Here is a 71,186-nt window from a genome sequence, read left to right on the forward strand (position 1 = left end):
GCATGCCCGAGGCCGCCTGGTGCTCTACGACCGGCCTCTGAAGATAGAGGCCGTGTACGTGAGCCGGCGTCGCAGCCGCTCCCCGTTAGACAAAGATTCGTACCCTCCGTCGGCCAGCGTGGTCGGGGCCTCCGTAGGGGGTCATCGGCACCCCCCCGGGGGTGGAGGCCAGCGATCGCTCTCCCCCGGTGGCGCCGCTTTGGGATACAGAGACTACCGGTTGCAGCAGTTGGCTCTGGGCCGCCTACCTCCTCCACCTCCGCCACCCCTGCCCCGGGAACTGGAGAGAGAACGAGACTATGCGTTCTACGAGAGAGTGCGCCCCACATACAGCCTGGAGCCCCGGGTGGGAGCTGGAGCAGGTGCTGCTCCTTTCCGAGAAGTGGATGAGATTTCCCCCGAGGACGATCAGCGAGCTAACCGGACGCTTTTCTTGGGCAATTTGGACATCACTGTGACAGAGAGTGATCTTAGGAGGGCTTTTGATCGCTTTGGGGTCATCACAGAAGTAGACATCAAGAGGCCTTCTCGAGGCCAGACCAGTACCTATGGCTTTCTCAAATTTGAGAACCTAGACATGTCTCACCGAGCCAAACTAGCAATGTCTGGCAAAATTATAATTCGGAATCCTATCAAAATTGGTTATGGGAAAGCTACACCCACTACCCGCCTCTGGGTCGGTGGCCTGGGACCTTGGGTTCCTGTTGCTGCGTTGGCACGAGAATTTGACCGATTTGGCACCATACGCACCATAGATTACCGAAAAGGTGATAGTTGGGCGTATATCCAGTATGAAAGCCTGGATGCAGCTCATGCTGCCTGGACCCATATGCGAGGATTCCCACTTGGTGGCCCAGATCGTCGCCTTAGAGTAGACTTTGCAGACACCGAACATCGTTACCAGCAGCAATATCTGCAGCCTTTGCCCTTAACTCATTATGAACTGGTGACAGATGCTTTTGGGCATCGGGCTCCTGATCCTTTGAGGGGTGCACGGGATAGGACACCGCCCTTACTCTACAGAGATCGTGATAGAGACCTTTATTCTGATTCTGATTGGGTGCCACCTCTACCACCAGTCCGAGAACGCAGTACTCGGACTGCAGCTGCTGCTGTTACTGCTTATGAACCACTGGATAGCTTGGATCGAAGGCGGGATGGCTGGTCCTTGGACCGGGACAGAGGTGATCGAGATCTGCCCAGCAGCCGAGACCAGCCTAGGAAGCGACGGCTACCCGAGGAGAGTGGGGGACGACATCTGGATAGGTCCCCTGAGAGTGACCGGCCACGGAAACGTCACTGTGCTCCTTCTCCTGACCGCAGTCCAGAACTGAGCAGTAGCCGGGACCGTTACAACAGCGACAATGATAGATCCTCCCGTCTTCTTCTCTTGGAAAGACCCTCTCCAATCAGAGACAGACGAGGTAGTTTGGAGAAGGGCCAAGGTGACAAGCGAGACCGTAAAAACTCTGCATCAGCTGAACGGGATAGGAAGCACCGGACAGCTGCTCCCACTGAGGGGAAAAGCCCTCTGAAAAAAGAAGATCGGTCTGAAGGGAATGCACCCAGCGCCAGCAGTGCTTCATCAAAGCTGAAGTCCCCATCCCAGAAACAGGATGGAGGAACAGCTCCTGTGGCAGCAGCTTCTCCCAAACTCTGTTTAGCCTGGCAGGGCATGCTTCTACTGAAGAACAGCAACTTTCCTTCAAATATGCATCTGTTGCAGGGTGACCTCCAAGTGGCTAGCAGTCTTCTTGTGGAGGGTTCAACTGGAGGCAAAGTGGCCCAACTCAAGATCACTCAACGTCTCCGTTTGGACCAGCCAAAGTTGGATGAAGTAAGTCGTCGCATCAAAGTGGCAGGGCCCAATGGTTATGCCATTCTTCTGGCCGTACCTGGAAGTTCTGACAACCGATCTTCCTCTTCCTCAGCCACATCAGACACTGCCACCTCTACTCAGAGGCCACTTAGGAACCTTGTGTCCTATTTAAAGCAAAAGCAAGCAGCTGGGGTGATCAGCCTTCCTGTGGGAGGCAACAAAGACAAGGAAAACACCGGGGTCCTTCATGCCTTCCCTCCTTGTGAGTTCTCCCAGCAGTTCCTGGATTCCCCTGCCAAGGCACTGGCCAAATCTGAAGAAGATTACCTGGTCATGATCATTGTCCGTGGTGCGTCCTAAAGTCCATGTGTAACTTGTATTTACTACTTTGACATGGTTTCTGTTTTGTGATGTGTAATGGGATACAGCATCAGATGAAAAATTTTTAAAAATTAGTTGTTTAGCTGTAGCCTTTTTTTTTTCTTTCCCCCCTCTTTTTTTATATATATTTTTACATGCCTCTTTTAAAGTAGAAGTCAGGACAGTTTATGAAAGGGATGCCTTGAAGGTGTAATAGGGAGATGGATTTGCTTTCATTAGGAGCTTCTATCCTTGTAGTTTTTTTTTTTTTCCTTTCCTTTTTTAATCTTGAGCTTTAAAAAAATTCCTCAAAGTTACAAATCCAAAATTTTGAAAAATCAGAGTTTGGAGAAAAAAGTCCACTGATTGTAAATAGTAAATGGTAATATACACCAAAAAAATGGCTTGAATGGTGTGTAGCTGAATAATTCCTGTACCAGAAATGTTACTTGTGTGACTTAAGTTTGATCAGGGATCACAAAAGTGTACACTGTCAAATTGTTTCCCAGTGTAATTATTTTAATCAGGTCTTTTGAGTATTTCTCTTAAAATGCACAGTTTGTTCCCAGAAAGTTTGCTTTAATATGCATTTTGATCATTTAGTTCCTGAGTTTTGTATTCCTTATATGCACTTTGGTTTGTAGCTATAATTGGTAAAAATTGAGGACTGTGTTACAAACCATTTAATTAGTATGCAAGGAGTGAGTAGGTGCTTTTGAAATCAGAATTCTCTGGTCAGTTATAGGTGTGAGAGGTGGTGTTTTTACTGACTTTGAGAGGTGTATCAGGAACAGTTCTAATTTAATTGTGCATATTTCAAAACAATGTTCTTTGTTAAAGATTAGTTTTTGTTTTTGTATCCATTCAAATTTCTGGTTTCAATAATAGAAAGAGGACTTGTCTGCAGGCTCATAAGTTATCTTTCATTTTGGTGGGCATTAATCAGCCATATCTAGATTGCAGAATTTTTAAAAAAGTAATCCTAAAATGCCTTGATATGTTTTACATTTTTTTTTTGCTGCTTGTATTTTTATTTTCATATTCAGACAGTAGTGGAGACATTACATTATTTGAATGTCTTTGAAATTTCATATTTAATATTTGTACTGCTGTCCAGCAACAGAAATTTGAAATGTCAGTGTAGGAAAACCCTTATTATTTGTTGGGGCTTGTATAATTAATATAATTTAAATCATCACACTTTTTTGTCCTTTTGTTTTTCCCAAAGTTGAGAATGATGTGACTTCTGGTTCTTAACAAGGGCTTGTGCTACTATATAGTATTAGGTGTTTTTTTGGTTTGTTTTTGTTTTTGTTTTTAATTTTTTTCTTTTTTTACTTAAAACTCTTCCACCACCTTCAGTTTCTCAGGTTATTACTAGGAATATTTTTCTCCGTTGACTTTTAAGTGCTGAGTATTCAGCTAAGGCCCTTAATAATTTAATTATGATTTGGAACTTTAGGATTTTCTGGATCATGATGGTATTTCTATTCTGTGAAAGTGACTTATTCCAAGCCTGGCAGAACCCAACTGTTTTCTTTCTGTTATCAAAGCTGGTAGTTTTGAAATAGCACCAATAATAACCCAGGGAAATGTCATGTAATTCCTATTTTCCATTCTGACAGGTGTCTCAAATGCATGGCAGCATGAAAGCCTCATCATTACTGTCATCTTTTTTTTTTTCATTTTCCTATGCACATTTATAAATTTTTTAAGTTCTGGAAGTTTTTGTGTTGTCTTTTTAAACTGGAAAAACTATCATTCTAGAGAAGTAAAGTATTGTTTATGTCTGTAAGTTTCCTTGGTATGCCTGTAGGGAAAATAACCTGCAATCCTACAATTAAGACTTTGGGTGCCTTATGGTTCCAAAATGCAGTGGCATGTCATCTAGAATAGAAACCTGTTTGAAACTAATGCAAGTATAAAATCTTCATCTATACAGAACAAAGTGTAATTTGTAGTCAGATACATTTTTTCCAGTTTAAATAATTTCACTACCATTAACTTTTGAATATCTTTTGATAAGGTAGTTGGGCAAATAATTTTGTTCTAATTTACTATAGATTGAAATATGTGTGCTCCCCCTCACCTCTTTTTTTTTCTTAACTTACATTGGTGTGACAGCTTGTTCAGTAATACTGTTTGCTCCATGTTTGTTTGAATCTTTACCTGACATTGCTGCTTTCGTTAGATCTGGGCAATTTGTGCTTCAATGTTTTTGAAACAGTTGGCTTGATACCATTTCTAAATGTATGTATTATATAAAAAAAACAAAAACAAAACTAACACTGTTTAGCTTGGTGCTTACATAGAGTGCCATCTCCGGATGAATCTCTTACTTGTGTTGCCCATTCTGTTGTGTAGTTTCATATTTATAGATTATCTACTTACCCTTCAGGATTTGATTGGAAGCTAAGTCTAAAACTGGTTTTCATTTTCATTAGGTAGAATTTCCTGGTCCCAACATTGGATTCTTTACAACAACTAATTTTTTCTACTTTTTTCTTGATTTTTCAGAAACTTAGTTAAAATGAATGGGAAGAAAGTTTCATTTATCAGTTAGTTACTTACTAAGTATTACTGGTAAAAATAAGATATTTAAGACACTAAGATGCAGCATCAAAATCTATGGAAAATTAAGCAATCACTCAGCTCCTAGCAAATAGCTCTACTTAATTTTGGGAAAATACTTTGTTGATTGTAACTGGGATTCCTGTAAAAAATTTTTCACACAAAAACTTAAATTTCTGGTTGAAAAACTATACGTTTATTCTATCATCTGAGAGTAAATAGTTTTGCTTTAAGGATTATATTATACAATGTTCATCTGGCTAGTAAAAGCTTTTGTCATATTTTGAAGATAAACTCCCTTACGTTTATTTCATATTCAGTGTACAACAGTGAAAGTCAGATGTTTTTTCAGAGTTGGACATTTCCAGGCTTATTAAAAAACTTATGAACTGATGTTCACTGATTTTTTTTGAATCACTTTTTTTTTTTTTTGGACAGTGAAATGATCATTTTGTAGGCACAGCTTGAATTGTGGCCTCTGTAGGAACTATTCCCTCAGATCTCTGGTTACAGAACAGGAAATCTTGAGATTAAGACTTAATGACATTTTATGAGAAAAAAAGAATTGAAAGAATTTCTGGGCATTTAAAAAAAAGTCTTATCACAGTGTCTGGTTTTGAGATATAAGAGTTAGATATGCAAAAAAGAAAAGTGGAGCTGACCCTGTTAACATTCTGGTTATAGAGATCTCTCTAAAGACAAAAAATGATTTCAGGAACTAGTGGAATGTTAAAACTTAATGAACGAGTAATTTTGTGTATGATACCAAGAGTTGAAAAGTGAGTCCTAAGTGTTCTTTGGCTGTTCAGCAATTGTAGAGTGTTTTCTCAACTGAAAATAACATCTGTTTCTTTGGTAGCATAGATAAGATGGATTTTTAAATGGCTTTGTATCTTGACCCCTTTCTGCAGTAGTGGAGTAATTCATTACTCCATGTAAATTACAGAATGAAAGTAGAGGGGGTAAAATTATGGCTAAATTCCACCTTTCTAGTTTTACCTTTTATTTATATGTAGGAGATGTTGATTGATGATAAATGCTTTTTTCCTGAAATTTTTTCCTATGTTTTATTCAGTTAAATGAGGATAGCAGGGTAATTTCAGTCCTACAGTCCTCAATTAGTCTTTAAAAAAATTCACCTTGGTCTACTTGTTGTCTGTTCATATAGTAAATTCATTTCAAGGTTTGTGCCAGTGGGTATTATTGGTGCTTTTTGAGGTCGAGGTGGACTATCCAGAAAGGTTTTGTTACTATGTTCATCTATAATGGCGTAGGGGAAATACATATATTTTTAATATTGTAAACGTTTGTACTGAATAACCTTTTTTTCCCCCCTGAAAGCAAAACTGGTGAACATCGGATGAAGATACGGAATTCAAAGCTCTAATGGACCTTTTTGAAGAGAAGTTGTGGCTTATGTGGAGTTTACATGGGCCTCTGATGGAAGAAAGCTAATCTGTTTAGTATTTTGTGCATTTTACTAAAATGGCAGCTTAACGTTGTGTATCTGCTATTTGTGATGCCAATGCCGGTGTTTTAAGTGGAAAAAAATGACCTCTTTGCTTTGTGCTGTGTACACAAGATTTCTGGAAAAGAAAAACCCTTTTTATGGCTCACACAGCTTAAAAGTAGCTGTCACTCAAACATGCGCTCACAGTTGAGCTGCTTTTGTTTTATTCTAAATAAATTGTTTCTTTTGAGGAAAATGTTTTTCTGCCTGGAAGTGAATTGACGGCAAACCTTGACCCCTTTGTTTGCAGCCGAGGGGGTACTTGCTGCTGCTCAGATCTTGTATGTCTTGAGCAAGAAGCAGGGAGACCATCAATTTCATTTTGACTATCACGGTGTGTCAATTCTGAAGGATCGCTAGTGTTACTGTGACCCCCCTTTGTTTGCAGCGAAGGGGATCCTTTGCTTCTCGGTCCTCAACGTGATGAGGGAATGGTGCTGTTTGCTGGCACACAAGAAGCCGGGGCAAGCACCCTAAGCCTCACCACAGTGCACGAGTCGGGGGCTTTGCTGGTTTGAAGAGCTGGAGTTGCTGAAATTTAAGTTTTGATTTATTTTGTTCACTCATCACGTTTGGCTTTAGTTTCATTTTTAATTTGAAGAAAAGTTTGAAATTGCTTTATCTTGCACTTTTAACATTTGCACCAAATTGCCAAAAGAAGGAGAAATGCTCCGTTTGCTTTTTAAATGTTAATGATGATGTTAATAAAACCTTTCCTGACACATTTGAGGAGCTCCTCCATCTCCAGGGGCTTCTTACCAGAGTTATGCAGTGATGGGTTTAGTTCTGAATGGATGAAGAGTTCCTGAGAGCTAGCATTTGTAATTAGAACCATTACTTGGTATCTGTGCCTTATTTGACCTGTGGTTCCACATGCCTTGGATGTGCATGCACCGTGACGGTTTCATAGGTACGAACGCACACTCAGGCCCTTCGGTTGGTAGTACAGATTGTGAGGAAAAAAATGGAGGCATCCTTAAGGAGGAGAAAGTGTTTGCCTTTAGTTCCTGCATTATCCTGTACAGGGGCTCTTGAGCTTTGGAAGCCTGTTCCCAGTACAGGAGAACTACTCCCCTGTTTGCAGCAGGAGACTTCAGTTCACAGTGACAACGCTGGAGTTCAAGAGGAAGCCAGCAATGCTGCACCTTTGGCTTCAGACACCATGGTGGTTATTTGCCAGTTTTAAACTTTAGTTGCAGACGAAGACCATCTTGAAATGCAGGCTTGTTGGGCTTGTTTTGAATTTTAACCTCGGATGGAAGAGCCCTAGTGCTGTCTGTCTCCATGCGGGATGATGATTGCTAGGCAACAGGTGATTATCAACCAAGGATGCCACGGTTATATTCTGCAAGGTGGTGTTCCAGTGGCAATCTGCTGTATAAACTCTTGTAAACAGGTAAGAGGGCTTTTAGAGGTCAAAATGCGTTGTAATTAATAGGGTGAGGGTTTTAATGTTTTGGGTATGTGATTCTACTTGAAAGTCTAGGTACTCTGCTGCCATTACTATCTTCCTTCCTTCTTTGAGGTATATATACAAAATTACAGGCCAGAACTTTTTGTTCTACCTGACTTGAAAAAATTTATCATTTAAAATAATCCTTTTAATAAGGGAGCCGAAGTTAAAACTTTTGGGTATTGATTTAGGGGCTGTGGCCTTGCTGTCCTTTGACATTTCTCATTAACTTTGGCCTATACTTTTGTTGTGATTTAATGGTGCCGGAGAACTTAACTGCTATAAAAACATTGCTCATTTACAAACTGATTTTTAAACTTAGAAGTTAAGGGGAATGTAGTATTTAACAACCGTGAAAGAAAGCATGCCATCTTTTTTCTTCCTGGAAAACGATAGACATTTTTAGCCAAAATGGTTATTTTTCTTTGTCCTCAAAGAGAGTGATTATAAAATTAAGCAACTAAATAGGCAGTGTTGAAAAAGGTCCTAACTTTGCTGTGTTTTAAGCATTTTTGTTGCCTAGTATGTCCTACAAGCCTTCTGATACTCCTACAATAATAAAGGCTTTGGTGTTTTTGTTTTTGTTTTTTTAATTGAGGCTTTGGCAGTTTGTCACAAGCATAACTTGCAAGTTGGATTTTCCTGCTTTGTTTTAAATGGGATCAAACATTTCAAATAGAATTATTTCTCATCCCTTCCAGAAGGCTTACAGAGTAAGATAACTACAGTAGCTATCCTGTACTGGCTACTTTTTTCTTCAGTTTGCTTGAACCCCCTAGGATTGGATGGCTTAAGTATCATACTTTGATATAGTAAACAGGACTGGGCTTTTTCAAGTTGTGTCATTTACAAGTATTTTTAAAAACAAGTCTGCTCATGAGGTGATTGCCATCTAAAGCATTGTTTAAATGATCTATCTTTGATTTTGCTAAATCATTTTATACCTTTTGGAAATGTCAGTGTTCCGTGTGTTTTATTTTTCTTGTTAGCCCACATTGTAAGCTCATTAGTTTTTCAGTTAGCAAATATCTTAAGTCACTGTGGAGACTTAGGAAGATTGTATTATGTTTCTTATGTATTTCTACATGTTTAGTATCTTTGGAGTCTCAGGCTTTTCTCACAAGAATGAGGAAATAGTGTTGCAAACAATATTTTATTTGTACAAAAACCATGTAGAAATGGGAAGGCACACAGTATAAGGTTAGAAAATATTTATTCCTAGATACACAGAAGGATTAAGGTAGGTGTGTGTGTGTGTGTGTCTGTGTGTGTGTGTGTGTGTCTGTGTGTGTGTGTCCTGGGTGTGTGTGTGTGTCCTGGGTGTGTGTGTGTGTGTGTGTGTGTGTGTGTGTGTGTGTGTGTGTGTGTGTGTGTCCTGGGGTTTGAGCTTTTGTGCTCAAGACTAGTGCTCTACCATATGAGCCACAACTCCACTTTCAGCTTTTTTGGTAGTTAATTGGAGATAGGAGTCCTATGGACTTTCTGCCTGGGCTGGCTTTGAACCATGATCCTCAAATCTCAACCTCCTTGAGTAGCCAGGATTACAAGTGTGAGCTACTGGCACCAGCTAGTTTCAGATTCTTGGCAGAAGAATTTATTGAATAATAAATATTCTTCAAAACTTAGATGAGCTTGACCTTAGCCAAGAGAACTCCAGTGTTTCTTCAGCTTCTAGTTAAGGCTTCTCTGCTATCTCTTGAATATTAGCTATATATTAGGAATTAAGGTGCTGGGAATAAGAAATAGGGGAAAATATTTCATAGTCTACTTCTTTAGCATCATAAATCTAATTAAGGAAACTAGATATAAACTGGTAAGTAATTGGAAGTTTTAATGATTTAAGACAGTTATAGGAAGGAGCTCACAGATGGATGAAAAGGATTTTTGAAGGTGATAGGGCTGTATGGATGAACAGGTTGCTTCAATCTTAAGATGGTCAAAAAGGCTTTGCAAGAGTTTGTTAGAGGATATAAAGTGGTGGAGGAAGGTTGGAATAGACAGGTAAGACAGATGAGCATGAATAAGAATATAACAACTTGCTTGTCAATAGAAAAGATACGATGCAGACTGAAGTCTAGAAAACTAAAGTGGTTGGGTCAACAATACAGGGAATCTTGAAGCCAGTTGGAGTATGGTAAGAATAGCAATGAGCAGTTGTGTATTGGTAGCATTCATTTGTTGAATAGCCCCTTCAAGATAAGCATTCTGCAAAGTACTATACATAATTGTCTCATTTAGGTCTCACCAAATACCACAATCTGATAGCTAGTAAATGGTAGAACTGGGGTTCTAACCAGGCTATTGTCTAAGCTAAGATTCTCTTGGTTACTATACTGTTGTGCCTTTTATGGTTGGTTGGCTGTTTTTTGGAAGACTAGGGATAGGGTTATTGCTGCAAACTTGAGAAAATGGGCAGTAGATTTCAAACTATAGTGTATCAAAATTTGCAATACTTGGGAAAACAGGCTCTTTTCTTCATCCCAGACATTGTATTCTGTTGTCAGTAGACCACATTGAATAACACTGGCCTGTAGAAAGTAGAATGCTGAAGTGCAAACATGGAGTTCTGTTATCTTTGCAACTTGTAAGAGGAGACCGTGGTAAAAAAAAAAATTCTAGATAACAGAATAGGAATAGTCTGAGAGAAGGAGCTTAGAAGATGAGCTCAAATCTGTTGAGACAGATAAGAAGAAAACTGCAAATGCCATAGAATTTATCACTTAAAACCATTAAGTAAGCATTTTGTAGTCATGTAATTATTTCTTCAAGGCACTCAGTATTTAGTTGTCTCATAACTTGTAAAAGGGCCATGGCTGAGTTTTTGAAATACTAAAGGAATATCAGAAAAGTTGTTATGGTTTGGCTAAGGCATACATAGCGATAAACTGCTTACAAATGTTAATATTAAAGTAGTGTGACTATAGTTTATCTTCTATTAAAACTGAAAGCAATTGAGGAATTGGGTGTATATGTGTAATATGAAGGTTGTTTCCTAAGCTACAACTTGGTAGCTAATAGGACTGAGACAGAAAGGAATTACAGATTAGCATCTTAATTGGAATTCTAAAATGTTCCAAAATCTAAAACTTCTGGAGCATCAACAAATTTCATATTTTGGAGAATCTTTGGTTTTTCAGATTAGGGATGATCAACTAGAGTAGTCTATGCAAATATTCTAAAGGCCCATAACTAAGATCTGATGGCTTCTGGTCCCATATTTCAGATGAAGTATACTAAACCTGCATAGGTAAATTTGAGTATTTTTTGCACTGTACATGATTTAAAGAGTAATTATTTCTAATTATCTACTTTGTTGTATGTGATAGGTTTAGATAATTCAATTTTTTTCTTTTGTAACTTACATAGTAGGCATTACTATAGATCTTGGGACTATATTGATTTTTTTAATTTTAAAATTTATTTAGTTATTAATTTTTTTTGGGGGGGGTCCAGTTGTGGGGCCTGAACTCTGGGCCTGGGCGCTGTCCATCAGCTCTTCAGCTCAAGGCAAGTGCTCTATCACTTGAGCCACAGCACCACTTCCGGCTTTTTGCTTATGTGGTGCTGAGGGATCGAACCCAGGGCCTCATGCATGCAAGACAAGCACTCTACCACTGAGCCACCTTCCCAGCCCCTGATTTTTTTTTTAAAAGGCAAGTTTTTCTATTTTCATTTTTTTTTTGCTGGTTCTGGGGCTTGAACTCGGCCTAGGCTCTGTCCCTGAGCCTCTTTGTGCTCAAGGCTAGCACTCTACCACTTGAGCCACAGTGCCACTTCTAGCTTTGAGTAGTTTGTTGGAAATGAGTCTCAGACTTTTCTGCCCAGGCTGGTTTCAAACCACAATCCTCAGATCTCAATCTCCTGAGTAGCTAGGATTACAAGCGTGAGCCCCTGGTGCTTAGCTGTTTTTCTATTTTCTCAAGTAGAAAAACAGCTTACATTCTAGTGAAAGAAAGTGGTTAAGGTTTTGTAGCCTCATACAAAAGTTGCATTATATTATAAATGTTGAATGCAGTAGAAGTCATGGGAAGTTTTAAGCAGAGAAAATTAAGGTATGATCAAGATCAAATCCTGGTGCAAAGTGTACAGCACAATAGTGGAACATGAGCTTATAGAATGTAAGAGGTCCTGAATTCAGTCTTTATGACCCCAAACTAGGATTTGTCTCAGGAAAACAACGTAAATTTCCTTAAGCAAAGGGAAAAAAGTTTAGCATTTCATAAATTCATATTAAAAAAGCAATGTTCTTTTTATTTACTTCATTATTTTTATAAAGATGATGTACAGAGAGATTATAATTACAAGTCAGGGAATGATTACATTTCCTTGTTATAGTGTCTTCCCTCATTCTCTCCCAGTCCTGTCGTGTGTGTGTGTGTGTGTGTGTGTGTGTGTGTGTGTGTGTGTGTGTGTGTGTGTGTGTGTGTGTGTGTGTGTGTGTGTGTGTGTGTGTGTGTGTGTGTGTGTGTGTGTGTGTGTGTGTGTGTGTTAGTATTGGGGCTTGAACTAAGGGACTTTGTGCTGTCCCATTGCTTTTTCATTCAAGGCTGGTGCTCTATCACTGGAGCCACAGCTCCACTTGAGCCACAGCTCCACTTCTGGCTTTTTGGTGGTTAATTGGAGATAAAGAGCCTCATGAACTTTGGTGCCTAGTTTGGCTTTGGACCTCAATTCTCAGATCTCAGCTTCCTAGGATTATAGGCATAAGCCACCAGTGCCCAGCTTATATATGTATTTTTTAATTACACTTTTAAGGTATACTGTGAAAATTGATCTGTATTTCCATGTGGAAATATGATCTGTATTTTCCATATGGAAATCCTCCCCCTCAAACCCCTTCCACCAGTACTGGGGTTTGAACTTGGCCTTCTGTGATTTCCTACACAATTGTTCTACCAATTGAGCCACACTTCCAACACTTCCTTTGCTTTTAGATAGGTCTCAGATTCTCACTCAGGGCTGGCCTGAGACTGTAATCCTTTTATCTATGCCTCCTAAGTAGCTGGAAATACAGGCGCCATCACCACAACCAATTTGTGGATGAGATAGAAGTCTCAGAAACTTTTTGCTGGGACTAGCCTCAAACCTCAAGTTTCCTAGTCTGTATCTTCCAAATAACTGGATTATAGACATATCCTGCCTTGTGTATATTCTTCATATACAGAAACACTTCAGTAAATGACCTCCTTAAATGGATTTTTTTTCTACATTATGCAATTGAATTAGAATTACCTGAGGTAATTGGACTGAAAAATGCTAAATTGTAAGTTGTTTGTGTGTGTGTGTGTGTGTGTGTGTGTGTGTGTGTGTGTGTGTGTGTGTGTGTGTGTGTGTGTGTGTGTTATTGAGGTTTTAACTCAGGTCCTTGTGCTTGCTTGGTAGGTGCTCTTACCAGGTGAGTCATGCTCCAAGCCCTGTTTTTCTTTTGTTTTAAGTGCTTTAGGTAGCCAGGTGCAGTGGCTAACATCTGAATTCCTACATACTTGGGAGGCTGCTATCAGGAGGATCATGACTCAAGGCTAGCCTAGGCAGAAAAAAGTATGCATAATGGTAAACACCTGTTATCCTATCTACGATAGGAAGCATAAATAATAGCTAAAAGTTGAGATTGCCCAGGCCGAATATGAGACCTTGTCTCACGCAAAGCAAGATGACAGTGGCTTACACCTGTTAATCCTGCTACTCTCTAGAAGGCTGATAACTGAAAATCATGATTCAAAGTCAGCCTCTGGGTAGGAAATGACAAAAAAGCTGAAAGAGGAGCTATGGCTCAAATGGTAGATTTTTAGCCTTGAGCAAAAATGTTCAGGGACAGTATGTAGTTCTGAGTTCAAATCCAGGACCACACACATATACACATAGATAAATTAAACAAATAACTAAAGCAGCTTGGTACCAGTGGGTCACCCTTGTAATCCTAGATATTCAGGGGGCTGAGATAGGATTGTGGTTCAAAGCCTGATCAGGAAAGTCCATGAGACTCATCTCTGATTCATAGTGAGCCCTCTTTTTTGTGTGTGTGGGGGTCCAGTTGTGGGGCCTGAACTCTGGGCCTGGGTACTGTCCCTTAGCTCTTCACCTCAAGGCTAGCACTCTACCACTTGAGCCACAGCGCCACTTCCGGCTTTTTTCTTTTTGCTTATGTGGTGCTGAGGAATCGAACCCAGGGTCTTATGCATGCAAGACCAACGCTCTACCACTGAGCCACCTTCCCAGCCTCTCATCTCTAGTTCATCACCAAAAAGCTGAAAGTGGAGCTGTGTACTAAGTGGTAGAAAAAGCACAAAAGCTCTGTGGCACCCAGACTAGGACCAAAACACACACACACACGCACACACACGCACACACATGCACGCATAGAGCTCAGACCAGGACTAGGACCAACACACACACACACACACACACACACACACACACACACACACACACACACACACACACACACACACACACACACACACACACACACACACACACACACACACACACACACACACACACACACGCATAGAGCTCAGACCAGGACTAGAACCAAAACACACACACACAGAGCTCAGACCAGGACCAGTATGAGTGTGCATGCTCTGTGGCACCCAGACTAGGACCAAAACACACACACACACGCACACACACGCACGCATAGAGCTTAGACCAGGACTAGGACCAACACACACACACGCATAGAGCTCAGACCAGGACTAGAACCAAAACACACACACACAGAGCTCAGACCAGGACCAGTATGAGTGTGCATGCACACAAACATGCACATACATGCTCACACATAAACACGTATAGAGCCCAGACCACTACACACAGACACACAAACACACTACCCTACATAAGCCAGACTAATGGGTCATGGGTCATGCTTGTCATCCTACCTACTCAGGAGGCTGGCATCTGAGTATCAAGATTTGAAGCCAGCCTAGACAGGAAAGTGTGAAACTCTTCAATTAACCAACAAAAAGCTAGAAGTGGAGGTGTGGCTCAGGTGCTAGAGTACCAGCCTGTAGTAAAAAAGTCAAAGAGCACCCTGAGTTCAAGCCCCAGTACTGGCACACACATACAAAATAACCAAAGCAAAAATTCCTGGAGGTATGGCTTATGTAGTAGAATGAGTACCTGCCTAGTAAACTTGAAGCTGAGTTTGAACCCCAGTTTTTTTTTTTTTTTTTTGGTTGGTCATGGGGCTTGAACTCTGGACTTGGGCACTGTCTCTCAGCTCTTCAGCTCAAGGTGAGTGCTCTACCGCTTGAGCAACAGCGCCACCTTTGGTTTTCGAGTGGTTTATTGGAGATAAGAGAGTCTCATGGACTTTCCTGCCTGGGCTGGCTTTGAACCATGATCCTCAGATCTCAGCCTCCTGAGTAGCTAGGATTACAGGCGTGAGCCACCAGTACCCGGCTCCCAATATATATATATTTTTTTGTAAAAAAAAAAAGTGCCCCAGGTAATTTTACTGTGCAGCCAACGTTGAGACATCCTGCTCTAGAAACAATTCTTTTTGGTTTTGTTTTTGGCAGTTGTGGGGCTTGAACTCAGAGCCGGGGAGCTGTCCCTGAGCTCTTTTGCTCAATGTTAGCACCTTACAACTTTGAACCACAGCACCACTTGTGGTTTTCTAACGGTTAATTGGAGATAAGAGTCTCTTGGACTTTCTTGCCCAGGCTGGCTTTGAACCATGGTCCTCAGATCTCATCCTCCTGAGAAGCTAGGATTACAGGCATGAGCCACCAGCACCTGGGTTAGAAACAAATCTTAAATGTACACATAATCATCTTTTAAAGGAATGATTGAAAATGTAAACTTTGGAGCATATGTAGTTATATGTGTATATATTTCTTCCTCTTCTAGAATTTCTGCTACTCAAAGTAGTTGACAGCCCAGCAGCTATCTCCTGAAACCTTGCTAGAATTGCAATAGGTCTTACTCCAGACCTGTTGATTGGCTCATAGATTTCCAAGTGATTTGTTACATACATTAAAGTGGAGAAATAGGCTGGTAGCATAGCTCAATGATAGTGTGCCTGCCTAGCGTGTGGGAGGCCCTGGCTTTGAACACTACAATGTATGCATACAAGTTTGAGAAACACTGTTTTAGATGTAGATGTTATAAGAACTTCGTATGATAAAAGTTGATAATTAGAGTTGTCTTCAAGTTTGTGTATTAGTGACTAATATACAACACGTATTTTTGTTGGGTCTTGTGGTACTTTTTATGTAATTCTAGCACTTGGAAGGCTAAGGCAGGATCATCATGAGTTTGAAGCCAACCTTGGCTATGTGGCTAGACTCTGTCTGAAAAGAATAAAAACAAAAAAACCTACATATATTCAATAAGAAAACTAAGGACAAAAGTGTTCTGCGGGAGTGAGCCTCAGTAACCAGAGAATAACCGTACTCTGTCATTAAGACAGAAAGATTGCTTTTTTTGCTTGTCCTACTTGTTTAATTCTTGATTGTTTTGTTACGTTTATAATTTATTCCCATGTCTGCTCTGGTCTACATTGTGAGGTAAAATATATTCTTTTTGTTTTTTCTGCAAGTAGAGCTAAGCATATTTGAGATGTTATTTGTTGATAAGTTCCCCCATGATTTAGAATATTTGGTAGAGGTAGGTTTAGAAAATCAACTTACCTATCTTAAAAAAAATTCACTACTGCCAGCCCAGGTGGCTCATGCCTGTAATCCTAGCTACTCAGAAGGCTGAGATCTGAGGATCATGGTTCAAAGCCAACCTGGGCAGGAAAGTGTTTGGGACTCCTTATCTCCAATAAACTACCAGAAAACCAGAAGTGGCGCTGTGGCTCAAGTGGTAGAGTGCTAGCCTTGAGCTGAAGAGCTGAGGGACAGCGCCCAGGCCCAGAGTTCAAGCTCCACGACTGGAAAAAAATAAATAAATAAAATTCACTACTATGGATAGAACCTTGGGTCTCGTGTGTGAGGCAAGTGGATTGCTATGAGTTCTAGGCACCTAGTACTAGAGCATTTGTGGGAGGATGGAAGGACAGGATTAAAGGAGTTATTCATTATTGCCCTTACTTTCTAATTACATCATATTTTATAAATACTTATTTTCCGCTGTGGTAACAAGAATAAAGAATCCAATTCATATTAAAGTACGCAGTAACAAACTAAATATTATGACTCATATATATTAAAGAATATGATCAAGTCTGAAGGTTCAGACAATAAAGTATATTTTATCAATTAGGTACAGGAAGTGTGTGTGTGTGTGTGTGTGTGTGTGTGTGTGTGTGTGTGTGTGTGTCCTTATCAATTAGGTACAGGAAGTGTGTGTGTGTGTGTGTGTCCTGAGGCTTGAACTCAGGGGTCCTGGGTGCTATCCCTGAGCTTTTTTACTCAAGGCTAGCACCTACCACTTGAGCCACAACTCTACTTTCAGCTTTTTGGTAGTTTATTAGTGATGAGAGTCTCAAGGATTTTCCTGCCTGGGCTGGCGTTGAACTGCAATCCTCAGATCTCATCTTTCTGAGTAGCTAGGGTTACAGGCATGAGCCACTGGTGCTTATTTATTATTATTATTTTTTAAATTATTATTATTGAGAGTATAAAAGAGTTAATATTCAACAAATCAATTTATGAATCCAATGCATCTTGATCGATGTCACCTCTTTCATGATTCTCCCCCATCCCTCCCAATTAAATTCCTCCCCTCAACTTTCTTAATTTTGTAGGCTGTACATGGAATATATATATCCATAAATATATATTTATTTATATATGTACCTTTCTTCATCTATTCCCTCCACTTGACTCTCCTACTTTTTTTTTTCTTTTCTGTCATGGGGCTTGAACTCTGGGCCTGAACACTTCTCAGCTCTTCAGCTCAAGGCTAGCGCTCTACCATTTGAGCCACAGCACCACTTCTGTTTTCTGAGTGGTTTATTGGAGATAAGAGTCTCATGGAGGGGGCTGGGAAGGTGGCTCAGTGGTAGAGTGCTTGCCTTGCATGCATGAGGCCCTGGGTTCGATTCCTCAACACCACATAAGCAAAAAGAAAAAAGCCGGAAGTGGTACTGTGGCTCAAGTGGTAGAGTGCTAGCCTTGAGCTAAAGAGCTGAGGGACAGCGCCCTGGCCCAGAGTTCAGGCCTCACGGACCTAACAAAAAGAAGAAAAAGAGTCTCATGGAGGGCTGAGAAGGTGTCTCAGTGGTAGAGTGCTTGTCTCTCATGCATGAGGCCCTGGGTTCGATTCCTCAGAACCACATAAACATAAAAGGCCCCATGACCTGACAAAAAAAAAAAGAGTCTCATGGAATTTCCTGCCCGGGTTGACTTTGAACTGCAATCCTCAGATTTCAGCTTTCTGAATAGCTAGGATTACAGGTGTGAGCTACTGGTGCCTGGCAACTCCTACTTTTTAAGAAAATATTTGTATAAGTTTTTATTTTAAGAGGTTATAAAGTACATATTCCAAGCAGCTACATTGTTATTCAGTGAAAAATTGCAACTAGATTATTCTCACATCCCACAAATTTTACACTGACATGTGATTTTAAGTTTTTATTCAAGCACAACAATGTCAGCATCTCTAGAAAAGTTTTAAGTGTCATTTATATTTATAGTTTTTCAAAAATGAGAGATTGGTTTTTAGTGGAGATTGATTATTTCTTCTGATACATTTCACCTATAAAGTTTACCCTCTGTGATGTAGTTTTACTGAAACAACATCCCACAAAAGGAATAATTTGAACTATAGGATTTGGTGATTGGAACTTCTTTATTTCTATGATGCCTAGTGCTTTTTTTGTTTAATGTTTTTTATTGTATGTTAATCTCCCTTCTCTTATTTCAATAGTCAAGTAGCATTTGTAGCATTTGTAAATACAGTAATTGCTTAAAAATCTTTTTTCCTCCTGGGTTTCTTTTTAGGGACTACTGACAATCAAAAACCTATAGCCAACTTTGGGATCTGGCTTAATTATTCAGCAACTAAAAGATGAGTTCTAGTTGGCAGACTCTTGCACTGGCACTTGTCCTCCTGTTTCTATAGAAACTGGGTTGAAGTCAGAGCTGTACAGAGGGAAAGGGTAAGTTTCTTTTAATTCCATATTTATAAACCCATATCTTATTAACTGTGGCATGGTGTCAGTTTCCACAAAATATACATTTGTGCTAGATCCAATATGAACTATAATTTTCACAAGTGAAAACTGACATCAAGTCATTAAATATAATAGGAGGGTTTAAATATGGATTTTTCTTGTGACTCTGACTTCACATTTCTTAAAAGAACACACTCAATATAATTCTCAGTTATTTTTAATTTAGGGGGTTATAATACTAATTTTTATCCTCTTTAATCTTAATTTTCTTGTACTTTTCTGGTAAGTGAAAACTGGAACATAAAATATGTACCAGAGGACATTTTAAAAGTCTGCATGAATTATAAGCCTCTTTGTGGCAGTCTGACTCTTCTTTCCATTATAATGCAAGAACTGTACTACTGACCAGCTGTTTTTTAGCCTCTCTTCTCTTAGCTAAGCAGGATGATTTGTCTGTTGGGGCACATGCATTTGTTCTTACTTAAGCAGACACTCATTATTAGTAGAACCTAACACCTGCCAGTTGGTGAGTCATCCTATTGCTATGGCTTCAGAGGGTGTGCTGCATGCACAGCTGCAGCTTTCACACTTGAAGTGGTGTGTTATACACAAAGTCCTCTGATTTACAGGTTGGTATATGTAAATAATTTTTATTAACTGACTAGCTTTGAGATACTGGAAAAAAGACACTCTTAGCTCTTGTTCTATATACTTATTTTTATAGTCCTGGGGTTAGTTCTTGCTCTATATAATTATTTTTATAGTCCTGGGGATTGAAATCATGGGTTCCTGCTTGTGAGAAAAGTTTGTTTTTTGTTTTTGTTTTTGTTTTTAACACTTAAGCCATACCTCTAGCTCTAGGTTTGTAAATGTTACCTATTGTATATCCTTGGTCCTGATATTCTACTCTCTATTTTTTGTTGGTTTGGGGGCTTGAACTCAGGGTCTGGACACTATCCGTTAGCTTTTTTGCTGAAAGCTGGCGCTCTACCACTTACGGCTTTTTGTGGTCAATCAAAGGTAAGACTCTCATAGATTTTCCTGCTCAGGCTAGCTTTGAATTGAAATCCTCAGATCTCAGCTTCCTGAGTAGTTAGGGTTACAGGTGTGAGCCACTAGCGTTCCTGATATGCTACTCTTAAAGGAATAGAATTCTCTTTTCCCTCCTACACAAACATTGGTTGACACAAAGAATAGGACACCTTGGCTTTATTTCTGTCTACATTCTCCTTGGGAAAATAGTAAAAGAGGTAAAACAAGTTTGTTAGTGAGAAAAATAAACTTATTTTTAAAGATTCAAAAGTCCTTGCCTGAAAGTGGGTTCCCATTAAAAATTTTGTGAGCTTCCCTTGTTAGGTTTTGTTATACCAGCTGAGACTTGAATGAGGTAGAAACAAATGAATTTGTGGTTTATTTTATTTTGTTTATTTAGAATGTGGATAGGAAAAAAAACTAGTGTTCTGCCTGGCTCTGAAGAACTTTATTTCTAGCCAAACCTAGACGTCATCTTAATCATCTTCATCCCAAGTCCATATGAAGTTGATATTTATAATTTTGGATTGAAGGAGATGTCACAGTAATGCCTGGGCATTGTCCCTGAGCTTCTTTTGCTCAAGGCTAGCATGCTACCACTTGAGCCACAGCACCCCTTCTAGCTTTTTCTGTTTATGAGGTACTGAGGAATTGAACCCAGGGCTTCATGCATGTTAGGCAAGCATTCTACCACTAAGCCACATCCCCAGCCCAAAACTAATGTTTTTATATTGAGATCAAAACATTCTTTAAGTTTAGTGTTGTGTCTTTTGAAAACAAATACTAATATTTGGGGTGTTGGTGGCTCACGCCTGTAATCCTAGCCACTGAGGAGGCTGAGATCTGAGGATCACTGTTCAAAGCCAGCCCAGGCAGAAAAGTCCGTGAGACTCTTATCTCCAATAAACTGCTAGAAACTGGAAATGGTGCTGTGGCTCAAACGGTAGAGCGCTCGCCTTGAGCTGAAGAGTGCAGGGACAGCACCCAAGCCCAGAGTTCAAGCCCCACGACCAACAAAAAAAAAAATTTAAAAAGATCACCCAAGCAGGGAACTGGTGGCTCATGCCTGTAATCCTAGCTACTCAGAAGGCTGAGATCTGAGGATCACAGTTTAAAGCCAGCCTGGCAGGAAAGTCTGTGAAACTCTTATCTCCAATAAACCACCAGAAAACCGAAAGTGGTGCTGTGGCTCAAGTGATAGAGTGCTAGCCTTGAGCTAAAGAGCTGAGGGATGGCACTCAGGCCCAGAGTTCAAGCCCTATGACTGGCCAAAAAAAAAAAAAAAAGAATTACCCAAATATTGAAGAGCTCTGTGCATATCTAAGTACTTAGTCCCAGTGATATTAGTTAACATAGTTCATACATAATAAAAATATTAATTTTTTCATTAAAGTCATCAACCATATGAAATTTATAGTTCTGAAGAGACATCTGAAGAGCTCAAGTGGTAAAACAGCACCTGTGTAGGAAGTGGAAGGCCAGAACTTCAAACCTCTCCTAACCAGAAAAAAAGTTATTTAGGTATATGGTCTGAATATTTTAGATACTATTAGATGTACTGTAGTAAGAAAAGCAACAATGTTTACGTGGCTGGGGGTACCATTCAAATGATCTTAAAGATTTGACTTTTTGGAGCAATTTTCAGTTTTAAAATATTTATATAGCAATGTAAGTTTATCATAGAAATTTAAAAAACAAGGGTGTCTTCTGGTGAATAAAGAAAACTTTTTGGAACAGAATATACTTATAGTCACTAAGTAAGATTTTAATATTCTGATTCCAGAGTTCCAGTTAGCTAATATTTATACTTTTTTAAAGAAAAAAATAGCTTTCCACATTTATATGTTTTAGTGACTAAGTTACCATGGCACAATTGATAGTTTGGATTGGTTTATTATTATGTGCCCTGATTTTCATTTAAGTAGTTGCTTCAACTAATAAAAATTTTAACTTATAATTAAATACAAGCAGCTTAATTTAAATTGCTATTAATCTGTTTTTTTTTAATTACCATATAGATATTTCTCACAATGCTAAGGCATTGAAAGCTGACTGGTTTACCTTTTTACTTTACAAAGAAACTCTTCTTCCAAGCTTTTGTTCCCAATGACTCGTTAAGTTCAGATTTGCTCCTGTTAAACTTTGACTTGATTGTAGTCCTCTTTATGGTCAGACTGTTTGCTTTTCCATCTCTCAGCCAATGGTATGAAGAAAAAGGAAACAGAAGAGAGGAGGTAGCATGTGCCAGAGAAGTAGAAAGAGCCGGTGTATGTCTGTGTATGATCATGTAACCATCCTGGAAGGTAGGAAGGATTTCTATTAGTAAAGCACATCTTTTCATTAGTAATTCTAAGCAGAAACTGCACCTGAAAGGAGGGGCTCATCTGTAGTTATCAGTCTATATTGTGACCCATTAGAAAGTTAGTCAAGCTTCTTAGCTATTTATTTATTTATTTATTTATTTATTTATTTATTTATTTATTTATTTATTTATTTCTGGTCCTGGGGCTTGAACCCTTCCTAATTTTATGATGAATCTTACTAAAATACTATTATAAAGAAAATATGAAGTACTATTTTTAAAATAAAGAAAACAATTGCATTTTTTCTTTACTGTATAAACGTTTGAGTGCTTACTATGTTTCTGGCAATAACTTTGTGCAAAGGATAATACTGAGCCAAAATGGACATTCTCTGTGTATTTAGAGTTTACAGTTTAGTGGGGAGATAGGTATTAGCTGCATAAGTTACATGTGATAAGTGCTAGGATGGGAAGACTCAGTGCCTATGGGAGCCCAGAACAAGGTGGGTTAAATAAGTTTCTATGTATATGTTTAATTCTTCCAAGCGCTTATCATGTTATACTCTAACATTGAACAATACTCTCAGCTCCCTTCATGCTTCCTCTTAATAGAATGAATAAATGAACGTCTTATAGTATTAAGTCCAATGAGCTTTAAGGTTGTTGTTGTTTTTTGATGGTGGTGGGGTAGTGGTACTGAGATTTTTCAGCTCAGCTTTATGCTTGCTAAACTCTATCTCTTAAGCCATATTCTCAGCCCTTTTATGCGTTTAGTTATTTGTTAAATAGGATCTTGTATTTTTTGCCTAGGGCTGGCCTTGGCCCTTCTTCCTGCTTGAAGGCTCCCAAGTTGCTCAGATGATAACTGTGTACCACTCTGCTTGGCTTATTTGTTGAGATCTTGTTTGGGATCTGCTAACTTTTTTCCTGATCTAGTTTTGAATTATTATATTCTCAAACTCTGCTACTCAAGTAGCTGGCATTATGGGACCTAGTTTGCTTTTTTGTTTATTGATTCCTTGTTTAATCAGTAATAACATCGCATGTTTCTTAGAAAGGAGTGAAACCAGCTAAGATTTAAATCCTTGTATTATATTGCAACTTCTGAGAAATATATGAGTTATCTGAACTGTCCTAGAAATTGCTTGAAAAGAAGTATAAAAGGCAACAGCACCCTCTCATCATTTGTTATTCTTGCTTTAGTTTACCAGCACAGTGTATGTACACACACAAAATATATAAATATACATATGTTCATCTATGAATTTTAAGACAGGAGTATCAAAAGTAGCGTTTAGGAAAAGACTAAGCATTTTTGAATAATAAGGTGGATATTAGTACTGAAATGTTAGTAAGGTACAACTGAAAAATGTGAAAATGTAGCCAGGTGCTGGAGGGATAACATCTGTAATCCTAGCTACTCAGGAGGCTAAGATTTGAGGGTGGGGGTTCAAAGCCAGCTGGGGCGGAAAAGTCTATGAGACTCTTATCTCCAAAAATTAACCACCAGAAAACCAGAAGTGGAGCTGTGACTCAAAATGGCAGAGCACTAGCCTTGAGCAAAAAAGCTCAAGGACAATGCCCAGGCCCTGAGTTCAAGCCCTTACAACTGACAAAAAAACAAAAACAAAAACAAAATTCATTGGAAGCTATAAACCTTTGATTTTTACACACACACACACACAAATACAACACAGTGAGGGTTAAAATATATTTAATATATTTTCTTAGGACAAGGAATCATTTAGCATATTTAAGAACTATTTGTATGTGAAATTAGATTAAGTAATTTCTTAAATTTGTTATTTCTATTCATTCTTGATAATGAGGTATTAGTGTTTTTAAAATTCTAATTAAGAGGAGTCCTTAACTCCTGTTTCCTGCTTGGGCAGCAGGAAATGTTTCTGTCTATTTCTCCCTACTTCAGCCCTGTTTTCCTAACATAAATCTTTGCAAAACTTCAAAAGAAAAACAAAATTCTGGGGCTGGGGATGTGACTTAGTGGTAGAATGCTTGCCTAGCATGCATGAAACCCTGGGTTCTATTCCTCAGTACAGAAAAAGCTGGAAGTGGCACTGTGTCTCAAGTGGTAGAATGCTAGCCGTGAGCAAAAGAAGCTCAGGGACAATGCCCCGGCCCTGTCAGGACTGGCAAAAAAAGAAAAGAAAAGAAAATTCTAATTAAGACGCAGTTGTCATTCAGTAGGATAGTAGTATACATTTCAATAGTCTTAGGACGGTGCTTATAGTAGCAAATATAAGGTGAGATCTAGGATATAGCTGATTTCATGTTTTGGATCATGTGATGGAAAGGTAGCTCAGGCATATTTATTCCAGAATCTGAACTTCTCCCAAATTCTGAAGTTTTTTTGAATTGACATGATGCTACCAGTGAAAAATTCCATACTATAACATTTTATTTCTTGTATAAATTATTTAAAATATTGTTTATAATTAACTACTACATATATGAAATATACATGAAACAAATGAATTTTTCATTTAGACTTGGGTCCCATCAAAATATTTTATTATATATACATAAATATTCCTTAATCCAAAATAAGTCAACCCAGAACACTTCTGGTCTCAAGCATTTTGGATAAGCGATAAACAGCCTTGTCTGTACTGGTGGCTAACACCTGACACCCACAGACTCAGGAGATTGAGATTTGAAGAGTAAGGTTTGAAGCCAGCCCAAGCAAAAAAGTCTGTGAGACTCTTATCTTCATTTAACCAGGAAAAAGCTAGAAGTGGAGGTGTGTCTCTAATAGTAGAGCTCCATTTTTGCACAAAAAAGTTAAGCAAGAGTGCAGTACCCTTGAGTTCAAGCCCCAGTACCACCACCACAACAAAAAGAAACAGACTTATGGCTATCATAATAAATTTACATGGCTCTTAGTTAAAATGTGAACTTGATAGGTATTAAAACATCTAGTTTATTGAATTGGAATTACAGTTTTGTCTAATATTGAAAGTGAGAGATTTGTGAATTTGAGTTGATTTCATTAGTATTCTTTGTTTTTGGTACTGAGCCCAAGTTCTTAGTTACATGCTAGGTTAAATATCTATCACTGAGTCACACTACACTGAGCCACAGCTCTGCTTCTGACTTTGGTAGTTTATTGAAATGAGTCTCATTGACTGTTCCTGCCTTTTCCTTCTAATCCTGATCATCAGATCTCAGCTTCCTGAGTAGCTAGGATTACAGAAATTAGTTGCTGGCGTCAGGATGTTGTGCTCTTTTTTTATTTTTGGTGGTGGTGTGGGGAGTTAACAGTCTGAAAAGGCAATATACAGAGGCACTTCTAACTTTGAACAGTCAAATGTTTCTAAGTAAATGTTTTTGGAAGAAATCAGTAGTAGTAGATGCCATTGCATTCTACCTATTTGAAATCAAGCAATACACTGGATACCTTTATGTCATAGCAAAGCATTATAGAAGTCTGAAAATGATGAGAGGTATGAGCTGTAATTGAAAATGGCTTGCATTCATGTGAATGTTCACTCTATACTGATTGTTAGCTGTGGAGTTAGCATTCTCAAGATAAACTGGCAACTACTGAAAATTTACTAGTTCCAAGTCCTTCATATTTCCTACAATATACATCAGATTCACCTGAGATGCATGTTAACGATGCAGACTCTGGCTTCTGTCAAGCCTACTTCAGCCTGGATATAATCAGTAGATCCCTTTGTGTTATGAAAGTATTATTTATTATTTAATAATTATTTCACTTGGAATTATTTCTTCATGTATGAGTTATTTGAATGGGAATATCTAATGATGTTTGTTGTAATAATTTAAAACATTTAAGAAAATTAGACTGAGCATCATTAAACAGTATTACAAAACAGTTTTCTTATGGCAAAGTTATAAGAATAAACTTTCAAGTTTGACATTTTATATGATTCTAAATTCTGCCTGGGGCCAATCATACCTGCAATCCTAGCTAATCAGGAGGCTGAGATCTGGTTTGAAGCCTGCAGGAAAGTCTGTGAGACTTTCATCTTGAGTTTGCCACACACACACACAAAATAGTCAGAAGTAGAGTTATGGCTCAAGCAGTAGAGTGCTAAATGTGAAGCTCATGGACAGCACCCAGTCCTTGAGTTCAAGCCCCAGAACCGATTTATCTCCTGCCCCCTAATGATTCTGAATTCTTTTTTTTTTTTCTTTTATGATAGTACTGAGGTTTGAACTTAGGACCTCTGCCACTTGATCCATACCCCAGTCCTTTCCTTAGCATATTTTTTTAGGTGTTAGGCATTTGTCCAGGCTAGCCTCCAGGTATAGTCCTCCTTTGCCTCTGGGGTAGCTGGGATTATAGGCATGAACCACCATATCTGACTTGTTTTTTTGAAACAGGGTCTTGCTAAGTTTTTTTGCCTCAAACTGTAATCCTCTTATGTTATCTGCCTTCAGATATGGCCACCAAATCTAGCTGTCCAAATTCATTTTTTAAATTACTATTTTTTAACCATTTTACTTACATCATTTATAAATTAAGCCATACATGTATAAAGGTATTTTTAATAGCCTAAGAATTATCATAACATTAGACAACTAGATTGTTGATCTGAATTGTGAATTCTTTTTTTTAGGGTTACTATCTAAATCTACTATTGATCATCTTGTTAAAACTTGAAATAGGCCAGGTATGGTGGCTCACACCTGTAATCCTAGTTACTGAGGGGGCTGAGATCTGAGGATCATGGTTCAAAAGCCAGCCTGGGTAGGAAAGTCCGTGAGACTCTTCACCTCCAATTAACCACCAGAAAACCAGAAATGGCGCTGTGGCGCAAGTGGTAGAGTGCTAGCCTTGAGCTGCAGAGCTCAGGGACAGTGCCCAGGCCTAGAATTCAAGCCCCATGACAGACAATAAAATAAAATAAAAAACAAGAAACAAAACCAAAAAAATCTTGAAATATACCCAAAAGGTCTTAATCCTAAAGTTTCTTGATGCTAGTTCTAATAACTGGTTGAGATTTCTGTAACTGTCCAATTTAAATCAGAACTTCAGCTGTTGACTTCGACTATAGCATAGAGTTCTACTTCCAAAGGTTTTGGCAGCCTTGTCCTTTTGCTTTGGGTGGGTTGTACTTTTTTTTTTCTGAATGTATTGTGATATGCTTGGAAACATAGCTTAACAAATTTAAACTTCAGGGCCTTTTAAGAGTGGAATTCAATAATGGCTCAGGATAGAAATTTGTAGTAAGATTTACTGGGAGTGCTTTCAGCATTGACTGTGTTATAAATTTCATTAAGTGGATTGTGGTCTCTATTAGCATTTGGAAACTCAGTTCCTAGGCCTTGTAAAAGTATGTTGTGATTCCAAGGGAAGGAATACTACTCTCCTTCACCTTTTTAAACCACAATAGAGCTCAGTGCTACTCTGGAGGCTGAGATCTTAGGATTGCAGTTTGAAGCCAGACTGAAGGAGTCTTTCCAGCAAGGGCAGGAAAGTCCATGACCTACCTCCAATTAAGCACCCAAAAAGCTAGATGTGGAACTGTGACTCAAATGGTAGAGTGCTAGTCTTGAGCAAAACAGCCCTCAGCAATAGTACCCGGGCCCTGAGTTCAAGCGCCAGGACCAGCACAAAAAGCAATCCCATAATAGAGAGCTGTTTTGGCTTTTTGTTTTAATGTGTGCAGGTATGCACCAATCTTAGGAATGTTGGGCCAGAGTGAAATTCTCTAGAGGCTTTGTTGTTTGTGGGGAAACCAAATAAATAAACAAATTTTCTCTCAACGCTTCAGGATAATAATGTATTCCTCAGGATTTTAGAGGTCTGAGAATTTTGCTGTGCCTTCTCATTGTCTCCAGTCACCCTGAGTCTCCAAAATGGACTGATTGTAGACCGAAAGGTTCTTAGGACTTTTGTTTTCTTCCAATAAAATTTTAGAAAGAGATTTTCTCAATTTATAGACCAACATGACTAAAAAAACTATAGAGGTTAAGTTTGATAAATGGACCAAATAAGGACTAGGTTGAAGTGGTGTTTAATACTGTATTTGAACCGACGATGGAATAGAGATAAGGAAATGTCCTAGCATTTTATTACATGATAATTTACCCATATTAAAGGGGACACAGAGTACATGTGAATGGCTTAGTTTCCATTTTATTCATTGATTTTTCTAATAAAAGAGTTGCTTAAAATATTGCAAGGCTGGTAAGTAATAGCAAGAGATGGTTATATTTCTTCCTTAGGAATTTTAACCCATTCTGGAGTACAGTGACATTTCTGTTCAGGATTAGAAATGGTTTTCTTAAAGTTTGTTTGAAAGTATCCAATTGAATGAAATGTCAACATATTTTAAGATGATTTGTCTCACAGCGCACAGTATCTTCAGTTACAGGTAAGGAAACAGACAGATTCTGGATACTTAGTCAAATTTTCAATTAATGAAGTAGAATAACATAGATGACAATAATTATTAGTTTTAGACTTGGTTTTCAATATGAAGTCTTGGAAGTACAGTGTAGCATGATAAATTCTGTGCCAATCTGAAGAGCCACAGGAAGAGTTTGAGAGTGTCTCTTTGTCTTTTCTGTGTGCCATGTGGCATCTAGCAGTACATTATGCTAATAAGTTGCTTTTTAATTATTGAATGAATATGATAACATTCAAATTAAAATTTGAAAATTTAAGATTTCAAGATATTTGTGTTTGACTTAAGTTACTCTCTCTCTCTACATCCATCTATCTTTGTCAGTCTCAGTATTTTTAATTTTCCAACAACCTGCCAAAGTTTCAGTTTTGATGCTGTTGTGTAGTCTTAGATGCCATCTATCAACATGAAAAATAGCAGTTACAATTGGATGAGCTATAGCATTTGAGTGCCTACAATTGGATTTGCTGACCATCCTTAACCAAGGAACCCAGAACAACTCATCTGATTTTGACCATTTCATTAAGTAAGATTAGACCTGTTTATTGAATATTGGAAAGAGATAGAGTGACTATAGGTTGGATGGGCCAGCATGGTAACTTTTGGAGAAGTATGTTTAATGTTAGTTTCAGCAATAATATGATAATGAATTTTGTTAATTCCATACTTCTTATTATTTTCTTTTTTTTTTTGTCGACCGTGGGGCTTGAACTCTGGGCCTGGGTGCTGTCCCTCAGCTCTTCAGCTCAAGGTGAGCACTCTACCACTTGAGCTACAGCGCCACTTCCGGTTTTCTGGTGGTTTATTGGAGATAGGAGTCTCACGGTCTCTCCTGCCCGGGCTGGCTTTGAACCACGATCTTCAGATCTTAGCCTCCTGAGTAGCTAGGATTACAGGCATGAGCCACCAGCGCCCAGCACTTCTTATTATTTTCATAATTTAGGAAAGTGTATAATTTTCTTGCCCACATGCAGTATTTACAGTTTTTATTTTTTTGCAATGCTGAGGACCAACCTCAGTGCCTTATACCTGCTAGGCAAGCACTCTTCTATTTAACTAAACCCTCAACCCCTATTTACAGTTTTAAATTTTTAAAAAAAATTTAGGTTAAAAAAACTTGTGATTCGAATGGATTTTCCTATGCTAATTCCTTGAATTATTAAAATATGTTATATAGAGCTAACTTTTTTTCTCTCTTTCATTTCCATACAGGAACAAGAAAAATATTAATCCATGTATTCATTGTTACCATTTTTAACTAGTGTTTTGACTGAGGATTTACTGTTGACCAGATTTCTAATTAAAAATGAGTACAATCTTTTATAGGAATTACAACTCTTGCAGTCTGGTAATAACAGATCTAGGTAAGTAAACAGTGAAAATCTTATATAGCCCTAAAGATCTAAGTTTGGTTGAGAATTCACTATGTTTATCACCAGTATATCTTTAAATTTAAGCAAAGGTAACACAGTGTTATAATTTCTCATACCTCTTGAGAACTCAGTTAACTGTTTTGTTTTTGTGGTATTAAGGACTGAATCCAAGGCCTGGCACATGTTAGGCAAGTGCTTTACCACTGAACTACATTCCCATCCCTCGGAATTGAATTTACCTGTAAGTCAGCATACTGTTCTGTGGTAATTTTGTTGGAATCAGAAGTTAAGAACAAATGGAATAGACTTTGTAAAAACTCTTGTCATTGAGGAATGGCTATTTAAGTAGCAAAGACTTCCCTGAAACTTCTCACTTCAACTAAATGCTTAGCCATGCAACATTGTCAGTAAGAGAAGGATATTTACCTTAATTATTTATTGCCCTCTCTTTTTTTGTTGTTGTTGGTCCTGGGGCTTGAACTTAGGGCCTGGGTGCTGTCGTGGGCTCTTTTGCTTAAAGCAAGTGCTCTACCACTTTGAACCACAGCTCCACTTCGAGTTTTCTGGCAGTTAAATGGAAATAAGAGTCTCATGCGGACTTTTCATCTCCTGCTGGCTTTGAACCATTATCCTCAGATCTCAGCCTCCGGAGTGCTAGGATTATAGGTGTGAGCCACCGGCTCCTGGCTTATTGTCATTTTTTATTTGAGATACCATGAGCAACTCCCAGACTAAAAATCTATACATATAAGCTTTGGGCATACTTCCTTTAAATTTTTAAACAAACTTACTGACTTACATTTACTTTTGGTAGTACTGGGGTTTGAACTCAAGATCTCATGCCTGCTAGGCAGACAGGCGAGGGCTCCCAAAGGCACTGCTCCACCCCCACTGCAGTTATATTTTGAGATAAGAGCTCATGCTTTTTTGTTAAGGGCTGGCTTGGGGCTAGTCCCCCTACCTACACCTCCTGCATAGCCAGGATTATAGGCCAGCACCCCCATGGCTGGCTAAAACTTACTGAATTTACGATGCCTAAGTAAGATTCCTAGAATTAGTGAATACAGATCTTTATCATGAGCTCTGTTTTTATCTTTACATATAATTCTATGTATTCTAGACTTGAGGTAATAATTTAAAAAAGACATAACATTTTTATGTGGTTAACAGAAATATATTTTACAAACTTATGTTACACAGGTTTGTGCATGAAATGTTTCACAATAAAATGATATACTCTAATCTGCTCTGTTGTGGTTTATCCTTTTTATTAAACAAACAAAAAAAGATCATGACCCAGGAAATTGGTTTCAGTTTGCATACCTATAGCCTTTTCTTTTCAGGTAATGTTCCTCACAAAATTCATCTCCTTATATACCGAATGCTTTAAACATTTTAAGTCATATACAAAAGCGTGTAACATCAAACATAATTTTGTTACCTTTATAATAGTATATTCTGTTTATTCAAACATTGTATCTTTTGCTTAGTTGACATTAAAAGTTCCAAGGCTGCAGTTCCAAGGATAGCCAGTAAAGAAAGATTAAAACTTAAAAAAAAAAAAAAAGGTTAAAACTGAAAAAAAATGATTAGAAACTGTATTTGAGCTGATTTGCATTTCATTGACCTGCGTATTAACTATATAGAATAGTTTTTCTGTGCAACTATGGTGTTTGGCTTCTTACTATCAATCTCTATTTAACATTCCTGGGCATGATTTAAAAGCTTTATGTAGTTGATTTACAGGTGTGAAATATAAGTTGAGAGTTAGGCAGTGTGGGGAAGGCTGTGTTCATCAGTACAGGTAAGAGAATTGTTTTTTTTTTTTTGCCAGTCGATCCACAACTCTACTTCTAGCTTTTTGCTGGTTAATTGGAAATAAAAGAGTCTTGGATTTGTCTGCCCTAGCTGGCTTTGAACCTCAATCCTCAGATCTCAGCCTCTTCAGTAACTAGGATTACAGGTTTGAGTGACTGTCACCTGACTTTTTTTATTTAGTTACACTTAAACTGAAGTTCAGTGATGTTTCTGTTTTCTGGTATTGCTATAAGTTGTGTGTGTGTGTGTGTGTGTGTGTGTGTGTGTGAGTGTGCACGTGTGCACATGCACACACGTGCATATGTGCATGCTGGTACTGGGGCTTGAACTCAGGACTGGGTATTGTCCCTTAGCTTTTTTTCTCAGGGCTAGTTCTCTACCACTTGAGCTGTACCTGTACTTCTTGCTTTTTGCTGGTTAATTGGAGATAAGAGTATCAAGGACTTTCTTGCTTGGACTGGCTTTGAACTAATATTTTAAATATCAGTCTATTGAGTAGAATTATGTATGGTATAAGCCATGGGCCCCTGGTTTCATTGCTTCAGGGCCTTGCACTTATGCTTGAACTGGCTGTACCATGATCCTCCTATTCATGTTTCTTTGTTAGGTATGTACCCTCCTACCTACCTTTATATTGGTTGATATGGGGTCTTACCAACTTTTTCCCCCAGCTGCCTTGGAACTGCCATCCTCCTAATCTCCACTCCTCAAGTAGCTAGGATTATAGACATGAGCCACTACCTTGACTTACATCTTTTTTTTTTTTTTAATTTGTCTGAGTCTTAAAAAGTATAAATTTAAATAGCATCATTGTAAAACTTCATTTTTAGAAAATGATAATATGGCAAGATCAAAATCCTTTCTCTGTCTCACTTCAGGTCTGAAAGCAGCAAGTAAGTTACAGACTAAGTTCTGTTTTATGGGTAATTGGAAGTGCTGGGTAGTCATTTGTACATTAAAAATTACCTATTTGGGCTGGGAAGGTGGCTCAGTGGTAGAGTGCTTGCCTCGTATACATGAGGCCCTGGGTTTGATTCCTCAGCACCACATAAGCAGAAAAAGCCAGAAGTGGCACTGTGGCTCAAGTGATAGAGCACTAGCCTTGAGCTGCAGAGCTGAGGGACAGAACCCAGGCCCAGAGTTCAGGCCCCACAATCGACCAAAAAAAAACCCCCAAACAACCTATTTGTTAATTTGAATGTAAAATTAAAATTGGTCATATTCAAATTTTTTGAAAGAAACTGATGTTTGTGCCTGTTCCCTATTTGTATGTGTTTACTCAAGGTTTTGAATAGTCTTGGATTATATGTTCAGCACACACAAAATATCTATTTAGCCGGACGCCGGTGGCTCACACCTGTAATCCTAGCCACTGAGGAGGCTGAGATCTAAGGATCTCGGTTCAAAGCCAGCCCGAGCAGGAAAGACGGTGAGACTCCTATATCCTGTACACCACTAGAAAACCGGAAGTGGCGCTGTAGCTCAAGCGGTAGAGTGCTCGCCTTGAGCTGAAGAGCTGAGGGACAGCACCCAGGCCTAGAATTCAAGCCCCATGACTGACCAAAAAAAAAAAAAAATCTAGCCGGGCGCCGGTGGCTCACGCTTGTAATCCTAGCTACTCAGGAGGCTGAGATCTGAGGATCGTGGTTCAAAGCCAGCCCGGGCAGGAGAGACCGTGAGACTCCTATCTCCAATAAACCACCAGAAAACCGGAAGTGGCGCTGTAGCTCAAGCGGTAGAGCGCTTGCCTTGAGCTGAAGAGCTGAGGGACAAGCGCCCAGGCCCAGAGTTCAAGCCCCACAACCGCCAAAAAAAAAAAAAAAATCTATTTAGGTCAAGCTGATATTTCCAGTAAACAATACTTGATCCTTAAACTGCATTTCAGCCTTGACATTAACTAAAATAATAAGAACTCAAAACTACCCTCCAGATTTAAAAGTAACAGAATTCCTAAATATATAAAGTGTGAACTTGTATATAACACTTACTAGTAAACCCCAAGTAGCATTTCCACAGAAATCCTGCCCTAATTAAGGCCAAATGTTCTCCTACCGTTCCTACAGAGAGAAAAAGGACCACTCTGCTATTAGGTTTGCTATCTTCAGGCTCTGTAAAAGTAACTGTTAGTGAGATCACTTCTCACCTTCTTGGCTAAGGTGAAGGATAATATGCTAGTGTCTTGTCTTCCCCACCCTCTCTTCTTTCATCATTTATTTATGGTAGAATCATCATGGTTGTTTTTTTTTGTTGTTGTTTTCTTTTGTTTTTTGTCAGTCCTTGAACTCTGGGCTCTTCAAGTTGAGTGCTCTACCACTTGAGCCACAGTGCCATTTCTGGTTTTCTGGTGGTTAATTGGAGATAAGAGTCTCACAGACTTTCCTGCCTGGGCTGTCTTTGAACTGTGATCTTCAGATCTCAGCTGTCTGTGAAGCTGGGATTACTGACATGAGCCACTGGTGCCTGGCTCATCATTTTGAGACTGATAAAAATCTGGATTGTTTCCCCAGATATATATTCTCTGCTGTAAGATTCCCAAGAGGATATAAGAATCTTAATAGTACATGTCTATTTAACCTTGGTGATGGAATGGAATGGAAAACGAAATGCCAGCCATAACATTTAATCTGATATTGCCATCCTATACTGCCATTAATCTTGGATCAGCCTATTCTTTTATTGCTTTGGAAATTTGTTCAGAATGTGATTTGGTACCTGCTAGTGGTGGTCCAGAAAGGACAGCCATCCCAGCAAAGAAACTGGCAAGTCCCAAAAACGTGTGCACTCTACAATTCTTAGACAGATCAACCTGTAGTGATTAGAATTCAATGTTAGCCATATTGAGGATGAAATCTGTAGAAGCCTAGGGACAAATATTGTTTATGTCATGTCTGAAAATAATGTGACTTCTGGAGTAATTTAAGTTGCTGTTTACACCTTTGTATTAATATACTAAGGAACGGGGCAAATAGGAAGCAGTAAATTGGCTAGAGAGACAACAGTGTTTTTGTTTTTGTTTTTCTTTTGTGTGTAATTTATTAGTAGAAGAAGGATAGCTTTTGGTTTGGGTTTTTTATTCTTTTATGCGGTTTAGGAGTACTTTTTTGCCTCTGAACCTCATTAGTCTTTTTTCTTCTTAGAAAGTGGTAGGGTTGGGGCTGGGAAGGTAGCTCAGTGGTAGAGTGCTTGCCTTGCATGCATGAGGCCCTGGGTTCGATTCCTCACCACCACATAAGCAAAAAGAAAAAAGCCGGAAGTGGTGCTTTGGCTCAAGTGGTAGAGCGCTAGTCTTGAGCTGAAGAGCTGAGGGACAGTGCCCAGGCCCAGAGTTCAGGCCCCACGACTGGACCCCCCCCCCCAAAAAAAAAAAAAAAAAAAAAAGAAAGTGGTAGGGTTTATTGTTTTTTTTTTTTTTTTTTTTTTTTGACTGGCAGTGGGGCTTAAACTTAGCTTGTTGCTTAGCTTTTTCACTCAGGGCTGGTGCTTTACTTAAAACATTCCTCCAGTTTCACCTCTTTGCTTGTTAGTTGGACTTATCTGCCCACTCTGGCTTTGAACCATGATCCTCAAATTTCAGCCTCTGAAGAGTAGCTAGAATTACAGACATGGGCCATGGTACCTGACTTTTAAAAACTGGTGTTTTATAATCTGAAATGAGAATGATAGTCCTCAGTCCAATTCTGGCTGAGTTAACAACTATGGGTATCACAAAGAATTGATTTCAGTTTTGTAAAGCTAGAATGTTGTTCAGGCCTCATACAATATTCTGGTGTCCTGCCATACTTAAACTGAAAATAGATCGGATATGTTTCAGCATTTTGAAGATCTAATTCTAAGAGAAGTTGTTCCAGGTTTTTCAAGAACACAGAAACATTCAAGAACACAGAAACATTTGTGTAAGTAATTCAGTTCCATTTGATTTCTTGTTATAAAAAGAATAATATAAAGGCCGGGTATCCGTGCCTTATGCCTATAGTCCTAGCTATTCAGAAGGCTGAGATCTGAGAGTCTTGGTTCAAAGCCAGCCCAGGAAGGAAAGTTTATGAAATTCTTTATCTCCAACTAACTACCAGAGAGCTGGAAGTGGAGCTAAGGCTCAAGACACTAGCCTTGAGCAAAAAAGCTTAAACATAGCACCCTCGCCCTGAGTTCAAGCCCCAGGACAAGCACAAGAAACAATGAAGATGTATTCTCTTTGGGGGAGATTATTATTGAAAGTAAAATGTACTAAATAACATAAATGATTGCTTCTACTCACCAGTACAGGAAGTATCAGTGCCAGGTAGCCACCAGTGAAAATTGCGAAGAAGATGGTGTAGGTCATAAGTAGTGAAAATGTGGTGGCTAAAGGAGCAAGCAGGTTAGTGATGCCGCAGAGGATGAGGTAAGACTTGTGGTATTTGTACTTTTTGATCCAGTTTTGATCAGCAACCCATCCAGAAATGAGCTGACTGACTGTCTCAATAATGCCTGGAATAAAAAAAAAAATACTACTACTATAATACCTGGAATAATATAGAAAGGTTTTAGGAAATCCCATTTTCCTAACTCTTTGAAAAGTGTGAATACATAGACAGCTTTTCCTTAGGGTATAGACTGGGACTTCCTGTTAGGATTTTTTGTTCCCGTTGCATAACCTTAATCTGATTTTACCAGATTTTTTTTTTTTTTTTTAATTTTGTTTTTGAGTCCAGTCATGGGGCCTGAACTCTGGGCCTGGGTGCTGTCCCTCAGCTCTTCAGCTCAAGGCTAGCGCTCTACCACTTGAGCCATAGCGCCACTTACGGCTTTTTCTTTTTTGCTTATGTGGTGCTGAGGAATCGAACCCAGGGCCTCATGCATGCAAGGCAAGCACTCTACCACTGAGCCACCTTCCCAGCCCCTGATTTTACCAGATTTTGTAGTTAAAGAAAACATAAGGCTGTGTATCCTGCTTTCTGTTTTTTTTGCCGGTCATGGGGCCTGAACTCTGGGCTTGGGTGCTGTCCCTCAGCTCTTCAGCTCAAGGCTAGCACCCTACCACTTGAGTCACAAACGCCACTTCCGGCTTTTTCTGCTTATGTGGTGCTGAGGAATCGAACCCAGGGCTTCATGCATGCAAGGCAAGCACTCTACCACTGAACCACCTTCCCAGCCCCTATCTTGCTTTCTTATATACACAGTATTATTTGACAGAAGGAGTATCATTTTAGTTGGAATATTTAAAACCAAGTACATTCAGCTTTGTGAAGACTTGGTAAATTCACTTTCCCCAAGAGATAAGTAGGCAAAAAGTTAATGTTGAAGTCTTCGGAATTTCCAGATATGGCATAAACTAGGTTCATCTCATTTTTGTTTTTCATACTTTTCTGTCAGTTGTGATCAAACAACTTGTGGTCAAGTATTCTGTCGCTAGATGTTTTTATGAGTACTCCCAAGAGGTTTTTATTTTTAGCTTATTTGATGTCATCTAGTCCATTCGTGACTATCCTTAAGAGTATTTTCTGTCTTACTATGATTTCAAGAGGAAATACCAATAATACATTATTAAATGCTTACTCTGGGCCAGTCATGTACTACATTCTACATGGGTTACATTTTTAACCCTGAAAACTTTAATGAAGGTAGGTATTGTTCCTGCTACAGATGAAGAAATTATAGCACAAAGAAGACAAGTCAGGGTCCATACAGGCAAGAAATACAAAGCGAGAGCCTGAATCCAGGCAGTCAGTCCTTTCAGTCACTACACTATGCCCTTAATATTTTCTGTTTCTAGGATAGCTTTTGTCACTGAGCCCAGCTTTTTGAAATTCAGTGTTTCTCCAATAATCGATATCTACTGTGTGTTACATATATGAAAATGATCGCGATTAAGATTTGGATTAACAGGAGTATCTGTACAAGGTGAAAGGGAAATGACTAGTGCTGTGCTAGCCTCAAAAAATTTGCTTCTCCTAGTCTTCCCATAACTTCAACAATTTAAGACAATTTAATAAACTGTTATAAAACTAAATTTTTCCTTCTAGGTAGGAAAAAGTGATTAAGTTTTCTTACCAGCTACAGAAATGAGGTAAGAGGCATCCATAACGTCGATGTCCAGTGTTTTGGCTCTGGCTACCAGATGAAAGGTAGGGATGAAATATGCTAACTGACTTAGGAGAAAAGACCAGGTAAATATGTAGAAAAAAGGATTCCTGAAGACAGAAGTGTCAAAGAGTTCTTGTTTGAAGCACCAAGAAATAGACTTTTTCTTATAACCTCCTTCATTACTCAGGGACAGTCTGTTCCTGTTAGGCCCACTGTTGAACTCTTCTTCACTTTGATCTTGTGAGACAATTAAAGTTGTATTGGGTTGTCCGGCTTTCTGCATAGTACTGTCCTTGACAGAAGACTCTTGGGTCTCATTGCAGCATGCTGTTTCTGTCTCGCATGATACCTCTGAACCACTTGCAGACAAATCTTTATCTTTAATATTAGAATTCTCGCATTTGATATGGATAGGTCTTAACAGCATACTAGAAGGCACCAAATTCAATGTGATAGCCCCAAATAACATAAGAGCACCTAAATAAAAGAAATTGAGAAGTTGAAAATAAGCATTCAGTTCACAATAGTTTGTATTCATAAATTCAGAAGAGATCCTACTATATAATCTAGTAACTTTTTTTACCCTCAGTATTGGGGTTTGAACTCTGCCTCCAAGCTTGCGAAGCCGGTACTCTACAGCCAAATCACACCTCTAGCCCTGTAGGCTAAATTCTTGAAAATACTAAGAATTGAAACTGTTAACTTGTTGGCTATATATATTGCTGTGTCCCTGTAAAAATGGGAGTCCTTTAGAGGTAGACAATGAGAAAACTACACCATTAGGTGTACGGTCGAAGGAGTTCATTTTTGCTCAAGAGGAAAAAAGAACAAAATGTGCTTTCGAGGGGTAAGGGTTGTATTTCAAATGTTAGAAAATTATATATTCTAGGTTGGGTATTGGTGGCTCATGCCTATAATCCTAGCTACTCAGGAGGCTATGATCTGAGTATCATGGTTGGAAGCCAGCCCAGGCAGGAGAGTCCATGAGATAGATAGATAGAAAGAAAGAAAGAAAGAAAGAAAGAAAGTTATGTGCTCTAAATAGGAGTTTACAAGTGATAGTATAGATTTAAAAACAAAATATGGAATTAGATAACAAGAATCATCTAGTAACAGCTTTAGAAGGGAGAAATGCCCTTTTCATTCGTTTTATCTGACATTTAAATTTTTTCCCCTGAAAAAGACAGGTTCTGGTCTTGCCTTTGAAGCTGAATAGTTGCTTGATTTCATCAGTTGCTCAATTTTTTTTTTTTTCAGATCAAAGCTCTGATTTGAGGGCTGGGAAGGTGGCTCAGTGGTAGAGCGCTTGCCTTGCATGCCTGAGGCCCTGGGTTCGATTCCTCAGCACCACATAAGCAAAATGAAAAAAGCCGTAAGTGGCGCTATGGCTCAAGTGGTAGAATGCTAGCCTTGAGCTGAAGAGCTGAGGGACAGCGCCCAGGCCCAGAGTTCAGGCCCCACGACCGGACCCCCCCCAAAAAAAAAAAAAAAAAAAAAAAAGGTCTGATTTGAGTATAATGCTTTTAGCAAGACAACAGGCTGTATAGGCTTTACCCATGATACAGATTTGTCAGCTGTTCCTATGAACAATGACACTGTTAGATGGGTTTCTGTTTTGAAAAGGAGAATCAATAGGACTGTTATGAACATAGATACAGGCACATGAGTACATACATGTACATAAGTCTTTTCCAGTAATTATGATTATTTTAACCCAAATGTTAGATACAATGAATAATAAAAGTGCTTTTTGTCTAAATTCACAGTGGATATATGGAAATAGTAGTTAATATATAAATGACAAAGAACAGTCTTTTACAGAATATTTTTTCCTGTTTCATCTATTTGATAAAGCCTTGTGGAAGAGTTTTTTTTTTTTTTTTAATGTGGATTTTTTTTTCTTTAAAAGAAAGTATGAAAGGTAAATGCTTGGTGAGGAAAGGAGGAAGAAGAGGGGAGACTTGTTTCTCCAGGGATGTCACTGTCACTAAAACATTGTTTCCAATGTTTAGAGTACTCTCCCATTACCTCAGTCTTCCAAATTTTGGGTAGCTTTCATGAGGTGACAGCCTACTGATGATATCTTCTGTCGTGAAATTTTTTCCAAGGAAGATGAACATGTGTCCTTTAGACACATGTGTCCTCATTTCTTCTCTAGAAATATGTTTTCATTTTTTTATTTTGGCTTTTTCTAATACTGGGAATTAAGCCTAGGGCCTTGTGTATATTAGGTCTTGCAGAGTCAACAGTTTAGAGAGTTAGACACACTCACCTGTCCAGTCATAGAGATCTATCAGGAATTTCGTGAAGGGTGCCAACAGAAAAGTCAGTCCCATCCCTGAACGGGCAATAGCTGTAGCAAGAGCCAATCGCTTTCTGAAGTATTTGGTGATTACCACAGCAGCTACTTGGTATAAAAAAGCAGATCCTAAACCTTAAAAAAAAAAAAAAAAGTTTGGAATTACTATTACATTTGGTGATTTTTGTATAAGAAGTCAATTATTGGCATTTGGGATCAAACACCAGTAGTAGGGAAAGTTCCTGCTTCATTTTTCTGTAGTGTTCTATTAACAATGGACTCACCAGGTAAAAGTCCCATAGTCACACAAAGAAAGGGAATGCCTGTGGCCCAGCGACTGATCAGGTAGCCACCAGAAATAAGGGAAGTCCCAAGAACAGAGGTAGTTTTTTCTCCAAGTATGTCACAAATGATGGCAGCCAAGGGACCTTCAGAAAGAAAAAGGAAATGCTAGATTAATGGCATCCCGGTACCATAATGAATGGAAGGGAGGAGGTAACACAAAAGCACTTTGGAGTACTGTATCTTTCAAAATAGGGGTATGAGTTTTTATAATACAGTCTCACACTTTTGCTTTTTGAAGGGGAAATTGAAAATGCATTGTAAATGTAATTATTCCAGTAGACTGTAGCTACTATAAACTGTATCATCTATCACCATATTCTACCCCTGACTAAAGCTAGAAGAGAAGAAATTGGTTCTGGGTTTTGTTTTGTAGATGACACTAGTACTTAATGGCTAGACTTCTAGGTTGAGGTCCTGACTCATTGGACCTTTATTATGTGCATTTTGTCATTCATTACCTGACTGGAAAGAAACAAGGCATGAAATGTGAATAACAGAATAGTTGGATTCTTCAACTTTGACCCCTAATTTCTCAATATACTGATCAAGTCAAGTGGAGGCCAAACTTTATTTCCTTACTTTTCTCAGCACAAAATACTGAAGGCTAGTAATGATTCAGTCTTAGAAGACTCAGGGTCATTCTCCATGGAGAGCAAGTTTGTGCCAACTTTATACCTGCACAGAAACGAAGTGATGACATGATAGATCCAATCCAACCAATTTGCTCTGAGGTGCCTTCAAATTCTTCTTGAAAGACCACAAAGAAAATTGCAAATGTCTTGGTCATCCCCATCACAAACACATTTACCTAAATCAAAGGAGAATAGAGTCCATGTCTGGTGGCAAGCAATCAAGTGTAGAGGAGGCTGCAGCTGCTGGAGTTTCTGTTGCTCTAATACTTACCAGTTTGTTTTATTGGTTGTTCCTCATTATAGTACATAGTATCTGGGAGTGTGTGTTGGGGGGAGGGTCATTCCTTTTTAGATTGGCTAATCACATTGCATGAAAAAGTCTTAATCTTCATTTCAAGGTTATAAAATAGATATGTCAGTTTGAAGTTTGGAGAGAAAAAAAAAGTTTCCAAGGATGGTATTAAAGCTGAGATTTGTGTCAAATAGAGTCTACTGACCCTTCCCCCCTCCCCCGTATTCATCAAAAAAGGAAGAATTAGGCCTTCCAATTCTTAGGTTAGCTTTGATTTACATCTTTGCTTCTAAGCTGAATAACATCTTTCACTTGGTGTACAGCGTGACCATATAATTGATCATCTAAATTGGGACATTCTTGAGAATGAGTGCTTAGTTATGCCAGGATAGCAAAGGATTGACTGTCTTACTGGCTTAGTCCTGTGGCCCAACCTTTTCTTCCTCTGTTCTATCTAGCACTCCTTGCCTGCCCATCTCTTCCTTCCATTAGACTTGCTCCTTTTGAGGTCATTTTTCTTTCTAAGAATTAGTAACTTTGGTTTCTTGGTAATTTTAGTAGACGGGGGGCCATGAACAGTTTTTCTTCTTTTTCTATTCCCCTTTTTCCTGCTTCGTGATTACCAGGTAAACTATCTGAAGTGGGAGCCCAAATGAATATCTAGCCATGGTCTTCATTCCCTCAAAGCCATGTGCTACATTATGCCACTGTCTTCATGAAATTGCTTGCTTCCTTGTTTCAGTAGTCTTGGCTTTTCCAGGCCCTTTCTCTCCTTTCCACCTCACAAGCATTGCTTGAGAATCACAGGATCCTGGGTTCCCTTTTGCTCTGCCTACCTGGTAGAATTTTCCCTCCATAGTTCTGCCCTCCGTTCACCTAAAACTCCCTGGATAGTCATGCACCCCTAAGGTTTTAATTACCACCAGTGTACTTGTAATGGGTATGGATTTAGAATCAAATCAGCCTTCGTTTGCTAGAACCTTGGCTCTTCTCATGAGTGTAACTTGGGACACTGGGCCAACTATTTTGTCAAGGTTAAGATTCCTCTTTTTTTTGTGAATAGACAATGTAAATATTAACACATCAGGGATATGAGAATCAAGATTTTAAAGTGGCAAAGCAAAGACTTTAATGAAGGGAGGGAGTGATGAATGTGGGGGGGAGAGAGAGAGAGAGAGAGATAAGAACAGTGAACAGTGGCCTGATCTGGGTGGTACAAGAGTAGTATTTCTTGGCTGGAGGTAATATTTAATCAGCATTGCTCAGAGGCTGGGAAAGCTAGGATGGAAAAAGCTGTGAGCCTAGCTCACATGACTAGCAAGCATGACACTAGGGAGTTTAAACAGTAATCGAGCCATTTAAAGAAAATCAGTGCAGAAAATAAGTGTCCTCTTTCTGTAAATGAGTGTTCTTTGCTTGACATGTACAGGATGCTGACTTCTTTCTTAGCCACAAGTTTGGCTAGCAAGTGGTTCTCGGTTCAGAATATTTTATTTATCCTTGATATCTGGATGTCCAATAACTTGTCTAATATCTTCCGCTGAGTATGTGGAAGGCCTAGGGTACTGAAAATGCATCTATCTTTTTCTCTTCCCTTAAAGCCATTCTATTTAGGTTTTATTTTGACCAAGGATAGTAAAAACCTCTCCCTACGTCTGTTTTCCATTTACTAAGCAGACTACATAGGTCTATATCTATATGCTTATTCCTGTTCCTTGAACCAAGTTTGGCCGGTTTTAGTCCTGTTACCAAGGTCCACCTCTGATAGTGTAAATGGCGCACCCATAAATAAAGCAACACTAGAAATTATTGATTCCCTATTTTTCCTTTAATTTTTTCTCTTTTTTTTTTTTTTCCTGTTGTTGGTTATCTGGCTTGAACTCGGGGCCTGGGTGGTGTCCCTAAGCGATTTTGCTCAGGGCTAGGGTTCCACAACTTGGAGCCACAGACCCTTCTGGTTTCCTGGAGATTAAGCGTCTCATGGACTTTCCTGCAGAGGCTGGCTTTGAACCACAAATCCTAGTCTCCTGAATAGCTAGGATTATAGACGTGAGCCACCAGTGGCTGACCCTTACTTCTTTTATCTTTTAAGAACTGTTAAATGGGTTGAAACTAGAAGGTATGCCTTAAGCATGCCTTCCCTACTCTCCCAGTAAGGTCCTTTACCAGGCAATTCTAATTGACTTGGAAGAGCAGGTGTTACCAATCTTCCCAGCCCTTTTGAAAAATTAGAGTACTAGATTGTGCCAGTTACTTTTTTTTTTCTTTTTTCTTTTTTTTTGGGTCCGGTCGTGGGGCCTGAACTCTGAGCCTGGGCACTGTCCCTCAGCTCTTCAGCTCAAGGCTAGCGCTCTACCAGTTGAGCCACAGCTTTGCCAGTTACTATTAAAAGTTTATACTACTCTTCCCCACTGCCATATTGCCCAGCTCATCCAGACCTCCAAAGACAAATATATTTTTTAAAAAGTCTGTTAGGTATGTCTATCCTCTCATCCTACTGCTCCACTGAAAACAGAAGTCCACTAGCTTTAGTCCCCACACTTACGCTCTTAAGATTATCAGAGACTTCTTTGTTGCTAAGTCAATGGACTATTGTCCTTTTTATCATAATTGGCCACAGCAACATTGCACATCATTTTCTACTGACAGTTTCTGGATTATCACTGCTTTGCTTCTGTTTCTGCTTATTTCTGAGCTCATTCCCAAGGTTTTCCCCTCACCCCTCTTCACCTACTCCTGCTGATTTTGCCTATGTTGTATCAAAGTTCAAACTACTGTGTCAAAGACACAAATTTAGGTGTAGCTGTACTTCAGGGGCTCGGATGCCAAACATTTCTTTTATACATTCTTCAGATTCAATGTCTAAGATTAAATTATGCAAGTTTTCAAGTTTTCCTCCTTCCTGTGATCTCCAGTGTTCAAGCCAGCAACCCAGGACTCCTTGATTCCCATTCTCTGACATCTATATCTTTTGTTTTTTTAGTTTGTCTGTCTGTCTGTCTCTCTCCGTCTCTGTCTCTCTCTGTCTCTGTCTCTCTCTGTCTCTCTCTCTCATCTCTGTCTCTCTCCTCCTCTGTCTTTTTGGTTGGTCCTGAAGGCTGAACTCGGCCTGGGAGCTGTCCCTCAGCTCTTCAGCTCAAGGCTAGCACCCTACCACTTGAGTCACAGCACCACTTCAGGCTTTTTTTCTGTTTATGTGGTGCTGAAGAATCAAACCCAGGCCTCATGCATGTGAGGCAAGCACTCTACCACTGAGCCAACTTCCCAGCCCATGTTTTTTTAGTTCCCCTTTTTGATGTGCTCAGGTCTGTATTTTTTCTCTTCATCATTGCTGTTATTGCCTTCATTTAGGACCTTCTGTTCTTACTCCTTCCAGTTGTCCTTCCTGTGTTCAGGCATAATTCTGTAATCTATTATCCATGCAGCAGCCTGAGCTGAAATTTCTGAAATGTATGTCTGATTCCATCATTCCTTTAACTTTTCTTATCAGCACTTTATAACCTCAAGATAGGAGCCAGCATTCTGAACGTGACTGATAAGGCCCCTGCTCATCTCTGATTTCATTTTCCATTTTTTTGTTTATTTGTACATCTTACTCATTTTATCCACCATCAAGTATTTCCTGAGTGCCTGCTGACATATGCTATGGTGTACAGTAGTGAGCACACAGGTTATAATGATTTCCTCACTTGGGGGGCACTTTCTGAAGCAGTTTTTTATTTACCTTTTCAGGACTCCTCTGTTACAGCAAAGTAACTTATAAACCTATAAAAACATAGTTCTCAGCAGGCACTGGTGGCTCATGCCTATAATCTAGCTACTCACGAGATTGAGATCTGAGGACTGTGATTCAAAGCCAGCCTGGGCAGGAAAGCCCATGAGACTCTTCAATTAACCACAGTGGCTGAAGTGGTAGAGTACTGGCCTTGAGCACAAAAGCTCAGGGATAGTACCTAAGCCCAGAGTTCAAGCCCCAGCACTGACCAAAACACACACACACACACACATTCCTCTAAGGATCCACATTGCCAATATGAGCAGTAAATGAGTTACTGGGTTAATTAACATTGTGGTAGGATTTTTGTGCAGCACTATACTTCTAAAATGGGACCTAACTTACTAATCTGGTTGTAAGGCACGGTTTCTCATAAGCAAATAAACTAGGAAGTAACTGCCTATCCACAGAGGGTAATGGGAAAAGATGGTTCCTGGGGAGAAAAGTGGGAAAGAAAGTGACCCTTGCCAACAGTGCCTACTCTCCAAAGCATGCTTTTTGGAGGTGACCCGGCCAAGAAGGACTCAGATTTAGGGTATCCTTAGATTCATATTAGTAACGTGGGAGTGGGCTGAGGGTTCCACATTGTATGGAAATGAAGCCAGTGTACAATAAATAGGGCTCTGGAGTTTTATAATACATCTTCACTGGAGACCTCTGTTTCCCCTTTGTGTCACTCAGAAGAGGCATGATGTATTCCTTAGGTTTATAGAGCTGGTTGTCCACAAGGTGGACTGCATATACCAATACTAACCAAGACTGTGCTTGTTGTAGCACCAAGAAAGAAAGGGTGGTTTTGTGAGTGTATCTCTTAAATTTATACAATGTTTGTAGAAATGAGTTACAGAGTTGGCACTACTCTGTAGAGCACAACTGTGCTCAGATTACCAACATTCTAGAATGTGCAAAGTAGTGGCACACATCACAGTTGTCTCATAGCAACTCTACAAGCCTCTGGGGCATCTGGGGGCCAGTGGTGTGTGTACACAGGAGGCTGAGGTAAATCTGAGGGTTGAGATTTGGAGCCATTTTGGGCAGACAAACCCTTAAGACAATGTCCAATTAACCAGAAAGAAGCTGGAACTGGAGGCATGGCTCAAGTGATAGAAAGTCAACTTTGAGTGAAAAAAGCCAGAGTCCAAGGCCCTGAGTTCAGACATTAGTAGACAGCAGGCTGAACAAAGGAAATATTCCCATCTACTCTCAGTAAAGGGGACTGCCAACCTTAGTGTTAGGTATTTTCCTGGGCCAGCTAGGCACTTTTTAGCATTGTCCAGTGCTACTTGTGGGATGGCTAAAAGTATGGTTGTCTCCAAATCCCAATTGCCTTGCTGCCATGAAACAGCCGCTGATCAAGATGAGCAATCAGAGGGCTTAGGAGTGTAGAGAGGAAGATAGAGGACTAGCTGGAGACACTTCCGCTTTCACTCAAGGGTATTTCAGCTTTCTCCTGGGCTCATTGTGGGCCCTGACTGGCAGTTATGGGTAGTTCCTGGCTCTTATATGCCAAGGATTTCCTAAGTGATGGCTTCTCTAAGCCTTTCTACAGACAACCCATGCAGTTGGAAAGGTGAAAACATGCTTACCAGGAAAAAATGAAGCACAACCATCCATCCCCATCCTCCATCTGGGGTTCTAGTGTAAAGCCAGACTTTCCCCTTCCTCTCCAGCATGATGATTCTGTATTAAGTCCAGAGCACTATAACATTGAAAACAGTTGGTTCAGTCAACAAGAAACTGATTAAAACCTTTTTTGTCTCATGTAAAATCACTTGCTTTGTAATTTTTTTTTATCCTGTAGTTACATGTGAAAGCAGCCTGATGTGCCAAATATTCATTTGCTCTGAACTCCCTGACAGTAGAGTGAGTTGCCATTCTTCCACCTATACTCAGACCTGGGAAATTCCCAAGGGTTGTAAGCCACCCTTCAGGCCTTGACTCCAGAAAAATATAAAGTGAAGGGTGTTTTAGGTTTAGGATGTCTCTTTTGTACAGTAGTAGTAGTAAGGGCCAGGAGTGGCGGGTGGGGGGGAGGGGGGATAAGGGAGGCTTGAACCCAAGCCTGGGCATTTTCCTTGAGCTCTACCACTTGAGCCACGGCTCCACTGCTTTTTGATGGTTAATTGTACATGAGACTTACCTGCCTTGGCTGGATTTGAATTTTGATCCTCAATTCTCAGCCTCTTGAGTGGCCAGGATTAAAGGCATGAACTAGGCCACCAGGGCCTGGCCTGGTAAATTGTTTAAAGGAACTGAATAGATATGACAGCAAAATGAAATTATCAGCCCTTTGAATGAGCCCTGGATCAGAAAAAGAAGTTGGAGAGGCCACGTGGAGAAACTTCAGTAAAAGTTCAATCTGTGCTACTATGGTGGTCTTAGAGTTCTTCAGGAAATTATTGTTCCTAGGATCAAAGTATCTACTCTGTGGCACCTTTACATAGAGTTAGTTCAGCGAGAAAATATTTATATATGACGTGACAGTAAAAAGAACATGTAGGGGGCTGGGAATGTGGCCTAGTGGTAGAGTGCTTACCTAGCTTGCACAAAGCCTTGGGTTCGATTCTTCAGTACTACAGAAACAGAAAATGTCAGAAGTGGCCTTTGTGTCTCAAGTGATAAAGAGTGCTAGCCTTGAGCAAAAGAAGATCAGGGACAGGGCCCTGAGTTCAAGAGCCAAGACTGGCAAAAAAAAAAAAAAAAAAAAAGCATGTAGCTGGGTCTCCGATGGCTCATACCTGTAATTTTAGCTACTCAGGAGGCTGAGATCTGAGGATTTGAAACCAGCTCAGGAAGGGCTGTGAGATTTATCTCCAAAAACCAGAAAAAGCCAGAAGTAGAACTGTGGCTCAGGTTCTAGCCTTGAGCAAAAGGGAATTTAGGGACATCACCCAGATGAACTGTGATCCCCAGATAGCAACCTCTTGAGTAGTTAGGATTACAGGCATACAAGCATGAGCCTGGGTGCCCAGCCTTGTAATTTTTTTTTTTTTTTTGTCAGTTGTGGGGCTTGAACTCTGGGCCTGGACACTGTCCCTGAACTCTTCAGCTCAAGGCAAGCACTCTTCCAATTGAGCCACAGCGCCACTTCGGGTTTTCTGGCAGTTAATTGGAGAAGTCTCACGGACTTTCCTTGCCCAGGCTAGCTTTGAACTGTGATCCTCAGATCTCAGCCTCCTGAGTAGCTAGGATTACAGGCATGAGCCACCAGCACCTGGCTATGTACATGTTTTAAGTGAAGGGTGCAGCATTCATTTTGGTGGGCTGCTTCTGGAAAGGACAGTCAGCCAGCAGCAGCATGTATGACACAGATTAGGAGAAAAGCCTGTCAGCCAAGACCAGGTAGAAAACCATCCCAACATGATCCCATTTCTACCTTACCTTTGTTAGGTTGTTCAGCAAAATCCTCTAAAGACAGGGCAAGTTTGGAGAAAAAATAAATTGTACTATCTCACAGAATGTTACTCTGTTGAAGACATTTCATTCTGCTGTGGTGAAAACAAGTAAGCTTTGTACAGCTGGGCAGGGCAGAACTAGTTTAGGCCCTCCTACCAGTGGACTTTACTTCCTGAGGGAGGAGGAAAGTCTGTAATTTGAGAGCTTTTTAGCCAGACCAAAACTTACTCTGAAGGTAGACTCTCACCAGAGGGTAAAAAGCAGTTGTCTGAATAAATCAAAGAAAATCTTGTTCTCAAGGTTGGGAGATGGGGCTTAAAACTAAATACTTGTCTGGAATTCCACGTCCTTTTTTTTTTTTTTTTTCTTTTTAAGCTTTTCTTTTCTTTTTTTTTTTTTAATAAATGTGTAACTTTCAGAGGTGTACCCAGGCAGTCTTAAGTTTAACGTATTTGTAAAGTCTGTTCATTGAAGATTCTAAGTACTATTTTTGACTTTGAGATCTCATTTTAAGTGCCTTTTTGATTGTTACCTTCAAGTACCTCCCACGAAAGGATGCATATTTGTGGTAGTTTTAATGAAATACTTTTTCATTGCTCTTTGAAAAGATTAACATTGAGTCTCACCAAAAGTAATTCAACTGTATTTCCTTCCTTTGCTCCACCCTCTACATAAAAAAGTCTACAGGAAATTGCCTTTCATCTCCCCATACCAACATTCCAGATTCCTAAATTCCCAGATTCCAGATTCCTAAAGTAAGTTTACTTTAGGCCAAAGAGTGTTTCTCTTCTTTTATCTGGAAACCCTACACATTCATGAATGTTCCCCTTTAAAAATAAGGGGCATCTCAGTCTCAAAGCAAAACTAATACTTCTGATTAAAGTGCTTAGGCAAAAGTGCAGGAGCCCTTAGTGGTTTGGGAAGGATGCTCAGTAAGTAACCTTGGAAAGATTGCAATTATGTGGGTGTTGATAGTAAGGATCAAATAAACATTCAACAGAAAGGAAATGTTTTCAGAGAGCTCTTTGTTATTTATATACGCCAGAAAACATTTTTAGTCAACATCTGTAGGACTGTTTTTAGTTTTTTTGGTGGCACACTTGTTACTCTTTCAGAGCCAGGCTGTCTGATTCTAACCACTGAGCCTGAGCTTTATAGCTCTGTCTTGGGAATCTGAGACCATGTTTGAAATGTGGCAGGAGTCATTAAAAGACTAAGAAGGCTTCAAAATCCTCAGAAATGTGTGTGTGCGTGCATGCACACATGTGCATGCCTGTACTAGTGCCTCAATTCTCACTCAACTTTTTTCTCCTTGACTTTTTGGTTCTTTTGCTACATAATTGGAGATTAGACCCAAGGATTTATCTGGCAAGGCTGGCTTTGAACTATGATCCTCAGATCTCAGCCTATGGAATAGCCTATGGAATAGGAGTGAGCCGCAGGTGTATGGCTAAACATATCTTATTTATATAAGTATATGAAGTGGAAGCTTTGAGTTGTATTGTTAAGTATAGGCTTGGTTAGAATATTTACTTTGTGTGTGTGTGTGGGGGGGGGGGGAGCGGTACCAGAATTTAGGGCCAGAGTACTTTCCTTTAAGTTTTAGTCTTAAGGCTGGTGTTGTGCCACTTGAGCCAGAACCCCGTTTTTAGTGTTAGAGATATGAGTCTCAAGGGTTTGTCTTCCTCTGTGGCTTCAAACTATGAAGCTATGATTACAGGTATGAGCTACTGGTGCCCCGTTAACTTTGCCATTTTAAAGCCTCAAAGACTGGGTGAGTCATCCTCCCTGAGTGTTTCCAAAATGGCTAATAATATTTTGTAAGGTGTTTTTGAGGATTACAATGTGTATATAAGATAAACTGCACATTTATAGGATTGCTGTTGATACCGGGTTCATTAAAAGTAATTCTTGCTGGCATCAGAGAACTTAAAATTACATAGTTCCTTCCATTCCTTAAATGATGAATAGATCACTGTACCTGTAGTGTGTAAACAATATAGTTTATGTTGAACATACTTAACTTCTGGAAGTCTGAAAGTTTGATAGGTGCTAGTAGAAAGTGCTTAGGTGACTGGTACATAACACGTTTGTTGTTGAATATTACCATCAGAATGCCTGTGAGAAATTTGGCCTACCCAAAACCAAACCCAGTCACTTTCCCCCCCTGTAATCCTGCCCTCTGAGTGCTTTTAAGAAACTAACTCATCCACAAAGGTGCAATGTCTATGTGTATCTCTGATCATATAACGTAGTATTTATCTAAATGAATTCCAGGAAATGGAAACAAGAGGTTTATTCTTTGTTGCTGTTTTGATTTGTTCATTTGTCTTTGGGAAGGTAAGGAGGGGCACAGAAATGGGCACAAAGGGTGAACAAATGCAGCAGTGGTACTTACTAGATACTATGTTGAAAATGAACTATTCAATTTGAGGGTGGGAATGCCAGGGAAAAACTGGGACAGGGAGGGAAAGAGTGACATTGTTGAAAAAGAAATGTACTCTTTACCTGATTCATGAAACTAACCCCTCTGAACATCACCTTTGTAACCATAAATTACAATAAACAAACAAACAAAAAACACTAGTTCATCAATAACCTAGACTAGCTGGGTGCTGGTGGCTCACACCTGTAATCCTAGCTACTCAAGAGGCTGAGGTCTGAGGATCAGGGTTCAAAGCCAGTCTGGCAGGAAAGTCCTTAAGACTCTTATCTCCAATTAACCACCAGAAAAAGTGGAAGTGGTGCTGTGGCTCAAGTGGTAGAGTGCTTGCCTTGAGCTGAAGAGCTCAGGGACAGTGCCCAGGCTTAGAGTTCAAGCCCCATGACCAACCAAAAATAAATAGCCCAGACCAGAAAATGCAATCATTGTTGACTCTTCAGTCTGTTTTCTTCCTTGGGGTGACTGTTGGTCTCATATTATCTTGTCAAGCCTATTTCTAAAGTGGCAACAATACATTGCAAGATAGGACTCTTGAGATGAATGTGAGTGGCTTAGTATGTGTCTATCATGTAGCACAGATGTCTCTAAAGCCTGGCTCTTACTATATACATAGGCAAGTTTTTCCTTGGGGAAATAGATGAATCTCATTTGCTTCAAAACCCATTTAAAGAAAAAAAAAAAAAGCCAATTTCCTTGACTTAGCTTCCTGACCAGTTCTCACATCTTGCCTACCAAAGCATTTGCTTGTTTGTGCTCACAGTTGAACTGGGGCTTGAACTCAGTGCCTCATTCATACATGCCCTCAGCATTTTTGCTCAAGGCCAGCACTTTACAACTTGAGCCACACTTCCATATCTGACTTTTGCTAGTTAATTTGAAGCCTTGTAGATCTGTCTGTCTGGGCTGATCTTAAACCTCGGCTCACAGATCTTAGCCTTCTGAGTAGCTAGAATTATGTGAGCCACCAGCACCCAGCTTAAAACATTTGCCTTTTGGTTTATCCACTTGCTAGAAACCCCTCATTCCTTAATGCAAGCATTATGTTTGGAGGTCCAATTTATACTACAAAATCCTTTTGTCCTATATGCATATTCATCTACTTAGCAAGTATCCAGTGCCTTCTATGTGCTAAGAAATGTTCTAGGTGCTTGGGATACATCTGTAAATAAGGCAAAAATAAAAATAAGGTGCTCAATTGGGCACCAGTGTGTTATGTCTGTAATCCTACTCCTGAGTAGGACTGATTCAAAGCCAGCCTGGGCAGGAAAGTCTGTGAAACTCTTATCTCCAATAAACTACTCAGAAAAAGCTAGAAGTAGTGTTATGGCTCATGGTAGAGTGCTAGCTTTGAACACAAAGAGGCTCAGGGACAGCACCTAGACCCTGAGTTCAAGCCCTAGGACCAGCAAAACAAAAAACAAAAAAACAAAACTCATGCCCTCAAATACCTGTACACTAGTAGAGATATAGCAAATATATGTCTGGAACATGACATACATACATAATCATTCTATTAGAGTATAAGCCCAAGGACTGGAATCATGTTTTACTTAAAATCTTTTTTTGTCGGCTGTGGGGCTTGAACTCTGGGCCTGCGTGCTGTCCCTCAGCTCTTCAGCTCAAAGCGAGCACTCTACTGCTTTGAGCCACAGCACCACTTCTGGTTTTCTAATGGTTTATTGGAGATAAGAGTCTCATGAACGTTCCTGCTCAGGCTGGCTTTGAACCACGATCCTCAGATCTCAGCCTCCTGAGTAGCTAGGATTACAGGTGTGTGCCACCAGCGCCCGGCTATTCTGGACATTTTTTTATATTGTGAAATGTCAACTTGCTAAAGTGCAACAGAACTTTATTCAAATTGAACAAGTTGAAGTTCTTTGTGACTGCTTGTACCCACTGTTCTTGATAACATAATGGCTGAAGACCTTGACCTATATTTACAGGTGGTAAAAGATTTTTTTTCTGGCCAAACATGTCTGTTTCATTGATGGTCTGTTTGTTGAGTGCAGGTTTCAAGTTGGAGTCCAGAGTCCAAATGGCAACTTCTACTCCCTTAGCCTTACTTATATAAGCCTAAAATAGGGCAAATGAGAGTACCTGCTGTACAGTGAAGAAGTTTCTGACATGTAATAAGGATTTAATGATATTGGCTATATAGTATTAGTTACGTTATTGAGGTAAAGTATGTGTTTGATCCATGAACACTGCTGTGAGAACACATATTTCCATGAGTTTTTGAAAGAGAAGCAAGTAGTTTGCACAGAGATCTTGGAAAACTTTCCCTGCCCTCCACTAGAATAACTGGGATTAAAAGAACACATGGTAAGAGTTTAAGAAATTCAGAAAAGACACAAGATTTCCTCCAAACAGATTTATTTATTGTATATAGAAAATTCTATAGACAAACTGACCTGGAACTAATTGTTCACCTCTTGCCTAACCAAACTAGATCACTTGCTATTACATCAATACTCATTTTGGTTTGTCCTGTCTTATCTATTTCTCCCTGCTGTAAACCCCTTGTTCCTCAGTACATCCATATTTTCTTTGGACACAAACATGCTTCAAAACGTGATCCTTTCTTAGCCTGGTGCTTGTGGCTCATGCCTATACTTACTCCTAGCTATTTAAGAGGCCAAGATCTGAGGATTATAGTCTGAAGACAGTTTGGACAGGAAAGTCCATGAGATTCTTATTTCCAATTAACTGCCCCAAGAAGCCAGAAGTGAGCTGTGGCTCAAGTGGTAGAGCACTGGCCTTGAACATGAAAAATTCTTACATATTGAGAGGTTAGTTTAAAAGCAATTTACATAAATACATAAATGTATACCAGTGAATGATCTAACCACTGGAACATCAATAGTTTTACAAGTATAATTTAATAGTTTTACAATTTTTAATTAGTACTGTTAGGCTGAATCCCTATGACAGGCTTCTATAAAATGACATGAAATGTCAAGAGGCCATTTTGTGCACTGCCACTGTTATGCCATCATGTTTCTGGATCATAATGTTCCTGAAAAAGAAGAAAATATTCAATAAAACCTTAAGTGAAACTTAAATGCAAAATTAAAGATGTTTGGCTTAAAGTACAAAATATCAACAACACTTTTCTACATTAAGAATTATATATAGACCACATAGCTATTTGAAAAGACAAAGAAAGGTTAAATCATATACTACATCCTATGCTTCCTCTTTGTTTCTCTATTTCTGGCTCTCTCAAAATTGTGATCATATTATGCAGTTTTGTTTCCTAATCTTTTTTACTTAGTATTATTATAAAGACCTTTACACATTTAAGAAGTTTCTATTCTTCGATCACTTCTTTTGTGCCATTACTTTTACTTAGCAGACTGATAGTACATGACAATTATTACTCTTCACCTAAATGTCATGTGACCTGAAGTAATATTGCTTCTTGCGTGTGGTAAGGTTGACTAAGGAATCAATTATAAACATAAGGAAGACCCCAATCAAAGGCTTCACAACTTTTTCTGAACAAAATGAAAAGGATCTGCTGACATCTACTCACCCATTATCTGATTCTAGACATACCACAGGAATATCAGTGGGGTCAGAGGTTAGCTTAGCTGCTTGCTGAGCAAGAACAGATATCACTCCAGCATGTTCATCTGACAGAGTACCCCGGCCTGGAAAATTGAGGACACCATGTTATCTGTCCAAAAGTGAGTAGAGAGCTATAGTAGTAGTATCTCACTAGACTACTCATAAGAAGGTTCAGTTCATGGTTTCATAAATTCATTTTATCGGAACCTTACTAAAACCAAAAAATTCAGAGGTGAGGCTGACAAAAAGCAGTCAATAAGAGCAAGGGACTTGTTGAATTAATTCTATAGGGGAAATCTCATTTCCTTTTACAGTGTTCATGGACTAAGTATTTAGTCAAGAGTTAAGCTCTGCTGTAAATCACCTTAACAGTATGTGTGAATATGCTATGATCTGTGGAATACTGCTGCTAGAATAATTGGCTACTTTCACTTGTCAATAGAATTGTCTAGTCTGTATAAAAGTTAGTATAAAGCAGTAAGTCTCAGGTACAACACAAGTAGTTACTAAGTTTATAATATCTATAAGTAAACACAATACAAGCTCACTGGTGCCTGAAACTAAGTTAGATAATAGACACTCCACCACAGCAGAACAGATGGATTCATTACTGTAATATAAAACTCTCACTGTCCAGATATAAAGACCTTGAAGGTTTCTTAAGAATTCTTACATTAGAAATAAGAAGTCTTAAGATTTTAACTTTCCTGACATTAATTAACAATATTTATTTACTTGCTGGACTTATTTCCTTAACTGTATTTGCTAAGGAATATTGTCTGGCTCTGTGCTAGGATTTTATACACAAATCTTGCCTCAATCACTTGGTAGTAAACTATTTTAGCTTGAAATAGTTATATAAGCTATTTTTTTTTTTGGGGGGGGGGTCCAGTCGTGGGGCCTGAACTCTGGGCCTGGGCGCTGTCCCTCAATCTTCAGCTCAAGGCTTGCACTCTACCACTTGAGCCACAGCACCACTTCTGGCTTTTTTCTTTTTGCTTATGTGGTGCTGAGGAATTGAACCCAGGGCCTCATGCATGCAAGGCAAGCGCTCTACCACTGAGCCACCTTCCCAGCCCTATAAGCTATTTTCTATCTTCTCATGGTACAGAGGCTTCAGATGCTAGGGAAGTACTCATGGTCCCAGCCCTTTCGTATTTGTGAGACTTTGCCTGTGTCAGCCTGGAACTCAAGAACTTTTGCCTCTGCCTCCATCTCCCAAGTAGAGAAACAGGCATCACAGGCCTGTACCACCACATCCTCCTGTGTGTATTTATCCATCAGACAGGGTTATTTTGAGGGATACATATGCTGGTACTTGCCAGGGCAAGGAAGAGATCAATAAATGTAATTCTATAACTATTATCATTATTAAGTAATTCGTAAGGAAACAGGCTTTGAAAGATTCTTTTTAGTCCAAGCTCATATTACTAGTAAATGAGATTACTTAATAGAGTTGAACTTACATGTGTCCTACTCTAGAACCTCAATATTACTTCCAACTAATTTATTGTTATAGCTGGACTAATAAATAGCAATATGCATTTGGCAGTTCTTGTGACAACTGGAGATAACATATATAAAGCCTAACAATTCCTGTACAGGAATGCAATCGATAAAATGTTAATAATATCCTTTCTAGATCCAATTTACAATGAATACAACTTTAATACAACCATTTCATGACTGCAAGGCATTATTTCACTTTTAAGTAACACTTAAAGAATTTCAGGGGCTAGGAATATGGCTCAGTGGTACAGTGCTTGCGTAGCATGCATGAAGCCCTGGGTTCAATTCCTCAATACCACATAAACAGAAGCTGGAAGTGACTCAAGTGGTAGAGGGCTAGCCTTGAGCAAAAGAAGCTCAGTCAGTGCCCAGGCCCTAAGTTCAAGCCCCAGGACAGGCAATAGATAAATACAAACCAGTTTTTCTAATCTTATTTGCAGAAAATCTCTACTCTCACAAGAGTTCCTTGAAAGTAGAAAGGTAACAGGAAACCTAATGAGTAGGCTCCAACAACTCAACTTCAAAGGAAGGTATGTGACACTTACAGCCCAGATTAAGTCCTTGTGAATCTGTGCACAAGACTCCAACAACGGATGGATTCTTCATTCTGATTCCAGAACATGAAAGAGATGAATTAAATGTTTAGAAATAATTATGCAACATATAGGCAAAACATTAAGTACTTTAAACCAGTTTCCCAGCCTTGTTTCATTATCACTCACCCTATTATACTTAATCCAACCGTTTTTCTCTGATGAGAGAAAAGTAACCCTGAGCTTTAGAGAGCCCCAAACTGCAGTACCAAAATTTTTGTTGTGATTGCTAAAAAGATGCATACTTGAGTCTACTAAATCCGCGTCAGAGGTCCCGCGAGGGGAGGAGAGGCCCGGGGACCTAGCTGGGAGGGAACTGTCTCCTAATCCGCTTTACGTTTTCCGATTTTGAATATACAAAGACACTCGAAAAACGAAGTGATGTCTCCCATCAGCTTCAAGCGACCCCGCAGGCTACCCACGCGAGGGGAGGTGCGTGATCCCGATGCGGGGCTCCGGGAGCTGGCGCCGGCGGCTGCAACCCCGCGTGGCGCGGCCCTCCCGGAGCCCCTCCGCCCCTCCGCCCCAGGCCGCGGGTCCTCGGGGCCGCCAGGCGTCCTCACGCCGCCCGGCCGGCATTCGCAGCCCGTGCCACCCGTCCAAACTCGGAGCGGCCGAAGGGCCGGCGCCGCTCACTCACGTGTCCTCCAGATGCTGCTCCAAAGTGGCTTCCATCCCGCCGGCGGCCCACCTCGGCGCGAGACCCCGCGGCGCTCCGCGTCCGGCCGCTCCCGAGGCCGCGGTCACGTGACGCGGGTGCGGCGCGCGGCCGGACGGCGTCTCCAGAGGGACCAAATTCAGAGCGCGGCCGCGGCCGCGTTCTTTCCCGGAAGACATCGTCGCTCGGTCGCCCCCGCGGAGTCGCGTTTGCACGTCCCGGCGGCCCAGGCCCCGTTACCCGCAGAAACCCACTCTTCGCCGGCGCGGAGGTCCGCAGCCGAGCCTCGGCACCGCGGTTCCTGGCCTGGCACTTCGTCTTGGCGATTCTTAACCTTTGGATTTGGGTTCAGAACGGCCCTGTGTGTTGCAGATCCTGTAAAACTTGAAACAAGGTTTTACAGTAACCGGGCGGGTCGGGTCAGCGGGGTCTCGTCGGGGAGGTGGAGGCGGGAACGCGGGGATCCCGGACCGCCGGGGTCGTGGAGGGTCACGCAGGGCCAGCCCCACGCTGGCAAGGGTCGGAACCTTAACCAACACATTGATACTCTCAACAATGATGATTATTGTCCAGTGCTCGCGGCTCACGCCTGTAACCCCAGCCATTCCCGAGGGGTTTGAGGATTGCAGTTCGAGGCCAGCCCTGGCAGGAAAGTCCGTTAAGACTCTGATCTCCAAGTGAGCACCCCAGAAAGGCTGTACGTGGCGCTGTGGATCAAGTGGTAGAGCGCCAGCCTTAAGCAAAACATCGCAGCCAGCGCCCCGGGACCTGAGTTCAAGCCCAGGACTGACACACGTACACACACAGTAATTATTAATTATTATTATTATTGGATGGCAGGTCTCATGGCATTTTCATACTTGCATATTATTTATTTTGCTTATTTTTGTTAGGAACAAAAGATAAAGAGGCAAAAGGCAGACACGGATGAACTCAACAGCCAGAGCAGGTTTATTTGGGACAAACTTGAAGGGGACTCTGCACCCAGTAGATAGAATACACCTCTTACAGGCGTGTGTGTGTGTGTGTGTGTGTGTGTGTGTGTGTGTGTGTGTGTGTTCCATCAGTATTTACCTGCATCACTTAACTTCCGTTCTGGTTGATTCCCTCATCCATTGACCCTTCTGTCATATCTTTATTTTTCACAATCTGTTTTGTGTGTGTGTGTGTGTGTGTGTGTGTGTGTGTGTGTGTACATGTATGCACGTGTATGCTGGTACTGGGGCTTTAACTCGGGGCCTTGTGCTGCTATGTAGTGTTTTCCCTCAAGGCTGACCACTCACCATGTGAGCCACATATATTTCTGGCTTTTCAATAGTTAACTGGAGATGAGTCTCAAATTTGTCTTCCCAAATTGTTTTTCTGCATTAATCCTCTGATCTCAGCCTCCCTGAGTAGCTAGGAGTCTATAGGCATGAACCAACAGTGCCTGGCCAATGTTTTTTGTTTTTGTTTTTTAAACATAAATATCAAGTTGTAAAACATAACATTCACCTTTCTGACTCTGGCTTATTTCACTCAGTATAATGTTCTGAACTTCCCGGAAAATAACAATATCATCCTTTATGTATATATACTGCATTTTCCTTATCCATGTATCTGTTGATGGTCACTTAGGCTGATTCTATGACTTCACTATTGTGAATTGGGCCCCAATAAACACAGATGTATAGGTATCTATTGTATGCTGGTGTTGATTTCCTCAGGTTTACCTCGGATTGGTAGTTCTACTTTATAATTTTTTTGAGGAACTTCCATACTGCCTGCCTTCAATAGTGGTAACACTAAGTTAAAGTCCCAACAGTGAATGACTCCTTTTGTCTTCAAACCTTTGCCAGCATTTGTTTGTTTTGTTGATAATAGTTGTGTGTGTGTGTGTGTGTGTGTGTGTGTGTGTGTGTGTGTGTTGGTGTGCGGTCTTAAACTCTGCTTGGCTTTGTTGCTCAAGGCTCATGCTCTACCACTTGAGCCCCAGCTCCATTTTAATTCTTTTCTGGTTAATTGGAGGTGAGATCTCACAGACTTTCCTGCCTGTTCTGGCTTTGAACCACCGTGCTCAGATCTGTTTCCTGAGTAGTTAGGATTCCAGAGGTGAGTGAGCCACCAGTACTCATCCATAATAGCCATTCTGACTGGGATGAGATGGCATCTTGATGCCATTTTGAGTGGCATTTTCTTTTGTGGTTGAGGATGTTTTTTCATGTATTTATTGGCCACTTACCCTTCTTTTTCAATTCCCATTTATTGATTGGGTTTTTTCATTGTTTAGCATTCTGAATTCTTCATGTATTTTGCATATCAGTCCTTGGTCAGAGCGGATAGCCCTCAGCTTTTGGCATAGATGATCCCCAATTTAATAGCATAGAGCCACAAGGGCACAGTACCGAGACCCTCAATTTCCTTAGACATTATTACTTGCATGGGGAAACAGGTTGATTCTCCTATACAGCACAAACTTTCTGTTTTCAGTACTTGTATTCTCTGATTTTATTTATTTATTTATTTTGAGACAGGATCTTGCTGTGTAACTCAGGCTGCCTGGAACTCACAATCCTCCTGCCTCAGCTTCCCAGTGGTGAGCCACTAGGGCCTGCGTTGGTATTTCATGAGATAAGGGTTGAGAAGGGGAATGAGTTAGGTATTTACATTCTCAATGAGTAGGGTTACCTAAATACAATTTTAAAATGCCTGGTACTAATGGCACACACCTGTAATGAGATGCAGAGACTCGAAGTTCTGAATCCAGTCTGGGCAGGAAAGTCTGAGACTCCATGTCCAAAATACCCACCCTCTCAAAAGCAAAAAGCAGGGCTGGGGTTATGACTCAAATGGTAGAGTTTTAGTCTACCAAAAGAAGTCAGCAAGGCTGAGGCACTGTTTTTGTTTTTTGTTTTTTGTCAATCCTGGGGCTTGAACTCTAGGCCTAGACACTGAGCAGCTTTTTGCTAAAGGCTCGTGCTCTACTGCTTGAGTCACAGCTCTATTTCTGGCCTTTTTCTGTGATTAATTGGAGATTGATTCACAGACTTTCCTGTCTGGGCTGGCTTCAAACTGTGATCCTCAGAGATCTCTTGAGTAGCTAGGATTCTAGGCATGAGCATCATGGTACCTAGTAAGGAACTGAATTAAAAAAAATAAAACCACTCATAGTTGGACTGTCCAGAGATACCTGTTAATCCCTGATAACATATCCTTTTCAGATGGCTGTCTTTGTAAATATGTACTTAAAGTTTCCTTCCTCTCTTTTCATCCCCTCCCCTCCCCTTTCCTCCCCTCCGTTTCTTTCCTGCCACCACTGGCACTTCAGCTCAGGGCCTGACATTCTCACTGGTTTTTTCACTCATAGCTGTCATTCTATCACGAACTTTATCTACTTTCAGCTGTGTGTGTGTGTGTGTGTGTGTGTGTGTGTGTGTGTGTGTGTGTGTGTGTGTGTGTGTGTGTGTGTGTGTGTGTGTGTGTGTGTGTGTGTGTGTGCGCATGCGTGCTTGCCAGTCCTGGGGCTTGAACTCAGGGCTAAGACACTGTCCGTGAGCTTTTTTGCTCTGCCATTTGAGCCACAACTTCCAGCTTTTTGATGCTTAATTGGAGATAAGAGTCTCATGGACTTTTCCTGCCTGGCTGGCTTCAAACTGTGATCCTCAAATCTCAGTCACCCAAGTAGCTAGGATTACAGGCATTTTTAGCTTTTCACTGATTTTTTTTGGAGAGGAGTCTCTCAGATATATCTTCCTGGGCTGGCTATGAACCTTGATCCTCAGACCACAATCTTTTGAGTAGCTAGGATTATAGGTGTGAATAGTGCTGTAGCAGGAAAATTGCTGTATATACTGAATATAGAATGTGGTTTTCTGGCTTCACAGAATTTAGCATAAATATCTTTCTTTGACAATAAGTATTTATATTATTTGCAGTAGTTCTGTGTTCTAGCTGTACCCTCATTGATTTAAACCACCCCCTTATTAATGTCCAGTTAGGTTGATTATAGTGGTTTGGTGAGTGTGTGAGTGTGTGTGTGTGTGAGACAGACAGAGAGAGAGAGAGAGAGAGAGAGAGTACTCAGTCTATCTTGTGACCCAAGGCCTAATTCCAAGGCTCTTCAGAGCCTCAATTCAGGATTCATCTTGATAACCAACTTGTCATAAGCAAGCTTGCAGAATTTTAACTTCTTTAAATTCCATTTTGCATGTTGCAATTCACGTGTGTTGGATTCCTCATCTAGAACAATAATTATGTTGTTAGGTGATAATACAGTGTGGGTCATATAAATGTTAGAAAAACAGTTTAAAACTTGCATTAGAGTTGAGTGCAGTGGGCATACCTATTATCCCAGGACTTGGGAAGCTGGGGCAGGATTGCCAGTCCTGGGCCAGCCTGGGCCACATAAAAGAGATAAGATGTCAAAACAAGAACACAACAACAACAACAACAAAATAGCATCAGAAAATACAAGTATTGCTGACTTGTAACAAGATTCAGCCTGCTACCCAAGAAATGATACCAGAGGAAATTGGTGTCTCATTACTGCCCCCATGCGGTTCCATACAGTGAAGCTTTGCTGGTCTGCTCTATTTTTTCTTTTTCTTTTCTTTTTTTTTCCCCAGTGGGTCATGGGGCTTGAACTCATGGTCTGGACACTGTCCCTGAGCTCTTTTTGTTCAAGGCTAATGCTCTACCTCTTTGAACCACAACACCACGTCCAGTTTTCTGGTGGTTAATTGGAGATAAGAGTCTCCTGACCAGGCTGACTTTGAACTGTGATCCTCAGATCTCAGCCCCCTGAGTAGCTAGAATTACCAGTGTGAGCCACCAGTGCCCAGCCTGCTCTGGTTTGCAAACCACCACAGCACTATCCAAACAGAAATAGAATGAGTTATATTTGTTTAAGTGGCCCTGTAGCCATATTCAAAAAGTAAAACAATTTAAATAACCTGATCGTTTATTGTTACTGTAAAGGTGATGTACAGAGGGATTACAGTTACATAAGTCAAATAGTGAATACATTTATTTTTGAAAGGTGTCACCTTTTCCCTCACTTTCTCCCAGTTTTTTCTCCTGACTTTCCACCCCCTCCACAAGTTGTATAGTTCTGAATAACCTTATTTATATAAGCTGGGTGCTGGTACTCCTAGCTACTCAGGAGGCTGAGATCTGAGGATCATGGTTTAAAGTCAGCCCAGACAGTAAAGTCCATGAGACTTTTATCTCCCAATTAACCACCAGAAAACTGGAAGTAGAGCTGTGGCTCAGAGTGGTAGATTGCTAGCCTTGAGCAAAAGAAGCTCAGGGACAGTGCCCAGGCCCTGACTGGCAAAAAAACAAACAACAACAACAAAAAAAGAGCTTAGGGACAGAGTACAGGCCCTGAGTTCAAGTCTCATGACCAACCAACCAACCAACCAACCAACAAAAATAACCTTATTTATCAAAAAGGATATAAAACATCACCATGTAGTTTATAACAAATTAAGATGTTTTACATTTTTTTCCCATGCAAAATCTTTTAAATTCAATGTATATTTTATACTTCAGACTAGGCACATTTCAAAAGCTCACTGCTCATAGTGTTCAATAGCTTCAGATTATATTAGATTATCTCAAAACTAGATCCAGGATGAAAGGGTTCCCAGAATGGCTGATAATTTCTTTTTAAGCTACAAGGAAGCTCTCTGATGGTAAAAGAGCTCAGGAAGAGGATAGCATCTGGCCCCACAGCCTTGCCACACCAGCAGTGAAGTGGGGAGGCAGTCTGTTGCATATATCCCTTCTTTCTCTGCCCTGTTTCCCTCCCCCCCCCAGCAAGTGGGGGAGCTGGGCTGGTATTGCAGGAGACATCTGACCTCTCACTGTTATTTTCTTTTGATTGTGACATTCGGTTTGGAGGTGATAGCAATGGTTCACAACACCTACACAAGAGCATTTGTCTCATTGTAATCCTTCCTTCCTTCCTTCCTTCCATTTTTTTCCTATTTTGTACCAGTACTAGGGCTTGAACTTATTTTTAAGACCTCAGTGCTGTCCCTTACCTTTTTTGCTCAAGTCTGATACTCTCTGACTTAGGACCCAACTTCTTTTCTGGCTTTTTTTCTGATTAGCTGGACATAAATAACATGGATTTTCCTTCCCAAGACTAGCTTCATATTTCAATCCTCAGATCTCAGCCTCCTGAAAAGCTAGGATTGCAAGGCATGAACAACTGGCACTCGACTGCATTGTAATTTTTTTTTTGGCTTTTTCTTTTTTTGGGGGGGTCCAGTCTTGGGGCCTGAACTCTGGGCCTGGGCACTGTCCCTCAGCTCTTCAGCTCAAGGCTAGTGCTCTACCACTTGAGCCGTACCGCCACTTCCGGCTTTTTTTGCTTATGTATTGCTGAGGAATTGAACCCAGGGCCTGATGCATGCAAGGCAAGCACTCTACCACTGAGCCACCTCTCCAGCCCTGCATTGTAATTTTCTGATGCGTACTTCTCAGAAACAGGAACACCTTTTCCATGTTCTGCATCCAGAGGGCCATGGAGCCACAGGAACGCACTCTACACTTCGGAGGAGTCGAGGACATTTTTTGGAGGAAGGATTCTATGTGCTGTAAAGAACCCTTAAATCCTGAACTTCAGCTGTTTCTGTCCTCTTTTTTCTCCCTGTGGCCATAGATAAGCTCCTGCACAGTGAACTTCTCAGGGCCCAGCAGTGAATGCCCAAGTGCATGTGTCCTGACTGGGTGTGGGTAGGAGGCACAGAGAAGAATCTCAAATCTTGCACTACCACATCTGGAGGGACCCATTTAGGAAGTGCAGTTCTAGCCGGGTGCTGGTGGATCAAGTCTGTAATCCTAGCTACTTAGAAGGCTGAGATCTGAGGATTGTGGTTCAAAGCCAGCCCTAGCAAGAGAGTCTGTGAGACTCTGATGTCCAATTAACCATTAAAAAATCCAGAAGTGGAGCTGTGGCTCATGTGCTTGAGCACCTGCCTTGAGCAAAAAAAGCTCAGGGAGAGTGCCCAGGTCCTGAGTTCAAGCCCCAGGACTGGCACAAAAAATAAAATGAAAAAGGAAGAGGAAAAGCAGTTCTGTTAGTGACTCCAGCTCTTCTCTGGGTGTAGAAGTAGAGGATTCAGCTGCCCCAAACCATGCACTGGGCTTTGTGTTAATCAAATGCTCAGGGTTCCGGGCCTTCAGGAGCATGAACCCATCTGAGCCACCAGGGGGCACCAAGGCCACAGGAAACCCTGCTAGGATGGCAGGCAGAGGTGGGGTGGAAGGGATTCACAAGTCTAAGCTGGTAGAGGATGGTGAGGATGGTGTCCCAAGAGGTGGATGACCTTGGGGTTAGAAAGAGTAGGTTTAAATCCAGGCTTGGCCACTGGCTAGCTACATGATCTCTGAGCCTTTGGGGGGGGGGGGGCGGGGGAGGAGATGTGCTGTGATCCAAGGGGACCATCATGTGCCCAATCAGCATGTGGATACATCAGGTACATGAGATAATGAATGAGGGGCTAGCATTTTGTGGGAATCAGTCTCAGCCTGCTTGTTTCTTCAAGCTGCTTTTACTCCAAATTAGTAGAAAATGTTCAAAAGAAAATGACAGTTCAGCAACAAGAAAAGCTGAACGATCGCTATAGACACAAAATGGTCTTGTATACATGGAAGAGGCTGGATTTACATAATGTCTCTAAAAGGGTGTGTTAAATGTAAGTTGGGCACTGGTGGTCCAACACCTGTAATCCTAGATACTCAGAAAGCTATGGTCTGAGGATTGAGATTCAAAACCAGTTTAGGCAGGAAAGTCTGTTAATAAGTCAATTAATAAGCAAAAAGCTGGAATTGGAGGTATGGTTCAGGTGATAGCGCTCTATCCTTGAACAAAAAAGCTAAGAGACAGTACCTAGGCCCTAAGCTCAAGACCCAGTAACCAGCACACACACACTCCAAATCAAATCGGTGTTAAATGTGTTTTTATTAGACTGAAAAGAAAGTTATACATTTTTCTATATAAAAAATTGTAAAATACACCAAGGGAAAAGAAAAATCACTTGGAATCCCAGTCCTAACCCAAATGACAAGAATGGGAAGGAAAAAAGAGGAGAAGGAACAAGTTAGAATGGGATAGGGTTTGCTGAAGGTGAAGTCTTACCAGTTAAAGGACCTTGCTATGGTGAAGAACCGTGATGGGGTACAGCGGGGTCATCTGCCTTTGAACCATGGCCATTACTGAGACCCCAATCCTAGATATAAAGCTGGGACTCCTGATGGCAGTATTCATGTCATTATTTCATATTCAGAATATGGCAACTGTGTGCAGGCAGGTCACAGGCTTCCTTAGTCCCCACTTCCTATTATGAAATAGCTAATATTACTATTCCTGTGTGTGTGTGTGTGTGTGTGTGTGTGTGTGTGTGTGTGTGTGCGCGCGCACACACCTGCATGTGAAGGTGCTATCCCTTAGCACTTTCACTTAAGCCTGGGTCTATACCACCTGAGCTACACCTTCACTTTTGGCTTTTTTTTTTTTAACTGTTTAATTGGAGATAAGAGATGCCAGGATTTTTCTGTGTGGGTTGTCTTGGAACCAGGCTTCTCAGATCTCAGCCTCCTGAGTAGCTAAGATTACAAGGTTTGAAACACCAGCACTCAAATATTCCCCTCTTAAGAGTCAACATCCCAAGGCTCAGATCAGTATGTGCTCAGCATTGTCCTGCTTGTAAGTGGTAGAGCTGAACCATTAATTCCCCTCAACCTTCCCACTTCAGCCACCCCCTGTCCCTCCATAGAAACACAATCCTAAACTGAGGGCCAAGTCCAGACTTCTTGTTCTACACAGAAGAATTTGAGTCTTAGAGAGGGGAAGTGCCGAGTAACTTTGAATTCTTCACTTCCCATTGCACCAACTATATCATATTACTAGACACTGTCTCAGAGCTTTAGCTAAACCTGCATCAGAGAGACTCATTGTTAGATGTTGAACTGTGAGTTTCCCCAAAACTTATATATTGGAGACCTGACTCTTGGTAGCTCAGAATGTGGCCCTGTTTGAAGATAGTCTTTGTGTGTGTGTGATTGTATTGAGATTTGAACTCAGGGCCTCATATTCTCTTACTTGGTCTTTTCACTCAAGGCTGACCACTATACCAATTAAGCCACACCTCCATTTTTTGCTTTTTGCTGTGAATTGGAGATAAGCATCTCACAGATCTTTCTACTCAGGCTGGCTTCCACTCTTGATCCTGAGATCTCAGCCTCCTGAGTATAACTACTCAGGATCAGAGGCAGGAGCCACCAGCATCTTGCTCATGAAGATGGAATCTTCACAGAGGTAATTACTTTGTAGGGTAGGCTTGAATTCATCTGACCAGTGTCCATATATAAAGTGAAAGATTGGACACTGAGAAATATTCAGAGGCAGGACAATGAGAGAGAAACAGGAATTGGCCAGCTATCTGTGAGTCAAGGAGAGAGGCTTACTTACAACAGATCTTTTCCTCCTACAGCTCTCAGAAAGAATCCATTCTTGCCCAAACCTTGATTTTGGATGGCCACTTGCCTGACAGATTTCTTTCTTTTTTTTTTTTTTTGGTCCGGTAGTGGGGCCTGAACTCTGGGCCTGGGTGCTGTCCCTCAGCTCTTCAGCTCAAGGCTAGCGCTCTACCACTTGAGCCACAGCGCCACTTCTGGTATTTTTCTTTTTGCTTATGTGGTGCTGAGGAATCGAACCCAGGGCTTCAGGCATGCAAGGCAAGCGCTCTACCACTGAGCCACCTTCCCAGCCCGAAAACAGATTTCTTTTGGTTAAGTCACCTGGCTCATGTTAGAAGACTCTGTGAGTCCCTAGGAAACCAATATGCAAATCAAAGACATCAGAGACATTAGTAATTTCATTAATAAAAAGACTAGTGGAGACCATCACCCAGGGGTGATGGGAGAGCAGATGAATTTAGCAGTTTGTGTTTCCATATTGCTTTTTGGCCAACTAAAACAGTTTTTCTTGTGAGCTGGGTACGGGTGGCTCATGCCTATAATCCTAGCTACTCAGGAGGCTGAGGTCTGAGAATTAGGATTCAAAGCCAACCCAGGCAAGAAAGTCTGTGAGACTCATCTCTAATTATCCACCCAAAACCAGAAGTGGAGCTGTGGCTCAAGTGGTAGGGCATTTACCTTGAGGAAGGCAAACTCAGGGACAGCACCCAGGCCCTGAGTTCAAGCCCCAGTACTGGTACAGAACAAAACCAAAACCAACAAGCACCCTCCCAAAAGAAAACCATACCATTTTTCTTGCATTGGATACTGGCCAACAGTAGTGGTTACATAAGCAATTTGACTTCGGCCTTTTTTGATCTGTGGTGTGTGTGTGTGTGTGTGTGTGTGTGTGTGTGTGTGTGTGTGTGTGTGTGTGTGTGTGTGTGTGTGTGTGTGTGTGTGTGTGTGTGTGTGTGTGTGTGTGTGTGTACACGTATGTCCTAGGGCTTAAACTCAGGATCTCACACTCTTGCTTGGCTTTTCCAACCAAGGCTGGTATTCTTGAGCCAGAACTCCACTTCCAACTTTTTGATGGCTAATTAGAAATGAAAGTATCATGGACTTTTCTATGTGGGCTGGCTTTGAAACAGATCCTCATATCTCAGCTCGTGAGTAGCTAGGATTATAAGCATGTAATACTGGTGCTGGCTCTGGATTTTTTTCTTTTTTCTTTTTCTTTTTGGCCGGTTGTGGGGCCTGAATTCTAGGCCTAGGCTCTGTCCCTCAGCTTTTCAGCTCAAGGCTAACGCTGTACCACTTAAGCCACAGTGCCACTCCCAGCTTTTTCTGCTTGTGTGGTGCTGAGGAATGGAACCCAGGGCCTCATACATACAAGGCAAGCACTCTACCACTGAGTCACCTTCCCAGCCCCTGGATCTGCTTCTATCTGTAAATTTGCTATAGAAGATGCCGCAAAAATGTATGTAGAGGGAAAAAGTGGTTCATAGCTTCTCTAGTCCAAGCCTTTCTAAGATGTTGGGTTGGGCAGGCAAGTAGGGTACTGTTATCAGGGGGTGGAGGTGAAGTTAGGCATTGTCTTCTGAAGTTTAGAGCTGAGGCCCAATTCTGTGAAGTATACTTTAGATGACTCAGACTGGGTTAAAAAAAAAGTTCCAATCCAGGAAGCTATTTTCCCTGCTGCTTTATTAATTTTGCTACTGGGAATAAATCAGATGCAGACTTCTATATCCCAGGCTTCATTAGATGCCCAGTTAATGCAGCCATGACAGATGGGAATAAAACCCTTATGAATAAAAAAAAGATCAACTCAACATGAAAAAAATCACAGACCAGAGGGGGGAAAAAGAAGAGCTGATAAAATACCCTTACTTTAATTAAACTGTCTGCATCAACCATCACATCAGCCATAATGCCAAGATTTATTGCCTTTGGAATTGGCTAAATGATAGAAGTGCTTGAAAGTAAATGGAAGAGAAATTACCTCTGTTATGTATTTGTGGTGCATCTGGTGAACTGAGGCTTGTAATCAAATGTGGACTTGCAGGTGCTTCGGCTATGCGGCCCTCTACCTGAGAGGCTTTCCCTGAGCCTCCGTTGGGTTTCAGAGACTCTGCTTGTGTCTACAGCAGGACCACTGTCAGCTAGCCCTGTTATTGGTCTGGAAATTTCCTGCTTTAGCAATGAAATATATGTACATTTAATATATATAAATATAATGTGCCAGTAATAGGGCTTGAACTCAGAGCCCGAGTGCAGTTCCTTCACTTTTCCACTCAAGGCTGGAGCTCTACCGCTTGAGCCACACCTCCACTTTCACCTTTCTGCTGGCTAATTGTAGATACGAGTCTCACAGACAGAGGCTTTGAGCCTCCATGCTCAGACCTCAGCCTACTGAGTAGCTAGGATTACAGGTATGAGCCACAGATGCCAAGCTTATTGACATCTGTAGTCAGCAGCTTAGCAAGATATTATTGTTTCTCACCTCAGAGAAAATATAGAGGAAATGACCTGCTGATCTGCCCACCCACCATGGAGCAGGGCACAAACTTTCTCCCTACCTTGCTACTCTCTACCTTAGAATCCACAGTTATCTTTAAGAATTTTCAAGTAATCCACTATTATCTTGTGAGATTATGCACAATTTTGAAGATTTTCTCTGATGCTTTATTTCCTCATTTTTCCCATTCTAAGGGAATTATTAGGTTGTATAGGTTGTGGTGCTGTGAGGCTTTCAAGAGACAATGTATACAAAACCCTGAGCATAGTCTCAGGAACAATTTCAAGCACTGAATAAATGATAGTTGTTTTTGTTGTTAGGAGCTCAAGAAATGATGGGTGAGACGATGAATTAGACTAGCACTCAAGGGTCTTCGTTGCAAGCAGTGAGAGTTGACTCTGGCTTACGGAATAAGAAAAGAAGTTGTGGGATGGGTACTAGTGGCTCATCACTATAATCCTAGCTTACCCAAGAGGTTGAAATCTGAGGATTGGAGTTCAAAGCTAGCCTGACTAGGAAGTCTGTGAGAATCTTATCTCTAATTAACCACACAAAGACAGAAATGGAGCTGTGGCTCAGTAGCCTTCAGCAAAAGAGCTCAGGGAAAGTGCTCAGGACCTGAGTTCAAGCCCCAGTACTGGCATAAGAAAAAAAAGAAACAAAAAGAAAGGAAGCCATTAAAATGACATCAAGTAGCTAATGCAATTATTGGGAGGACCATGGAGCCCACTCTAAGTTCCCACCTCCAAAGTTCCAAACCACACATGAGGAAAACACTCCTGCTGTTCCTTCCCCAGGCATGCAAGTACCTACACATGCCTTTGGCACGGGGACATTTCTAGAGCAAGACCATAGTCATTTCATAACCTCTGCTGCCCCTGAGGCTAGACATCTACCCCTGTTGTAGCCCTTGCCAACAAAGTGGAATTTTCCCAGAGCCTCTGAGCTGGAGCTGAGTGTGAAGCCTGGATCCCATGCCTGGGTTTAGTTGCAAAGGAGGCTGTGGAGTGAATTCTTGCCGTAACATTTTTTGGTTTGTGTGTGTTGATCCTGGAGCTTGAACTCAAGGCCTAGGCACCATCTTTGTGCCCTTCCTCCTTCCTTCCTTCCTTCCTTCCTTCTTCCTTTTTTGGCATCAAGATGGATTCTTTACCCCTAGTTGGTCCAGTATTGGCACTGGGAATAACAAGAAGGCAAGCAAGGCTTCCACACTCAAAGAATTTGTCTTCTAGTCAGCATAAGTAGCCTAGAGACCATGATACATAAATCCCACATTGTGTTTTGGGTAGGAAACACTTTCCAGATACCATACAAATAACAGGCTAAACTTTTTGGCTCTGCCACAAACCTAGGTGAGCATGGGGTTTTTGAAGGCAGGAAGCTGATTCTGGAAGGGAGACAAGATGGACAAGAAGGAGAAGAAAAAGAGTAGAACACTTCAGGCTAAGGACTTTTCTGAACTTGAATGTTTTGTCTTTCTTCTTGGTGGTGCTGCACCCAGCAGCTGGCTCAGAGGAGGGACTCAGTGTCCATTGTTCTTGAAAGAATCCCCTCATTGGGTATGGACCCAGGAACATGGCAGCAGTCATAGGGTAAATGTAGCAAAGGAGGGAGGAGATACTTTCTATAAAACATTTGACCTCTCCAAGTCTCAGGTTTCTTTTCTTTTTGCTGGTCCTGAAGTTTGAACTCTGGTAACAGGTGCTGTTGCTGAGCTTTCGTGCCCAAGGCTAGCACTTGATCACTTGAGCCACAGCTCCACTTGCACTTTTTGTGGTTAATTGGAGATAAGAGTCTCATAGACTTTTCTGCCTGGGTTGGCTTCAAACCATGATGATCGGCAGATCTCTGCCCTCTGAGTAGCTAAGATTACAGGCATGAGCCTTGGGCACCCAGCTCAGGCTTCAGTTTTAATATTTGTAAACTTGGTCTATTCTTT

The 71,186-nt window shown here is 40.5% G+C and overlaps 3 protein-coding genes across 4 annotated transcripts in view; 1 reads left to right on the top strand and 2 right to left on the bottom strand.

Annotated features, from left to right (window-relative positions):
• Rbm15 (RNA binding motif protein 15) overlaps positions 1-6,982 on the top strand; it is an 8,513-nt gene extending 1,531 nt beyond the window's left edge. The window contains exons 1-2 of the mRNA XM_070006259.1: positions 1-2,168; positions 6,092-6,982. The exon at positions 1-2,168 is cut by the window's left edge and continues 1,531 nt beyond it. Coding sequence (XP_069862360.1) covers positions 1-2,168; positions 6,092-6,114 — 2,191 coding nt within the window. The 3' untranslated portion in view covers positions 6,115-6,982. The remainder of the gene's footprint in view (positions 2,169-6,091) is intronic.
• Positions 6,983-19,356: 12,374 nt separating this feature from the next.
• Slc16a4 (solute carrier family 16 member 4) lies at positions 19,357-48,617 on the bottom strand. Of its 2 annotated transcripts, XM_070006260.1 has the most exons (9): positions 48,495-48,617; positions 46,700-46,812; positions 41,090-41,222; positions 40,354-40,497; positions 40,043-40,204; positions 37,738-38,247; positions 35,963-36,174; positions 34,420-34,513; positions 21,865-22,112 (listed from the first exon to the last, which is right to left on the bottom strand). In XM_070006260.1, exons 2-9 carry the CDS (start codon positions 46,784-46,786, stop codon positions 21,952-21,954), a joined length of 1,503 nt encoding a protein of 500 aa, XP_069862361.1. In that variant the 5' UTR covers positions 46,787-46,812; positions 48,495-48,617; the 3' UTR covers positions 21,865-21,951. The 2 variants fall into 2 exon arrangements, with proteins under 2 accessions (XP_069862362.1, XP_069862361.1); XM_070006261.1 differs by lacking the exon at positions 34,420-34,513 and having other exon boundaries at positions 19,357-22,112.
• Positions 48,618-53,308: 4,691 nt separating this feature from the next.
• On the bottom strand, positions 53,309-57,482 carry Lamtor5 (late endosomal/lysosomal adaptor, MAPK and MTOR activator 5). The gene is made up of 4 exons (XM_070006262.1): positions 57,265-57,482; positions 56,577-56,638; positions 54,488-54,605; positions 53,309-53,968 (listed from the first exon to the last, which is right to left on the bottom strand). The coding sequence occupies exons 1-4, from the start codon at positions 57,459-57,461 to the stop codon at positions 53,908-53,910; spliced, it is 438 nt and encodes a 145-aa protein (XP_069862363.1). The 5' UTR covers positions 57,462-57,482; the 3' UTR covers positions 53,309-53,907.
• Between the last annotated feature and the right edge of the window lie 13,704 nt (positions 57,483-71,186).

Source organism: Dipodomys merriami, unplaced genomic scaffold, assembly GCF_024711535.1.
Source record: "Dipodomys merriami isolate MVZ:Mamm:240054 unplaced genomic scaffold, mDipMer1.0.p SCAF_7, whole genome shotgun sequence".
Taxonomy (NCBI): Eukaryota; Metazoa; Chordata; class Mammalia; order Rodentia; family Heteromyidae; genus Dipodomys; species Dipodomys merriami.

Excerpts from the sequence above, each read along its gene's own strand:
- Slc16a4 (XM_070006260.1), bottom strand. The coding sequence starts at position 46,786 with ATGCTGGAGAGGAAGGGGAAAGTCTGGCTTTACACTAGAACCCCAGAT. Across the intron at positions 40,205-40,353 it reads GACTATGGGACTTTTACCTG|GTTTAGGATCTGCTTTTTTA; the intron begins GTGAGTCCATTG and ends TTTTTTTTTAAG. Across the intron at positions 36,175-37,737 it reads TTACCTCATTTCTGTAGCTG|GCATTATTGAGACAGTCAGT; the intron begins GTAAGAAAACTT and ends TTTTTATTCCAG.
- Lamtor5 (XM_070006262.1), bottom strand. The coding sequence starts at position 57,461 with ATGTCTTCCGGGAAAGAACGCGGCCGCGGCCGCGCTCTGAATTTGGTC. Across the intron at positions 56,639-57,264 it reads GAGCAGCATCTGGAGGACAC|AATGAAGAATCCATCCGTTG; the intron begins GTGAGTGAGCGG and ends TTCTGGAATCAG. Across the intron at positions 54,606-56,576 it reads ACAAGGACTTAATCTGGGCT|GCCGGGGTACTCTGTCAGAT; the intron begins GTAAGTGTCACA and ends TCAATTTTCCAG.